Source organism: Adiantum capillus-veneris, chromosome 22 (genome assembly GCF_014529385.1).
Source record: "Adiantum capillus-veneris isolate H3 chromosome 22, ASM1452938v2, whole genome shotgun sequence".
Lineage (NCBI taxonomy): Eukaryota > Viridiplantae > Streptophyta > Polypodiopsida > Polypodiales > Pteridaceae > Adiantum > Adiantum capillus-veneris.
Window position 1 is genome coordinate 146,268,631 of NC_140952.1, and position 72,089 is coordinate 146,340,719.

The following is a 72,089-nucleotide window of genomic DNA, read 5'->3' on the forward strand; positions in this document are numbered from 1 at the left end:
AACAAGGACAACCATTTACTTCAAGCCAAAAACATTCCAAGAAAGGATAGAGTCCTCACCTGCATCCATCCAAACAAGACAATAAATATGTTAGCCTTGGATGTATTTTACAGGTGTCAATGGAGTATATTAGTTGTTATCCATGTCCAACTTACAACTTTTTCAACTTAAAACTATTGTCCAAAGTTTTTATGCATTCTAGTTCTTTGGTTTTTATGGTTTTGAAAAAAAGTTTATTATCCCAAAGATTTATGGAAGTACTTATAAGTATAGTTTCTATATAGCCCCATTTTTTATTAGATCTTAAATAGATAATAGCATACATATGATTCTGATCAAAAGGCCACCACCCCTTCTGATCCAAGTGTTTTAACCCCCATATCATCCCATAGATCAGTCTTTCAATATCCAAGTTACTTTGTCAGATTTGTCAAGCTCCAATTCCTCTAGCTTTTTAAGTTTTAAGTACCATAAAGCCATAAAGTATCCAAATCAGCGGCTTCAGATATCTCAAAACAACAAAAAATTCCATTGATAGTTTAAGGTAGCAAACTTGGCTATGTTATCAAGCAAAACTAAATCTCATAGGCCCAATTTGGGTATATAGAATCCATCATACCTCAGTTAGTATGCCAAATGAGAAGAAGACCTACTAAATCTAGTCAAATTAACCTTAACAAAGTTAAAAAAATTATAGCACCCTGGTAAAAGTAGCACCCTTCAATACATTGGTAGCCTAATACGAACTCGGTATCGGATGGAACAAAGGTTACTTCACGGTATGTAGTCAACATTCCACAAAGTACAAATAACCATCACCCTTTGGGGCTAATAGTACCAAATACATCATTACCTTTCATGTGAGTGTGAAGGGTATATTATACCATCCCATCACTTCTTTAAAAAACAAATTTCAAGTAGTGTAGTGTTAAGACAAAGTTCTAGGAAGAGAAAAGACTCACGCTTCACTTAGGAAGGGATTTTTATGAGGACTAAGTCCCAAGGGCAACCACCAATTTAGGGCTTGCTTCCCTAGGAAGAGAAAAGACTCACGCTCCACTTAGGAAGGGATTTTTATGAGGACTAAGTCCCAAGGGCAACCACCAATTTAGGGAGAGCATCCCACAAAGGATGGAGAAGTTCCATGCCTTTAAATGTTTTCAGGGAAATTTTTTTGAGCAATACCAAGCAATGGTACTCGTACTTATGTGCGTGCACACGCGCGCACGTGTGTGTGTGTGTGTGTGTGCGCGCACGCGCGTGCATGCGTGTGTGTGTGTATGTGTGTGTTACCTGCTAAGCTAACACATGCCACTAAAAGTAGGATTCCATGAATGTAATTATTGTTACGGTTGTGTATGTGAGTTGAGCTCTTATTGATTAGATTGAGCTGATGGCTTCCAACTTTAAGTCATTTACCTAGGACACTTGGGGGATTGTAATGGAGCAAGCTTTTTGAGTGAGCTTTGGAGCAAACTTTTCTTCTCTTTCTCTCTAGATTCTGTATACCACCAAAAATGCTTGCTCAAGAGGTGATTGGAGAGAGCTTTTGGAAGGGAGATTTGTTTTATTGCTTTTCATTTCCCTCTCTCTTTATGCATTGATGTAAAGACAAAAAATTTCAAAGTTATGGAATGAGTTTTTGTAGCAGCATTTTTGAAGTGAACAGGTTCAGGAACGTTGACTCTTATCTCTTATTTTACATACAATGTCTTCCAGCACTCACAACGGTTCTTCTTCTTCAACAAGGTCCACAACCATTGTGAAAAATGATCCAAAATCTCCTAAGTGTGGAGATACCAACACAACCACTCAACCAATGACACCGAAAACCATGATCATGGCATACTTGGTATCGTTGTAAGAGACCGTAAACAAATAAGGCGAAGACTTACTAGCACTTGCAATGGAGAATGGCACGCTAAGGGTACTTGTGGTTAAGAATGAGAATCTCAAGAGGACACTTGAGATGCAAACAACACGTTTGATGCAACTTGAAGAGGAAGTCAAGGAATGTAAAGGCTCTCTTGTGGACTTGAATGCTTTGAAGGAGCCATGAGCAAAGTAGAGCATGACCATGTATTGAAAGAGGAGAAATTTGACACCGTGAGCCGGGACGTATGCGACATAAAAAATGTATGCACAAACAAGCCTTGGGCTGATGTATGTGGTAACAATGTGGTTCCTAATTCCTCACTTATGCAAGCTATGGATCAAAAAAAGAATGTTGAGAATGTGGATGTGGAGGAGTTGAAGGAATGTTGAGAATGTGGATGTGGAGGAGTTGAAGGAATGTGAGCGACGTTCCAAGAACATTGTTATTCGTGGAATTCCCGAAGAGAAGTTAGAGACGTCTCCTTCTCTTGCCATTGTTATCAAAAATTTCTTCAAAATCCACTTTGGCATGTCCGGAGTTATGGTCCATGGAGCACATAGAGTGGGTAAGCAAGGAGCTCCTCACTCGGGAGAACGGCCGATTGTTACACCATGCCGGATGAGACCAAATAAAAGATTATCCTTGGTAATGGTTGGATCTATTTGAGGGATACAAAATATTTTGTATATGAAGATTGCACTATTAAGCAACAAAATATGCGTCACAAGGGATATGAGGATAAGAATAAGAAAAACAAGGAGATCTCTCACGAAGAAAATGTGCCCAAGGAGGAGGCAAGTCCCTCGAGCCAATAGGGATGCGTGACCTATGAGTCCAAGTTACAATTGAAAATATGCTTTTGGAATTGAAATGGATACCCATGGAATGAGGGGGTTGGCATTGATGAGCAAAGCCGATGTTGTACTTCTTGTTGAAAGTTGGGAGCATAATACACAAAGGATTAACGGTTTGAAGGATTAAAATGTACATTCATTGATGTGGTCAAAGAATCTCAAGCAACGAAGAGGTGCATGTATGGTTAAGAAAGGATTGGAGAGTTTTGTATCAATTAAGAAAGATGACAAGTACAAACGTTATGTATGGCTAAAAATTATGACACCAAAAAAGAGCACCCATTTTTGTAGCCGGTGCTACATTCCTCATCATGATTCCCTCTTTTATGCTTGCATGGATAGAGACCATCCATTTTTTGATTTAGAAGAGGACATTTCTTATTTCAAAGGTAAAGGTGATTTTATTGTGTTTAGGGATATGAATGCTCGCACAGAAACATTGCAAACATGATACTCAACAATTTGATATGCCATACATTTCAAGGGAGCTGAAGGAAGTTCATTTGTATGGTCATACTTCAATGGATGAGAAAGAGCTGGATCACTATGGAAAGTTACTTTTACACATGTGTAATAGCACGGATATGCTCATTGTCAATGGTGTATCTTTGTGGAGTGGAACCAATCAATTTCCACGTAGAAAACATAATGGGGATAGTGTGATTGACTATATGCTACTCTCCAAAGCCATCATGTATCGCATAAAGAGTTTTATGTTTGGCCAATGGACCCCCGAATTAGACCATCGCAGCTTATGTCAATATTGACCTTGCATGTGGAAAAGCAACTAAGCATGATAATCTTATCCAAACGGAAGAGAAGTTATCACTATGTATGGATTTCAAATGGGCACCAATGTACATTGAAAAGGTTGAACAAAAGTTATGATGACAAAGCTTCAATATGACCCACCATTGAAAACTAAATGGGAATCTTTCAAGAAAGTTATTTGTTTTTATGCCGAAGAATGCTTTTCCATAAAGCATTTCCATGGTATCAACAAAGATCAATCACGGAAAAGGTGGTTTGATAAAGAATGTCAAGATGCTCAAAAGTCCTTGATAAAGCTTGATGAAACTATGGACAAAGACAAGTATCAAAGTCATTTGCATACATACAAGGCATTGATTCAAAAGAAGAGAAGAAGATGGGAAGTAAAGCAGCAACTTTTTCAAGCCCAAGAAAAAGCACGTGTATGTGGAAGATTTTGGAGAAACTTGAGGGACAAGTGGGTTGAGAATTTTGGTAACTTGAGTTTTGTGGATATGTACACACATTGTAGGAAATTATATGAGCAACCAAATGCTAAAAAAATACCATTTTATGGTTCACTTCTATATATACCCTCTTTTTTTACTATTCAGGATGTATGCGGTGGGCTTGAAAAGTTGGCCACTCGCAAAGCGGGAGATCTTCAAGGTATCAAGCCGGAGTTGATCAAATAGACGGGAGATTTTACCTACCAATGGATGTGTGATATGTTCAACCTTGCACTTCAACATGGTATGCCTTATGATTGGAGTACTAATTGGGTTAAGCCTTTGCATAAAGGAAGGGATGTAAAGAATGTAAACAACTACCGGACTATAATGATTGGGTCTCTTATGAAAAAGTGTTTGGGTGTAAAATAGAGATAAAATTGAGTGATTGGGCTAAAGAGAATGACAAGCATGCAAAAGGACAAGTGGGTTTTTGTCGATGCCATAGCACCATTGATCATCTTGTCACTCTTCGTGTTCTCATGGAGGAAAGTCGGTTGAAAAGCAAGAGATTGTATTGTTGTTTTGTGGACTTTAAGAAAGCCTTTGATATGATTCCACGTAACAATTTATGGAGAAGGATGGAAGAACTCCAAGTGCCAAGTGAGTTTATTCTTGCGGTTTCTCAAATCTATGAGAGGGTGGTGTCAATTGTACATGGGAAGAGGAATTTCAAAAAAAATTGTAAGCACTCTTGGGGTTAAACAATGATGTCCGTTGTCACCAACTCTCTTTGATCTATGCATCGATCAATTGGAGCAAATGTTACTTGACTTTATGCAAGAAGAAGGCATTTAACAGGTCACTATTTTCAATGCGGTAATAATGCTTTTGTTGTATGCGGATGATGAAGTGCTTCTAGCACACGCTTTGAAAGATGCACAAAAGCTTATGGTTGTCCTTGAGAACTTTTGCTTGCATAATGGATTAATTGTGAATGAATCCAAAACAAAGGTTATGCTTGTGAAAACCAACCATAAGGAGAAGCCATGCATTGTGTACAACAATGAGACACTTGAAGTTGTTGACAACTTTCTCCAAGTCAAGACACAAACACCATATATGCTCCTACTTCTTGAGTCGGCATCTCTTCCAATTGAGGTTATGGACATGGAAAGGGTTGTGGAGTACATGATAAAGATGCGTCAAACCCCCTCACATTAACTTCCTACAATTGCATGGGAAGCAAGAAAAAAACTTCAAACAATGCATAAAAGCAAGATCTTGAGCACGGGATGGATGCAAGACATAAAGAAGTGGTTTGGGAGATGGGATGCATTACAATAGCTACATGCTACTTCAATTGACTCCCAAGTGAATGAAGTTTTTCTACAACGCCAATGTATTACAGCTTGGGAAAAATCCAGTGAGTCATGCTTCTCACATTACACCACCCATATTGCCCCCAACTACAAAACCATGTTCTTCATTGAAAGAGGAAACCGTTCTCACACTTACATGCTTGAGAATATCCCCTTGTGAGCAATACGCACTATCGTAGCCATTCGGCTTAGTTCCCATTCCCTTCGATGCGAGACAGGGAGTTGGGGCAATGGAGAAGAGTCAAATCGATTGTGCACATTATGCTCACTGCAAGTTCAAGATTCTGAGTACCACGCACTACTAGAGTGCTCAACTTTTTGTCACATCCGAACTTGCTTCTTTTCAGCCATGACTTAGACCTACACACTTTCCTCTCTTAGACATAGTGTGGGCTCTTCATTGGGACTCTCATCACCACAATTTTGGAGCATCGAGAGTCACTCATCAACCATACACATACTACATCACATGTAACTTTGGCCCCATAGGTCATATTTGACCTCCGAGGACGATAAAAAAATCTCTCTCTCTCTCTCTCTCTCTCTCTGTGTGTGTGTGTGTGTGTGTGTGTGTGTGTGTGTGTCTATCTCTCTCTCTCTCTCTCTCTCTCTCTCTCTCTCTCTCTCTCTCTCTCTCTCTCTCTCTCCCCATCTCTCTCTCTCTGCAACTATACATCTTTCACACTCTCTCTCTAGCTCTATGCACCTATACATCTCTATCTCTCTCTTTCTTTCTCTCTCGTCCCTATCAAGTTCATAATGACTTTATTTTAAATTAAAAAATATAAAAAAATTTAAAGAGCATTCCACATCTCTCTCTCTCTCTCTCTCTCTCTCTCTCTCTCTCTCTCTATCTATATATATATATATATATATATATATATATATATAACATTTTGATCAATTTAATTAAAGACGAGAAATTCAAACAATTTCAAAGCATTGCAAAAAAAACTTTTTCCATTTAGTTACAAATAAGGTTACAAGGAGTTCATAGGTTAAATATGGTTGGGCTTAAGTAAACATTCCTATTCAAATCCATGAGTGGGTGGTTCTAACTCTAAAATACTTAGCTTCAGCATCGTGCATGCTCCTTCCTCTATCACATGAGCCAACTCAATCACTTACCTCTTTCCATGCGCTTGCATCTCTCTGAGACAAACGGCCCGTGTTAGGATCAATAATGGGTGCAAGAGCTTAAGGGAGCTTGAAGGAGAAGACAAACCATAGCTACACATTTAGATAGATAGAGAGAGAAAGAAAAGTACACACCTTCAATAAAGTAAAAAGCAAAATAATTCCTTAGTGGTGATGCGTATGAACACACTTAGGACTGCCCCTGCATTTTTGAGGTTTCCCCCCCTGTGCATTGTATATACGTCCATCACTCTAGGGCTATCTTATCTTTCCATTCCTCACTAAGTAATACTCTCTCTGTTGTGTGCTTTGAGCTTCCTTTGTCTTCTCCAAGCTGTGTGTGTGTTTCCCTGCAACCCTAATTTCAACAATTGGTATCACAGCAGGTTGCATCCTCTCGAGCTTAGTCGTCAACGTTACCAGCACATTCATGCTCACTTTCTCATATTTTAGTGAGATTTGGTGAGCATCAATAGGTCGAAAAATACTTCGGGTGCACTCAAAGAGCTCGGTTTGCTCAAATTTTTCAATTGGGCTCATTTCAGCCTCCGTTTCCACTACTACAGGCAGTATTGCATAGGCTACTTTGTCATTTTGTGCATAATTTCTATCAATGCTATTTTCTACATAACATGTCCCTTACAGTCTTCTACGGTTTTTTCTATATAGCACATGTTGTTCCTGCTTTGTTCTACTCTTTTTGGGTAGTTTTCACATTAGGCGTAGACATTCACCATGGCTGACAACAACACAGATGTGTTCAAGATGTTTGTTGTCTGCTAAGAACGGATTGGATGGGGACAATTATCCAATGTGGGCTTATATGATGCAACATTTCCTTGTGTCAAAGGACATTTGGAATATTGTGCAGGGCATTGAAGTGCGTATTGGTTCTGTGGATATAGGCAATAATGAGGATGTCGCAGGTTTTGTTGGAAGGATTAGTATTGTTAGAACTGTTTTGCCTACAATTGAGCAAGCTTGTTGGGATGTAAGAGATGCATAGGCTCATGCATTGATTGAGTTGTCTGTGAAGTGCATTATTACTCCTCACATTCGTTCAACAAAATCTGCAAAATAGGCTTGGGATACTATATCTGGTCTTTATGCAAGTCACAATGAGGCTAAAATTGCATTGCTGCGTAAAGAGTTGGAGTCAAAGATTATGCATGAGGAAGATGAAATGGACACTTTCCTTGTTGGTACTAGTCAAGGATATAAATGAGCAACTTATTTCTACAGGTGAAGTCATTTTTGACAAATCCCTTGTGCAGACTTTTCTTGATGCTTTGCTAGATTCTTACTAGACTTTTGCTAGTACTTGGAGACTTATGACCCAAGGAAATCTTGAAGTTGTCAAATTTGATGCATTATGCACATTGTTGTTGCAAGAGTGACTTTCCGGAAAAAACAGAGCTAAACAACATGCAATTGAAAATGCCTTTCTTGCTACTCAAAGATAGGGTGGTAACAGCAATGCAACCACTTCTCATGGTTCTTGTGCAAGTGGAAATGCACTTGCTCCTAATAATTGATGAGAAACCTGATTAGAAGACAGTTCATGAAGTTTGCAATTTTCTAACCTAGATTCCTATTATAGACATATATCGAGCATTCTGTGGTTGTTGCTTCTCCTCTTCTTGATTTGATGAAGGAAGGAGCAAGATTTACTTGGACATGCAAGGAAATTTCCATCTTTGACACTATGAAGCACATGTCTACTGATCCATTGTTTGTTCTTCTAGACTTGTAGAAGTCCTTTGTAGTGAAGATGGAAATTTTCCTCTTCAACACTTTGAAGCACAAGTTGTCTATTGATCCAATGTTTGTTATTCCAAATTTGTAGACTTCCTTTATAGTCAATTGTGATGCTTGCAAGAAACTAGCGTTGGAATAATTCTTGAGTACGATGGTCATGTGGGCACATATTCATGAGGGTCATCGTCTATGCCCTAAGGATTTCTCTAGCAACATCAATGTGGAGTTACTTTCTATGCTATATTCTGTTGAGTCATGGACACGGTATCTTATTGGTGCACACTTTGTGATTGAGGTGCACACTTTGTGATTGAGGCTATATAGCAAAGTCTATGAGAATACATTATTAATATTGTGTTTGCCCTTAAAAGGAACGTGAAAATGCGTGCTCAATTTCACATATCTGTTTCTCTCCTTTTACGAATGCAATCCTGATTGACATCAATGTTTGTATGCTTATCTTGAGACTGATATGAAGCCTCCTTGACTTGGTATAAGCAACATCCAAGGCATGAACAAGTCCATTGGTCCCAAAAATATTTTCCTTTGTAAAAAGAATGAGTAGAACTTTATGAGTCCCCTTACTGATGTCAAAGGGAGCTTTGCCTTGGAAAATCGAGTGGTGTTGTTATAGGCAAACTCAATCAATGGAAGGTACTTCTCCCAAATATTTTGTGGTCAACAACATACGTCTTTAAAAGATAAATAATGTGGAATTCTCATTCTCAGATTTTTTATTCAAGTCGGATAAAAGAAAGACAAGAAAATCAATGAAGTATTGATGTTATCAAAAGAAGCTCTCTAGAAAGAGGTAACACTAGCAATGGAAGTTAGCATCCCGTGAAGCTGAAGGATATGAGTCAAAAAAAATTGGGCCATTTGATTTGTTTTGATATTCTTTTGCACTGTGACAGAATTGGCCTCTTTTTTTGAAATGGTCAAAGATAGTCCGAAGTACTAGATGTTGAAGTTCCCAGGTCAAAAACAAAATCCATAGCTATGCTCTGCTATCGCAAGTTGGAATAAGAAGAGGATGAAGCGATTCCATAGCTTGTGTCATCCGTGTTTCACATTCTTAGGGCTAAGACATTCATGCACATAGTTCTCAACATCCTTGCAAAGTGTAGGCAAATAAAAGGACTCCTCACAAAGCAACGATGATTTATTGAATCCCACGATGTTCCGCATGTGGAGGGAGGAGTGTGTGACTCAAGTCAAAGAACCTTGCACAACTTGCCATGATGAAGAAGATAGATATTTTTCAAAGTGCATCTCATGACTAACAATCCAAACATAAAGCTTGTCCGAGATTTTTGAAAATGTGGAGTTGAGAGGAAAATGTTGCATCCTCAAAAAGTTTAAACTACTTCATTATGTGAGTCTACTCATACCATTCCAAGTGGACTTATCTGTTGAGGCTTCCTCACGATGCTCACCTAGAGGCACAAGAAACTAGAAATAAAAGTAAGTTACAAAACAAATTCTTTCATATAAGCAACAAGAAGGAAATTTTTAGGGGAAGTTAAATAATTATACAACTATGGTTGGTCATTCAAATTTTCTTGAGTATTTGTATGTTATGATGATTTGATCCAGTTCCATAAAAAATGCTTTTGGGCTTCCATAGCTTTGTATATGGATTTCAGCAATGTATGGCCAATGTCAGGGGTGGATGCTCACTATGGTGGCGCCTCATGGACTTTTGATAAACAATTGTATCAAATTCGACGATGCAACCCTAGAGAGTTGGCCTAAGGGTAAGGCTTTGGCCTCTCAACCTAGGGGTTGGGGGTTCAAATCCCCCATTGGGTCACCTCTAGAGGGACACCTTATGCTCACGTGGTGTTCACGTTGCTAGGGCTCTTGCCCTTGGATGCTCGAGTGCATCCTCCTCCTTGGGTGGGTCCCCCAAGGAGGAGGTTACTTCCACTGTGGATCCTCTCGTACCTTGAAAAAAAAAAGTCGACGATATGGAAGTGTAGAGCCAAGATAGAGAACGCACGAGAGAGAGAGAGAGAGATTATGTTGACCCAATAGTCGGTAATGAAATAGATAATAATACAATGGGGGCTAGGTGTTGCTTATATACTAGCCTGACCCCCCTCAACAAATTGCCCTACCCAGAACATTGACAAATAAGTAAAATAAATGCCTAAAGCCATAATAGATATTAGGATCACATTGGGCCATTCACTTGAGATGCTATAACTTTTAACACCCTCTTTGCAACTCATGGTGGACATATGTAGGAAGACCAAGTAGATGAAGAAGCTACCATGGACACCTCAAAAGTACATCTACTACCGGATACACCTTGGACTTGCAACTATCAACTGTTCTTGAGGAGAATGCCATCTTGAGCACCGATTGCCTAACGAACAATTGAACTGTAGACCACACTACGTCCAAGAATCCCCATTCGTGAATTGTGACCACATCACATCCAAACTTTCGTAGACGATCTACTTTTGGAACACATCCTATCCATAATCAAGCCAACAACAATGGATTGTCTGCAGTACATCCATAGTGTTGTGTATACATGGTGTTGGTTCCTTGCCAGATGAATGTGTCTTGAACTCCAACCCACGGGTTCAAACACCGATAACTTGAACTCCAACACATGGTCCAAATCATATAAAGGGAGCTCTTTGTGTCCCTCTCTGCCGCTCACAAGCCTCTCTCTGGCTAAAGCAAGTTGCAGCGACCACCGAGCTAGAAATTTGGCATGCTAGCCACTATGGCCGCCACCACATGTGCCATGCCGATTTTCGGAGCCGAATCATTATCAACGTTGTCCTATCAATCTTGCCTTTGCCTTTTTCCCTTTTCAAAACTCGAACCATGCCTTGGGCTTCATAATCCCAAGACAAACAAATCCAGATCCGTGCCAAGGAAGCTAAATGTATATTAGTCAATGCACTTTTCATAGTCGAGAGTTGATCTTGGTTCAACTTCGCCATTGGAGAAGCCGAGACAACACTTTTGCATGTCTTTGCAGTGCAAACACCATATTTGCCATTCTCCTTAAGCTTGCCTTTGCCTTTGCCTTTGCCCTTTCTTGAACCTCGAACCTTGCCCTTGGAGAATTATACTGGCTTCCACTTCAATGAGAAAATAGCCAAGATCATCACTCGCCAGTATTTCCCTCATAATATGCAAGCGTAATTGTCTCGCCGCCATCTCATACTCCCATGATAACTTCACAAATACCAAGGCAACTAGTTTTGCACTGGTCCACTCCCTTCCCATAGCCGATGGTTGGTCTTGGTTCTTAGAGATCCCTCAAGGCCACCGCGGGAACATTCTCATAAGGGAAAACAACTATCCAAGAGAAGTCGGAGATCTTGTCGATGGAGGCCCTCTTGCCGAAGCATCCGAAAACGCTATAAGAGTGTAGCTCTAGTGGACTAACCTCCAATGCGTTTCAGAACGCCAATAAACCGGCAGTCGGCCCACTCCTTAAGCGTTTCTAAATGCACTTAGAAGTGGCCTTAAGGACTGTGAGCTTGCCTCCGCTCGGGCATTTTAAAACGGGCAATTTGATTTCATTTTAAAACGCATTAACAGTCATATATTTTAAGTTTTTAGTCAGACGATGAGGTTAGTTATATAGGTTATATAGGTTCATTGAATAATGCCACTAACGTGGCATTCTTCAATTGCCTTTGCGCACAGAAGTCTGCAAGTGGATGCTGTCGACGACAACCTGCTGGGCTTCCCCACGACCTGCCCTCGAACTCGATGCCTCACCGCACCCAAGCCCACCTCCTGCGACCAACAATGCATCCTCAGTGTGCCCTCTCTGATCACGCTTATGTGCGCGGACGAAAACACACACGCAAACAGAGAGGTCTTTGGGGAGCGAGCAACCTTCTGTCGTTCGTCCGCCCACAACGTTCTGGCTCCTGCCCGTCTGCCTGGCTTTTGCTCCGTCCTCATGCCCCCAAAGTCAAAGGTTCTATTATAATAATAATAGAAACTTGCTATTATAATAAAAATAGCATCCCCTTTTCTTTCAATTTTGAAGCGTTAAATAATAGAATATTTTGCTTCTGTGGGGAAAAAAATCAAACCCAAGATTTTGGTGCTCTATTTCTATTTTAAAACGCAACAGCTCCACCGGACCTTCTAGCGTCTCAAAACACTTCGTGCTCGCTGCTTTTGAAGACTTATCCGCCTAGCTATCCACTGCTTATCAAAATGTAGCAACCAAGGGCCAGTGGGGATATAGTTTCAAAACGTTGGCGCCTGCATGTAGGACCTGTCCCGCACCTTGCCGTTCACCTGAAATTAAAATGCAAGAGAAAAGGCTAGCAAGCGGAACCTCTGAGCAACCACTCTCCACACGTGTGGTTTCTCCAGGGATCAAAAATCCACGCACTCCGGAAGCGTACAGCCCAAAGAGAGAATGCACGAGAGAGAGAGAGGGAGAGAGAGAGAGAGAGAGTTGAGGCAACCAATTGGGCCCTACAAAAAAAACTTTGACAAAATAAGTAAAATAAATACCTAAAGCCAAAATAGATATTCAGATCACATTGGGCCATTCACTTGAGGTGCTATAACTTTGACAAATCGCACCCAAAGAGGCATCAATGGGAACTTGCCGTTGGATGAGATTCAATCTCATCTCTTATTTTATTATAGCCATTAGAAGTGTACACATGGATGAATTTTTGAATGTGTGTATGGTTTTATCATTTATTATAACATCTCATTCTTCTCATGTCCTCTTTTCCAGTATCTCCAAAGAGCATGTCTTACATTTCTCACATGCCCTCTTTTGCCTTATCCCCAAATAAGGATAAATGCTTTGATTTTAGAGATGATTTTCTCTCTCTCTCTCTCTCTCTCTCACTTGAACAGATTTGTTTTTCTCTTGCGGTTCTCGCTCTAAAATCGAAGAATGTTGGTTTCTCTCTCCAAATTTGGTTTTGCTCTCTAGACATAGAAAATGAATTTTTCTCTTTTACGCTTCTCTCTTGCAATTGCATAGAGCACCCCAAAAAAATGCAAGTCAACTTAATGACATAAATATAACAAGGCAGAAACATTCTCCTGTCCGCTTCAAAGTTCTTTCGATTAGCTCCAGAATATGCAGTGCAGCGTAGTTTTGTGAAAGAAAGTTAAAAGACGGGAAAAGAAGAAACTACCCAATTCATCCTTCTGAAGTTGAAAACTGTGAGAGTACTAGGGCCATTGCAATGGTCTTTAAAAAAGCTACAACCATTGCTTCCTGGCCCTTTTCTGTTAGCAAGCTCGTTTCAAACTATGAGCAAAATGATTTTTGTACCCTTTATGGCACACAAAGCATTTATTATGTACTGGAGATGATAGCGAATCTAATAAGGCTGTCAGGTTTGCTTGCGTCAGAGTCTCGAGGCAATTTTTTTGTCCGATCTACAAGACACCGACTGGCTGTATTATATGAAGTCATGAGAATTGTGAAGCTGCAATAGTTTTAGAGAATCGATGACATGGAGTGACTTTTGCATAACCTATTTCGATCATCATGTGGAGGTAGTAACCACACATCCAATTCCGTCAGTCAGCGGTGAGCTCATAAGCTTTCCTAGCGTCTGCTTGGGTGAAGACATGGCAGGATTGAAGCTTCCTTTAACTTTGACATACTTCTCATGTCTTTTTGGATGCCCAGCTTTGCGGAGGTCAAAACCAGCGGTGACGGACACTACCAAACCAGATTGCCATGTGGGCACTTCAGCAGATGGCAAGAATACACCTGTTCCTGGGGTGGCATTGATCTGCAGCCTCGATGGAGCATGTGACCATCCCTGCAGCACTGTCGGATCAGGATTATAAGGACTGGCAACACCTAGGGGATTTGGAAATGGAAGGACAGGCTGGATGCTTGGAAGTGGAGGTCCATTGAGATGATTAGGTATCGCGTGTGGTAAGGGATGCATAGTGATGGCCCCCGCTAGCTTTGCCTGCTCCATGAATCCAGGATAGCAACCATTCGGTGCTGCAGTCCCCCACCACTGCTTGTTCCTAGCCTTCGCTTCTGCAATCGTATAGCTTAGTCCAGCAGAGCTAGTACTCAGAGCTTTTCCAAACACTAATGTTATCCTTCTGCTTGGTGATGCAGGCACAGCCTTTTGTAAAATCCCGGCAAAGTTCTCTTGCAAAAGCAAAACCGATCTGTCACATGTTTGAGCTTAAGTTAGTTGAGCTGGAATGTCAACTCAAGATAAATAATAACTGCGCAACAAAATCAAACAAGGTAATAGATAAGATAGTCACAATGGCCTACATAAGATGATGGGACTCCCAAGTTACATCAAATACAAAATCAAAAGTAACTAGGCAACAAAATAAAAAAGGTGAATAGCTAGTCACAATGGCCTACATAAGATGATGGGACTCGAAGAGTGTGTGTGGCGCCCAAGTTGATGCTCCCCTCTTAACACACTAGTAGATAAGATGATGAGAGAGGGAGTGTGGCCCCCTAGTTAATGCCTCTCTTAAATTGTCCATCAAAAGTAGGAGAAAACATTGACTTTGCCATGTGGGCGTATTTTACAAGCTTAATCCAATGGTCCACAATTGCTCCCGAGAGCTCCGACATCTACAAAGCGCTAGAAAAGTCTCCTGTGGCACTGCCATCCAAAGGGCTCTGTGCTAGTACCTCGTCTATTTTATCCTTTTCAAATTTCCTAAAATTCCTTAAAAAGTGCAGAAGAAAGAAAAGGTAAATATGTGTGTGTGATCAGAGGAGAGAATCTGAGAGGGAAGAAAAGACTAGGGGTGTAACTAATGTCATGCGCGCACTTCACTTGCGCTAGGTCGACAAGCTTTTGCTACAATCTAGCGTCAGTAGGTAAGTAAGTCACTTAAGCATATAGGCATAAGAATAGTCATTATTAATAAGTGACTTTGACATGGCATTCATTAAAAGTAGGTAAGGCAAATGGCTAAAGGACCTATAAAAGAAGCCCTCTAGGCACCAATAGAAGGAAGAGGAGCAATAAAGGTGCCTCTCAGTACCAACAGTACCAAGCACCTGGTGTGCCAACGTTTTTCTCAGCCCATGCATCAGCGTTTTTCAGCCAGCAACCTCAGCGTTTTTGCATCAGAATTTGGCCCTACCCTCGCCATTGATCTCAGCCCCGTCGTCATCAGATTTCCAGCGTTTTTGCATTCTGCTTGCTCGTGCCTTTGCATTCAGCCATAGCCTCGCCGCACAAGCACCTCTACCAAGCATCCTCATCACCGTCACCATCATCGTGACAGCAAGTTCAGATTTCAGCCTAAGACCAGCGATTCAGTTTTCAGCCTTCAAGCATCACTAGCGCTTTCAGATTTCAGCCCATTAGCCTTGTCGTCGACATCGTCGTCGTTGTCATCGTAGTACCAAGTACCCGCAATACCCATTCGCATGTCAGCACCACCGCAGTACAAGTACCCCTCGTCGTCGTCGTCGACGCAATACCCCAGCATCTACTACCCGTTGCGTGTTTGCTTGGCTCCTGCCTAGCTCAGCGCAGGGATCATCAGGATCTCCAAGTCCTTAGTACCCAAGTACCTTCACTACCCAAAGTACCCCACAATACCAAGTACCAAGTACACGCAGTACCCCTCAGCATCTACCGCAGTACCCCTCAGCAGTACCCAGCATCAGTCGCATCAAGTACCCATTAGCATTTCAGCATCTCAGCATTTAGCATCATTGTATCAGCATTGTGCAAGTAATAAAGCAAATACTTGCTCTGGCAACAGAGCAAGGGGGCCCTTTGAGGCACAGAAACAGGGGACGGGGGGACGCGGCCCTAAACAGGCGAGACGTGACGGGGGACGTGGGAACGGGGGACAAGACGCCTATTTGAGACATAGGGACGTCCCTCACAAGGGACGAGGGCGGGACGCAGGTCCCCGGTGACAGGGCAGCATGGGACGCGGGCAGGGGACGTTTTGGGCCAGTTTTGGGGGCAATAGTTTGCTATTTAAGGGCAAACAAGGGAAGACCTTGGCAAGCCTACCCTTCTAACTTCTAAGTGCTCCCGAGTCCCATGGGCGGCGGGCCATCATCCATGCCACATGGGCCATCTCCTCTCTCTCTCTCTCTCTCTCTCTCTCTCTCTCTCTCTCTCTCTCTCTCTCATCATTATGTTTTGCCCTTTGGCGAGGATGATTGATGATTGATCACCACATCAACGGTGTCGCGCATGCCGCACGCCCTTTGTTATATTTTGGTATTATCTAATATGAGTGCATGACACATTGAGCACTGGGTAGCCAGAGGTGCAGCTACCACAGCAGAGCTCACATTCTCCTCACACCAGTTAGTTCACATCTAGGAGTTAAGATTTTAGTTTTTCACTTTACTTCATTTTATTTTTGTACCCAGACATTGTATTAGATCTACCAAGATTGTATCAGTTTGGTCTCATAGGTCATTTTGGCACGTTTAATATAACATTTCATTTCATTTCATTTCTCTCTCTCTATCACCCAAGTGTGGTAGATTGGTTATGCCATTTCCCTCTTGAATAACAGGTCTTGAGTTCAACTCCTCATCGGCTAGATCTTTAAGGTCTCTTTGGATAGTTTCCTACGATGTTAAAACTCTCTTCTCCGGTGTGTGTGTGTGTGTGTGCTAATAAAAAGAGGAAAATGGTATAACCTTTCTATCACCCAAGTGTGGTAGATTGATTATGCCATTTCCCTCTTGAATAAGGTCTTGAGTTCAACTCCTCGTCGGCTAGATCTTTAAGGTCTCTTGGGATAGTTTCCTACGACGTTAAAACTCTCTTCTTCTTCTTCTTCTTCTTCTTCTTCTTCTCTCTCTCTCTCTCTCTCTCTCTCTCTCTCTCTCTCTCTCTCTCTCTCTCTCTCTCATTAATTGTCTTCAGTTCAGTTTCTCTTTCACGTGAAGTAAAGTAACCTTGTGTTTGTGTGCGGAGTACTAGATCCGAGCTAAATCCTTAACCTTCCGCTCCACCTAACAATGAATGAGGCTATGGGTGTGTGTGTGTGTGTGTGTGTGTGTGTGTGTGTGTGTGTGTGTGTGTGTGTGTGTGTGTAAGTGGGGAAAAGGACAAGTGAGGAGCAGATTTGGGAGGGAAATTTGGTGGTTAATGCATAGTCACAAGGAATAGCCATTTTTGGGTTTGTCATACCCATTCCCTATTTTATTTCCCGTTCTCATTCCATGTGACTATATAGTCACAAGGAATGGCCATCCATGCCATTCCTCGTTCTCGTTCCCCATTCCCATTTCCCGTTGCTTGATGTGGGAGGTTAATGTATTGTTCTCCGATGAGAACGAGAGCAAACGTGTGCATAGCAAAGCAAGCGTGGCGAATGTGGAATGGACCGGACCGGCACAGCATGACCCGACGAGGCGGTGTTTTTTTTATATTGTAGAAAATTTCTCATGTCTCAAAGCAAGCATTGAAGCAACATCTCACTATTGGAGACATACTCACATTCCTGATGTGAGGCTAAAATGAAAGGCTGCCTAGAGATAGTCTCTAAGCTCCTAGGTGACGAGCCTAGTCCCAACCACCATATAGACCAATCAACAATGATGTCACGAAGAGTATCCGATCCTAACAACATAGCCAAAAAGACAAACTAATGGTGAGGTGAAGATACCATAAAACCTCCATATTGCTCAACAATCTTTGACTGAATAGCAATGGCTCTCTAGCACTGTAACGGGAGGGCACCACGTGACAACAGAAAAGAACAAACTTAACAGGCTATAAACGCTTCAAAACAATTGAACTGAAAGAGAACCAAAGCACACGAGACACGAGTGGCGGAGTTCCACCCTATGGGAGCACTGGCCCCAAACCCTAGCGCCCCTTTCGATATTTCTTTATATTGTTTCAACTCAATACTACATGTATGACTCTGCTCTGCATCTGCACGTGGTAGAATGCCAGAGAGAGAGCCCACAGTGCATATTTAAAGGCCCCTTGGCAATCAAAAGCAGGTTACATGAAAAGCATTAAGTCCAAAAGCTTCTGGTCCCCAAAAGCTAGCGCCCTCAGGGGCTGTCCGTACAGTAGTGCCACGTTATCAACTCTTGCGATTTGCAGGGAGGTTCGTATAAGGTGCCACCTCAGCAGCCAGCACGTTTTGCGGGCGTCCGTACAACTACCACATCAGCATTATTTACACAATTTTATGTGGTTCCTATATTTTATTACTTTGGGCCCCATCGAAGGGGGTCCCATAAGTTGGGAGGTGTCAAGACTAAAATCCTAAACCTCTTGTTATTTTTGGAAACCATTGGCAAGACTTTAGAAGTCGGTAAATTCTTTTGCTTCTTCTGCTTCTTTAGGGTTTAGGCCCCTCGGCTAGTATTTGCGGGTTAGCTAGGCTTAAGCTCGGGGAGCCCTAACCTGCTAGGTCTTCAGTGGCTTGACTTGTCAGCAATTTGTGACATCCCCCCTTCTTGAAAGAAGAGTAATCGTCCACGATTACATCTGTCACAGGCTTGGGCACCCAAAGTCGGGAATCGGGCACGACACACAAGAGAATCACTTAAAATACTCCACAACTTTACAATCACAGTACAACTCCCACGGGTCCTCGACTCTCAAACTCTACGTCTAGATGCTCTACAGAGTGAGGCCCTGGGGTTCCTTTCATTCTTAGAAAGGGATGCCAAAACCAGAGCCCCAAAAGCAGTTAAACTCAAAAGCAAACTATTCCAAAAGCAACTAGTCCTCAAAAACTGCCAAAAGCATCAACACAAATTGCGGAAATCCGTATAGCCCTACCACGTCAGCAGCCAACATGAAAAGCGAAAATCCGTACAATCTGCCACGTCAGCCTGCCAACGCTTTTTGCGGGATTCCATAATGCTGCCACGTGGCCTTCTGTCTGTACAGCCTATCAACGCAGTTCATGGAGCTGCCACGTCATCAATCATGTCAGCCACGCGTATGTGTCCGGGTAACATGGCCACGTCATCATTTTGTGACATACCTCCCTCTTGAAAGAATTGTGACAAAATAGACAGAGGCCATAAACCAGTTCAATAGAAATTGACTCTTAAGTATCGACGCACTAGACGACACAAATCCAACACTTGTACAAAGACAACAGTTACGTCACATGACGGATCCAATCAATCACAAAAAAATTCATTCCAAATCTCAAACCATGAATGCCAGCAACATATTTAGTAATCGCGTCTAAATCCATCCTGGACCTCACTGATGTCGATTAACTAATCCTTATTGCGATCATGTCTATACAGATTTTCAAGACCGAAATGATGCAGTCATTTCGTCAATCATTCCACTCAAGCACTATCGTGTGCGAGTAATCATTTCCAGGGATCCCATTTCGAAGTACTTCTTTCATAAAGTCATCCTACAGAATACTGTTAGTACATCAGTATCCCTGAAGTCCAAAGGGAAATCAGTGACTTTATTCCATCCAGTGACTTTATTCCATCCAGGTAATCTGTGACAAAGGAGCGGAGTAACTCCCCTCTTGTGCAGTCCCACCTGTATCGGATTCAACCCGTTGATCTTCGGGAACTCTTGGAATAGCCAATGCTAGACCAAAAGCGTCAAGGTAAAGTTCCAAATATGAGAGTATCTGCTAGGTCCTCCTCCTCCATCTATTTCGCGTTCAATGCTGGATGGTTCTTAACTAAGAACCACCGTTCACTTTACCTTTCTCTTTCCTTTCCAGTATCTGTTCTGGAACGAGTTCTCCTCGTTCTCTTCCACTTCACGTTCATTCGGGAGTTTGTCACTACTCCAAAGTCATCATCTCATTCTTAATCATGTTATTTGTTCACAAATAGCAGGATCTTCCATAAAACATTAGTTTCATTCAAAATTCATGATAGTTATCATTGTTACGGTCAGGTTCATTTTGGAGTTGTCATTGCTCCGAATTCGTCATCCATATTCATCGATTTCACCTGTTATTTGCACACATCTAGCAAGTTCTTCCAGAGAACATTAATCTCATACATAAATCAAATTCAACTTTGGAAAGTCCTATTTCAAAGTTCTTCATTCACACACTTAGTTCATATTGAACACAATGTTTCAATCATCTAGTCATCTCATCCATCTAGAAGTCTTGATGCACCTAGATCCCTGTGTAGCCATCTCATCCCGCAGGAACTCTTGATGCGTTCACCCCAGTATCCAGTCATCTCATTCATATGGTGATCTTGATGCACTAGAATCATTCAACATGCGTCATGATCCATTCATTCAAATTCATTATTCTTATCTTGAATCGATGGATCCATGCCGTCGCTCCCAATCTCACCATCTCATCCTCGATTTCACCGGCAAAACAAGCAAGGAGATGGCTCACCGCGTTGCAAAAGAGTGGATGTCCAGCTCCATGCTTCCCAATCCATACAGATGCAAGTTCCTCGCTCCTATTTCCGGTTATTTGTCACAAACAACCAAATTGTCAGTACATCAGTATCCCTTTCAGTGTCCTTTTCAGTATTTGGTTCATCTTCCGGTCAACATTTCTGTACCAGCTCTTCCTGCGAGTAAAGCTTCCGCTTTTCTGCACTCGTCTGTCCTTTCAGCTTTCCAACCCGTCTTGAGAGGAGACTCAATGGCCTCACGCCATCTCGAGGAAATCTCATCAATTGGATAATCCTTCAGGTGTTTTGCAAATCTTGGGTTTCTGGGGTATTGATCAATCTTTTCACACACGTGTCAACCTACAGTTGACGCTTGTACTTCGCTTTGGCAAACTTCTCTGCCGAGAAATTTGCCCAAATCTTCAATCTTTTCTTCAGTTCCCGCGCCAAATTACATCTTTTCTTTGCCTTTCTGTTGAGAGGTGTTATCTCTGTCAGATTCTCCACGAGAATCCATGTGTAATCTGGGATTCTTTATGGCTTATATCCTGTAAGACAGAGCGATTTTAGACAGGAGCGCATCCGATGCGCGATGAAGTAAGGGTGGGAGTGGCTAATAAGTTCGGGGTCAGGACACAAAGATTCTTCAATAACAATTTCCAAAGTGCCCGAGTGCCCTGTCTTCTCTTTGATAGGACCGGTATGCTTTGAGAAAAGCACACGCTTGACGCTCTGATACCACTGTCACAAACTTGGGCACCCCAAGTCAGGAATCGGGCACGACACACGAGAGAATCACTTAAAACACTTCACAACTATAAAATTACAGTTCAATTTGGTCGACACGACCTGGCATAGTTCGTGTCCAAAGAGATTGGCCCCAAAGACTGGCACCCCTTTCGGTATTTCTTTTATATTAATGCTTGATCAAAATACAACTCCCGCAAGTTCTCGACTCTCAGACACTGCGTCCAGATGCTCTGCAAAGTGAGGCCCTGGGGTTCCTTTCATTCTTAAAACGGGATGCCAAAAGCACAGCCCCAAAAGCAATTAAACTCAAAAGCAAACTGTCCCAAAAGCAACTGGTCCTCAAAAACTGTCAAAAAGCATTAGCGCAAATTGCGGAAATCCGTACAGCCCTGCCACGTCAACAACCAACGTGAAAAGCGAAAATCTGTACAGTCTACCACGTCAGCCTGCTAGTGCAAGATTCCGTACTACTGCCACATGGCCTTTTGTTCGTACAGCCTGTCAGCGCAGTTTATGGAGCTGCCACGTCATCAGTCCTGTCACCCACGCGTGTGTGTGTCCAGGTAGCATGGCCACGTCATGATTTTGTGACAACATCTGCAAAACAACTCAAGTTAGCTCAAAAAATATCTGAGGGTCATTCAAATTTTTCATATCGGAGGTCTTGATATTCCGGCGTAGCAAAATTAGCCATCACACCCAAACCGCGCTGATCTGTATAGGTATCTTGATGCACTAAAGTTACATACCTAGACAATCTCACTCAAGTGGCACATCACAATGCAACACAAATGCTTACCTATGCATGTTACAAGACACGGAAACATATTGTCGCCGATGAACACTCCCCCGACAAAAAACCATCCCGATCCAAGCCATGAGGTGTTCAACAACTCCCTCATCGCTCCTGCCACAAATAACCTAAAGAGGTCCAAGTCATGAGCTATAGAGACGTTTTACAACCAAACGCTCCCCAGACTGCAGCCTGTGTCGCTTGGAGGTGTTGAGAGTAACCACTACTCTGACTATTTCTTTCTCAATACTCCCCCAATAAATAACCATCTAGGTCTGAGCCATGAGTAAAACAACACTTTGCGAACATTCAATACTCCTCCCTGCAAATAACCACAAGAGTCCGGGCCATGAGTATGTGCAAGCATTATCAAGCATCAATTCTCTACGGTCTCTCTCCTCGGAGTAAATCACAAATCATTGAAACCAGTAACAAAACCAAAGTCAAGCAATTATTAAATCGATATCAAGACAAGTTCAAAATAGAAACATCCATTTCAAACAAATTTTCAAAAAAATATCTTCAAACGAAGTTCAAAACATTTCTGTATACAAAATTATAAGAAAACTCATTTGGGGTTTTGCTAGGACAATCGAACTTTAAGGACGTCTGGATCTGGAGTGTCGCATCATTCTTGTCGTGGCAAGGCACGCCCAAAAGAGCGTCGCAATTGCCCAACTTCATGATGTGAAAATTTGTCTTTCCATGGTATCCTTGGACGGTTACTGAAAGAGCACCAATAAGAGGTCACACCTTCTGAGTTTGCAAGGTGGCCAGCTCGGCTTCAAGTTATCCACATTGGAAATCATAGTCAAAGTCCATCTGCTTGAGGAAGTCGGGATGGATGAAATTCTCGGTAGCTCTCAGGTCAAAGAAGATTAGGGCTTTCAAGCCATTGATTTTTCTATAAGCTCTACACAATTCATTAGAAATTTCGAGATTCATGCCATAAATATCAAGTACAAGCCCAATGGCAAGTCTAGCTTGCTTAGCCGGAGGTAGTCCCAAGGATCTCTTGGCTATCGGAGCAAGGATCGGCTCGGCGAGTATATCTATTCGTAGGGGACAATTAAAGAAATTATGCCCTGATTGAAAACATCCAAAGAATCGGCCTTCTTGCAATAAAGTTTCTCGCTGTTGAGACATCAAACGAGGCCTTTGTGGTTGACTTTTAGGAGTATCCCGAGGAGTTGTTCGTTGTGGTCAAGGATTCTCATTTGTTGCCGGGGTTTCTTCTATAGTAAACTCCAACTTCCCTTTCATAAGCTGGTATCCGACTGTAGCATGGTCCATAAGCTCTTGCATTGTCGATACTTGTTTAGAAAGACAGTATTCCTGTAAAGGTGATGGCAGTCCAATTGTATACCACTCAAATTGGCCCTCCAAGGGAATCAACTTGAAGAAAGACACCGGAAAGTAGACATCAAGGAACCTTTGGTTGTAGTCTTCCATTGTCTCCATGGCAAGCATTTTCAAGTTTCCCTTTGAGCATGCTGTTGGGTAGCAATTGAACTCCACCACTGCATAGTATTATCTTTGAAAAATCTCGTAGCTCAACAAATCTTTGATTCTTCGGTGTAGTTCCCCAAAGCATAAATATTGTCAAGGAATTGCAAGGCTTTCTTCCTATCCTTCACTCCAGAAAAAGTGAAAATTTTTATTGTCGTCCCACCATCCTTGAAATCTTTTATTTGGTTCGTTGCAAACCTGGGATGTGGATAGTAGGGATATCCGTAAGGACTCCAACCATTGTACTCGGGAGGCGGTGGTGCGGCGGGAGGTGGTGGCAACAGCGGTGGCAAAGGCGGTTGCACTCGGACAATTGTACCATGTTCCTAAAGACTCCCCCAATTGGAATTTGGAACAGAAGGCTGGATAGGTTGTCGGTTGAAAGCTCTTTACTTTTTGGTGTCGGAGGAGGTGGTACTACCTAGGGCATCAGAGGGGGAACATATAACAAGGAACTCTTGAAAACTTTGCAGCATCAGGAGATTCTGCTGAGGATGCCGAAAAAGTATGTCGCAAAGCTCGTCGAGAAGAAATTGCAAGTACTCTTTAGAATTCAAAAACACCATGGTGCTCCGTCAATTCTTGGTAGGACGGGCACCACGTGCCAACGGAAAAGAACACACTAAACAAACTTTAGACACTTCAAAACAATTGAACTGAAAGAGAAACACGGCACACGAGACAAGGAGTGGCGGAGTTCCACCCCATGAGAGCACTGGCCCCAAATCCTGGCGCCCCTTTCGGTATTTCTTTATATTGCTTTAACTCAGTACTACACTTGTGGCTCTGCTCTGCATTTGCATGCACTAGAATGCTAGAGAGAGAGAGCCCACAATACATATTTAAAGGCCCCTTGGCCATCAAAAGCAGATTACATGAAAAGCATTCAATCCAAAAGCTTTTGGTCCCCAAAAGCTAGCGCCCTCAGGGGTTGTCCATACAGCAACGCCACGTCAACACCCAACGCATTTTGCGGGCATCCATACAACAGCTACGTCGGCATTATTTACGCAATTTTGTGTGCTTGCTTTATTTTATTACTTTGGGCCCCATCGAACGGGGTCCCATAAATTAGGAGGTGTTAGGATTAAAATCCTAACCCTCTAGTTATTTTTGGGCCCCATCGGCAAGACTTTAGGAAGTCAGTAAATTCTTTTGCTTCTGTTAGGGTTTAGGCCCCTTGGCTGGGATCTGCAGGTTGGCTAGGATTAGGCTCGGGGAGCCCTGACCCACTCGGTCTTCAGTGGCTTGACACGTCAACTGTTTGTGACAAGCACCTCCTGTAGAGATTCTCTCTCAATATGGAAGTGCATAAATTGAACTTACATACACATACACTCACATAGAGAGAGAGAGAGAGAGAGAGATTTAACGTCTATAGGAGGCCGAAATCGGCCTATGAGACAGCATCTATCGAAAAGGGACAAATGATATAAAATGAAAAAACCACCGATAGTGGAGTAAATGGGTTGATCCATGGGAGCACATGAGAGAGTGGTAGAGCTCTATCACTAGGGGATATATGAAATGGGTGGATCCTTGGAGAGGACGGCACGGATGAGTGTTGTTGAATCGGCCATCATCTAGGCTCGTCGCTCCTTAGTGGCTCAACGGTGTCGGGTCTGGATCTCCTGAATCTATCCGTGGTGGAGTCTCGAGGCCCGATATTATGTAGCCTTTGGTCGCCACCTCGGTCGGCTTGTCTCGGCCTACTAAAGAGTGACCCCTCTATGTGACTAGCTGTCATAGTAGCCATTAATATGAAACGAGTTTCAAAAGTTTCAAAACTGTTTCAACTAGTTTATGAAACGCCATAATAGAAGTTTCATGAAAATCTTTGAGTGTCAAGCCATAAATACGTATGCTTCGAGCTTACATTCATAACACACGTACACACAAATCAACATTAAAAGACCAGGAGATTCAAAAGTTCACCTTGAAGTTGAAAACTTCAATCAAAGTGACTTAAAACACTAGTAGAAACTATTCTTCTGTGAGACATTCAAGAGAAGCTTCGAAACGTTTGAAGCATTTCGTAAGTTTCTTTGATTGGAGAAACAAATTTCTTGGCAACTCTGCTAGTGGTGGTGGGGCTGTGGTCCTCTGTGTGTGTGTGTGTGTGTGTGTGTGTGTGTGTGTGTGTGTGTGTGTGTGTGTGTGAGAGAGAGAGAGAGAGAGAGAGAGAGAGAGAGAGGAGGGGGGGGTAGGGGACCTTGCTGCTTTTTTACCCTCCTACACCAATGCACCCCCAAATCAAGTAGAAGCTGATCCAACCAAAACACTTCACCTGCAAGCCAATTACCTGCAAAATGGCTGGTTCTCAGGCTAGTGCTGCTAAGTCTGAATGTACAAGTGCTATGGCTGTATCCGCAACTACATCAGCATCCCAGTTGTCACAATCTGGTGACATGGCATGACTTGACGGTACTAGAAAGGAATCTAAAGAGCCGAAATGCTGGCCAGGAGCGCCCGCAAACGCGGCGCATTTTACGGTGGTAAAAAAGCGGGCCACACAAAGAGTTGACTTCCTGGGCTTTCAAGCATAAGTTTTTCATAGTAGACTTTTGAGGCGCCGTGTGAAGCTGAGGCCAAAGGCCTTTAAATATGTGACTTAAGGGAGCCATTACGACTCAGTAGGTTTGGGGAGTGGGTTCTCTCCAGCAATTGTACACACAGCTTGAGAGCTTAATCAAAAAGTTTCGCGAGGGGCGCCTACCTCAGGGGCCAGTACATATGAGTGGGGAACTCTTCCCCAATCCATCTATCTGGTCTCAACCGTTTAGTTCTCTTTTCAATTCAAAATTTGATGTTTTCAGTTCAGTTCATGGTGGTAATGTCTGTCTTACCACCTGGTCACGTGACTTGCCACTTACAATTGTATCAGAGCACAAGTCAGTTTTTCTTCTGCGGAGAGTCTGATCAGAATTCAACAACAAGTGGATGCAGCACTTCACGGTTTAAGGAAGACTAGCTGAAGCCTTGGCCTGTTCTTCCAGTAGCAACAACTACAACAAGAAAAAAAGCAACAACACTTCAAAGAAGAACGATAATGAAAAGGATGCTTCAACACTTCAAATATCACTGAACTGAAAGAGATGCACGACACACGAGACGAGGAGTGGCGGAGTTCCACCCCAAGAGAGCACTGGCCCCAAACCTTGGCGCTCCTTTCGGTAATTCTTTATATTGCTTGAACTCAGTACAATGCCGGTACTCGCGTTCTGCACCTTCATCCAGAAGTGTGTCAGAGTAGCCCTCTGCACATATTTAAAGGCCCTTTACCTATGAAAAGCAGTTACATGAAAAGCTTAAAGTTCTAAAAGCTTCTGATCCCAAAAGCTTCCAACACGTTTTGCGGAAATCTATACAGCTGCCACATCATCAGTGTAAAACGCGGAGATCCGTACATGTGCCACATCAGCATGTCAGCACGTTTTGCGGAGGTTCTGTATAGCAGCCACATCATCAACATTTTACGCAAGAGATTTGTGTGTGTGTTGGTCCTGCTTTATTTGATGTCTTTAGGTCACTTGGGCCCCATCGGACGGGGTCCTATAAGTTGATGGGAACTCCTCCTTAAGAATAGGCCACTCGGCAAGACTTTGCAAGTTGGTAAAACTTCTTCTGCTGCTTCTCCTTCTTCTACTACTTCTTCTGCAAATTGGCTCCGTTCTTTAGTGGCTTGACACGTCAGCAGTTTGTGACATCCCCCCTTCTTGAAAGAAAGTAATCGTCCGCGATTACATCATATCTGCAAAACAACTCAAGTTAGCTCATTCGGAGGGACAATCAGCTTTCTCATTCCAGATTGGAGCTCTTGATATCCTAGGTCGTTGGCTTCCCATAAAAATATCATCCAATAAGGAGTCTCATTCCAGATGGGAGCCCCTAACGTTTTGCAGATTTTAGTAGATTTGCAGATTTCAGCCCCTAGCGTTTTCAGATTTCAGTCGTTTCATCGTCGTCATCATTGTCGTCGACATCGTCTCGGCAAGTCCATTGCATCTAGACCATTGTACCAGATTTGTGCAATCAATAGCATAGACCTCTCTCGCCATAGAGAGGGGGGCCCTTGGAGGAGGGTTTGACAACCGTTTGGTGTCGCATTCTCCTCAGTTCGGAGCATTCATCTTGAGCAAAGTTCAACATTCACTTCCGCTGCACCTTACAACTTGCCATCATCTGCAAACCACCCCATGGCTACCCACCAAAAACGCTAGGGCTTGCCATGGAAAACACTGGGGTTGCTAATGAAAAACGCTAGAACTGCTAATGGAAAAATGCTAGGCTGAAAGCTGTTGAAAGCTGGGGATCTCCTCATACTGCCCCTTGGGGTACCTATGAGAGGGCACCCCTGAACTAAGGCTGAATGCATGCAAATGGTAGGCGCCCCCCTGTTGCATATATACATTGTCCCAACCTGCCCGACCCAGCCAGAAGGCTCCACAACCTCGCATAAATACCAATAAATTGGAAAAATAGGCCAGGAGAGGAGCAGCTATCCCTAGTGCTCTAGGAAAGCACTAACTGCAAGGGGGAAACATGATGAGGACAAAAAGAACACAGTAGAAACTGAGCCAAAACCCAAGGCTAAACATGGCTAGACACAACCCGACATGAGAAACCTACCTCACACTAGTCGAGCACAGCCACAAGATAACCCTCCCTCCCTAACACCTAACCCTGGGAGAAACTAGAACCAACCGGACGAATCCGGAGAGATGCCTGAACTCTTAACAACTCCGCCACTCCCTGTCTTGTGTGTCGTGCATCTCTTTCAGTTCAGTTGTTATTTGAAGTGATTAAATTCTGTCTTGTTACAACTGTATCAGAGCTTCATGCATGTGCTTTTCTGAAAGCATATTGGTTCTTCAAGAGCAGACAGAGCAGAATTTTTTTTCTTTTCTTGAGAGAAAACCAAACCTAGATGCCATACCTACACATGGAAGCTATAAAGTTGGATGAAGAAGAAACGACACTCAACAAAGAACCTAAAGAACCTCTCTCAGATTTTTTATCAAAGAATCTTCGTGTCCTTGCCTTGAACTTACTAGCCACCATTGCCCTGGACTCACTAGCCACTCCCACCCTTAGTCCATCACGCATCGAGCGCACTCCCATCTTCATCGCTCTGTATTAAGGGGCATAAGCCATAAAGAACCCAAGACCACTTGCAAGAGGAGTCGTCCGTCTCGACGAGCTATACGCATTGATGCAAGAGGATTTTGATTCCAACAATTTTGAAAAATAGAGCTTCTAGCGGGGGGGGGGGGAGGGCACACTTTGAAGTGCTTGCCACGGACACCCTAACAGATTATAACCATAAATTCCTAGACATCTATTTACAGGTGTCTCTACTCGAGATGATAACCTTGGAGGCCCACTGTGATTGCTATATCTTGGGGCTACCATCAACACTATAGGAACATTGTTTGTCCAAGTCAGTTTTGACCATTCAAGAGCTTATGGACCATGTTGTGGCCAGCTACAACCTTATGGAAAGAATCTAACCCTAAATTTGGTGCAAGTTTCAAGACGGAAGGTCAGTCCACTTTCAAGTTCAACTGACATCAAGAATGCTTTTTGAGAGTGATTAAAACACTTTTTTTGAATTTTGTTTGAGAAATTGTTTAAAGATCTTGTTTGGAATTTGTTTGAAATGCATGGTATCTGTTTTAAACCTGTCTTGGTGCCGATTGTTTGACTCTAGTTCTAATACTGGTTTCAATGATCAGAGTACAAATCAATCAACGTATATTGGGCTCTTGTTCAAAGACAACTATTAACAAGCTCTTAGGTAGCTAGTCTTCCATCATCACTGAAACCAATATTAGAACCAATAGCCTTACTAAAGGGCGGTAAAACTTTGGCTTTCACCAAGCTATATGTTGTTTAACTTTACTTGTACTTTATGACACAAAGTGACTTTACGAATAAACCTATAACTGGAATTCATCACTTCATAACAGTTTACGACTTGGTAGCTAGAGTGCTCCCAAGTTGGCCCCAAAGGTTGGCGTCCCTTTGGGTATTTACTATTTCTTTATTCCAATTGAACTTGGAGAAAAACCTGTAATCTTCTACGAGCTGTCCCATGTTTATTGGGCTAAAAATTCCCCACTCTAGCCCAATTTCGGCAACATAACAACAGTAGAAGGCTTCACAGAAAAAATCCCCATGTGATACGTGACTTTCCACGCGCATTAGAGAACTTTAACAAACCTGGTGAGAAAATACAACATGCTGAATTCTCTGTTTTTAGCCTCTAAAAATGCACCAAAACACTTGATTAACAGTTCCCTAGCTTCCGTGAAGCTCCTGCGCATCAAAAAGGGTCAAAACCCTAAACCTACAAAAAATTACAGCAAGCTGTAATTCTCTGTTTTGAGCTTCGTTTTGCGTGCCAACTACACATATATATAGCCCTTGAATTCCTGCACCTGCCCTTTGATTTAAACAAGAAATCTCTCTAAATCAACTTGTACCTGCTTTGGATTAGCACTTAGCTAATATGGTACATGCACAAGAGGCTCTTGCTTCGGCAATCGAGCATAGATTTCCCCACAACTGTACATACAAAAAAATAGCCCTTGAGCTAGGCATCGTGATTTTGTATTCAAAAGGGGAGAGTTGCACAAGAGCGGAATCATCGTGCTACATAAGACAGAGGAGAAGGCAAGCTTTCCATTAAAGTTGTGATTACCTGCACCCACTACTCACACACACAATAGATCACAATGAAATCTAGTCACTGAAAGTTGACATTCAATAAGTATGATAGTAGGATGGATGCATCTGTGATTTATTCTTGGTTGCATCAATTTAACCCTTATTTTGCTACTAACAAGAAAAACAATAATAGTAAAGTTTTGATTGTTGCCATATATTTGTCGGGTGATGTCCTTAATTGGTATCAGGCTTGGCAAGAGGCACAGATGGTCCAGCACCTTGGGCGTGTTGCGGATTGCGAGCCACTATCATTCAGTCGGACGGGCATCCAAGACAAGCTCAAGCCTCGTTTTATGTCACCACAATACCTTGATCGGTTGAAGGAGGATCGGCAAGCTCTCAAGCAAAATGGGACTCCAATTATGTCTTTTCTAACCGTATTTTACGAATTGGTGTTCAATTGCCTAAGTCCTCTTTGGTTTGGACGAGTACATCGAATACGATGTGCAAGTTTTCGACCCTAAGGACTACAATGACACCGTCAGATCCACTCTCGCACAAGAAATGAAGCACAACATAAGTCAGCCTGAGGAGAGCAAGTCATCTTCAAGTACCCTATAGAACTCTCGAAACCAACAGAATGGTAAGAAGCAATGGTAAAAACAACTGGTAATTCTTTGTCTTCTCAATCTTCCACTACACCTAGAGCACAAAACTCTTACCTAGCTGTGATAATAAAGGAAAGGCTAAAACTCAAGAAACCCCTAAGCTGACACCTGATGAAAAATTTGCTCAAGAAATAATAGGAGGTTAGTTAAGTCTTGAGGAAAGAACCGATTATGGAAAAGAAGGAAGATTTTTTAAGTCACACTAAAGGTCACATGAAAAGAGATTGTCCTAAGAAAGAACCCACAGAACCCACATCTTCATGAGGTAAGTAGTGCGCCCCAAGTTTCTCATGATCATCTACATGAGTTTCTCATGAAGTGTTAGGGTCATGTAAATGGTCAGCGCATTGTGATCTTGTTTGATCCTACCAGTATGTATGATATGATTAGTGATTCTCTTATGAAGAGCGCACCTTTAGCAACTATTCCAGCAAACCCCATTGTGGTTTCTAGATTTACTCCTGGCATGCACTCTTCAATCACGCGCATGAATATCCTAATGTGACAGTTTGTGTTCAACAAGGATGTTTTCATTGCAAGTTTGTCGTTTCTCCTCGCTCCAGATGTGATATGATGCTTGGCATTAAGTGGTTTTGTGTGATTGATCCACAAGTTAGCTGGAAAGAGAATATGCTCACTATTTTTCATGAGGGTGCATGAATGCTCTATAAATATGTGGCTCAATCTGTGGCAACTAGATTCTTTCATTGGTGATTCATGTGGATGTCCATCCTTCGGTGTTGACGATGCTTGGCAAAGAATGGGGTATGTTGAGTAGAAGCATGAATACTCTTGTTGTAGGCAACCTCAACCAGGACCAACAATTCTACCCAATTGTCTTGATGGTAGTAGATTATGCATCACAGATACTGCTCTAGAACTTGATTCATCCTCTCTCCTTGTCCATCACTATGTGGATGATTTAGCTGAAGAGAGGTTGATTTAAACTCCTAGAAGCTTAAACAGGCCTCTCCAAAAGCTTGATATGAATTGTGATCCTCGATCTGAAACGATGTGATCTAGAAGCCCATGATAACGGTACATACTCTCAAAGGAAAGCTTTGTCATTCCATCTCGAACTATTGAAGCAAGGTGACAGCCCTGTCGTAGCTTGTGAAGCTTGGTTTCGACAACTACTTCTGCAAAGCATGATGAGTGAAGAGTGCCAATGAGACTAACTTGAGATACCTCAAGAGCTGAAGACACGGGAGCGGGAGAAGACTGTAGAAGAGAGCTGTAACGAAAACAGGCCACCCACAATGTTTGCACTCGCAAGCAACTGAAAACCCCACCAGAGGATCTCCCAAACCAGACTCCAAATTTCCAAAGCCGGCAGGCGCACCCCAACAAATAAGTGCAGCTCCACCACAAAGCAACCCTGTATCTAAAGATCCAAAGGAGCAGAAGAGAGAAAAGTCTTCGCTATCTCTGGCAGCAATCCAAGAGCTATGGCAACGGCAACTTGCAAAATGTTTATGGAATGTCGCGGCAAAGAGCTGCATACGAGGCTATGAGCTCCACCCACCTGAAACCTCCAATCCAGCGACCATCTCTCCCCGCAAAAACTATGAACACATGGAGACATTGTAAAGATGCACAGGCAATAACCAGGCAACCACACAACGCACCCACCCAACGTCGACAACCAGGCAACAGCGCACACAAGCAATTCGCCAAGTAGAAAAAAATTGCCTAGGGATGAAAACAACCACAAACAAAACAATCAAACAAATATGCAAAAACAACGAAACTGAGAAGACAAGAACCTGCATAGAAGAAAAAAGGAAGAAACAAAGGAAAACGGCTGTTAGCAAATACGTGAGGGTGGGGGGGCAAGTGGCAAGCAGGTTCAGTCCAGAGGCATATGCGGCGCATGAGGGTACGAGGGAGGAGGCAGTATGATGAAAGGCGTGGGGAGCAGGTCGCGACAGGAGGAGGGGCAAGTGCCACAGATAGGGCATGGACCTCAGATTTGGCTCTTGATGCGCAGATCACAGCAGATGGGAGTACCCACAGAGCTCATATGGGGGGTCATGGCATTATACAGGTCAGTAGTGGGGCATGTACGCACTCCAGAGGGTCTATCCACACCAATTTACTCCACTGTTGGGGTGAAGCAGGGCTGCCCGCTCTCTCCTACTCTATTTGGTATGTATGTAGATGAGGTTTCTGACTACATTGAGAGAGATGGTGATAGAGGTGCACAGCTGGCGGGGACATGGATTCCACTACTGTTATATGCTGATGATATTGTTTTGATCTCTGACTCTCCGGAGGAGATGCAACGTCACCTGGATGCTTTGCATAGGTTTGCCCAAGAAAGTGGTTTGTCCGTCAACCTTGGCAAAACCAAGGTCATGGTATTTAATACCACCCCACAGTGGATCAGGAGGTCAGCGCCCGCTTTCACATACGGACAGGAGAAGGTGGAGTATACAGATGCTTACACTTACCTTGGAGTGGTTTTCAGTGGGCCAGCATTTTCACTGAGGAGGGCAGCAGAGACTCGATTGACCAGAGCCCATGCAGCATTGGGTAAATTGGAAAGGATGTGTTCACAGGTCCAGTTTCAGAAGCCTCGGACGAAGCTCTGGCTCTTTGACACTTTGGTGGCTTCTCTATTGCTCTATGGAGCTGAGATTTGGGGACCTTCACTGGACCATCACGGGAGGACAGGCCGAAGTGATGGATGGGGGGACATGAGAAGCCTCTGGTCTCTATGATCTCGCAGCTCGTTAGGGCCAAGACTTCAGTACCACGTACTATTATACGAGTAGAGCTAGCTGCCTCCCCACTGGTGGTTGAGGCTCTCACAAGATCGGTCTCCTTCATACACCGCATGTGGGAACTCCCCAGAGACAGATATGCACGCCTTGCACTTGAGTCCTCTCGACAGTTAGCCGTGCAGGGAGATACAACATGCTGGTATGGGGAGATGACGTCATGGTTTCAGGCGCATGGGTTCAGCATAGACAGATTGCCTCCTTTCCAGTACTCACTGGATGCGCCCTCTCTGACTCTTACACAGTCCGAGATCACCAGGCTCATTCGCTAGGACTTGACCCAGCTAGACACCAAAAGGACATGGATACAACCAGTACAGGAGCTAGGCACGAAGATGGCTTTCTACAAAGAGCATCTCCTCCAACTTACGGAGGATGGTTTTGTGACGAGGCCCAGATACATGGACACTCACCTGTCTCATGGGGTGCGATGTGCTATTGGCCAGATACGTACATCTTCACACCAACTGCGGATCGAGACTGGGAGATACAGCAGAGGCCAGGACATGCCCCCTATGTGACATCGAGCCTGAGACAGAGTTGCACTACACATGCCACTGCCCCGTCTACTACGAGATACGAGGCCACTTCCATTCCTTGTTCAGAGAGGGCTTTGGACCATTCTCTAGAGTCATGCAGTACCAGGATCAGAGATGCCTGGGTTTGTTTTTGCTCGAGCTGCGCAGATACAGAGAGACCTAATGAGAGGAAAGATTAGCCAGTCTCAGAGACAGATCACAGACTTCTTTAGAGCTGCCACCACTGGACACCGGAGGAATTACTACCACAGCAGAGCTCGTCGCTTTACACCAGAGGCATACTGATCGAACGAGCGACTGAGCTGGGGAGATCCAGACGCCCACGACTGCGGAGGACTACACAACATCGACAGAGGCTGCATCAAAGGATCCAGGTCACTTTGGCTCGACATGCACAACGCCCGGCCAGACTACTGACCATGGAGGAGATTGATGAGATCCGCCAGCGACCGATGCTGGATCTCCTATGATCTACCTATCCCAGCTAGTTGTTTTAGCTGCTTAGTCCACACCCAACAGTCTAGGATTCCATAATATTTTATTTTGTGATTTTGTCATTTTGTCATCTTGTTACTCTGACTTTGTATCAGATCCACCACATTGTAACTTTCTGGTCTCATAGGTCACTTTGGCCTTTTGAAGACGTTAATATAACATTTCAATTTCAATTTCTCTCTCTCTCTCTCTCTCTCTCTCTCTCTCTCTCTCTCTCTCTCTCTCTCTCTCTCTCTCTCTCTCTCTCTCTCACAAAAGTATACTGTATAACTTGCTTATTCCCATGTTTCTACTTCTATGACTTTGTCCTATTGATTACTCCAAACTCCATCTAAGTATAAGGGATTATGTATTACACACCCGGCAGGTACTACGACTTCAAAGGGCCCTTTGCAATTTCCTTGCTGATCATTAGATATAAAGTGACCGAAAACCATATTGCAGTTTCCCAATAGAGAGATGACACATACTGGCCTCTCCCAAGCACCTTGGTCTGTATTTGGTGGTTCAAAATCCCCCTGTCAAAATGCATAGAACTCTAATGTCACAAGATCTGTGTATTGATTGGGCATATTGATGCACCAGATAAAGCTTGATAGAGACCTCATTGAAAATGCTAATGAGGCATGAATCTGGCCTCCTCTTTGCCGAAAGTATGCCACATGCTGTAAGCCACTTTATCATTGCTTGTAAAAACCTTGGCATACATAGATGACCATCTGTATAAAGGTGCACAGGCACATTAACTCAGTCAGGTTAATGCATTAGATGCTACGTGAAGTTACTAATAACAAAGAGATTACACATAAGAATTCTTACTCAATTTCACCCCACGATTATGTTTTGGGCCAAACCGTATGACATCTGGTTTGTTATCTGCCTTCTCACCACTGTTAAATGCGCAGCCTATACTTCAAAATACAAATTTGGAGAAGTTAGCTTCGTATGAACACAAAAACAGACTTTACATGCATGTGAGCGCTTGGAAACACACTTTGTTGTGAATCAAACAACCATCAAGTGATTGAGTAAGGGAAACACCCTCACAACAACAAGAATGTCTACCTAATGCTCCTTCTCTTCCTGCTGCTTGAAGTTGAGAAATTACTTCGACTAATTCATCAACTTCTTTACTATTAAACACATATTCGCAGAGCTCCCCGCTTTCACCATCATTTACCTGCATGGACAAACAATGCACTCGCATCCTTAAAACTGATACCACTTGACTGTGGAATTTCCCTTGAACAATGTTGGCAACATCAAATGGGATATGACAGCAAGCTCACCGGTTGCCCATCCTCAAGTTCGCAGCACTGGAATTGCATAGACCTTTTAATCAGTGCATGGCGAGCCTCCTCCTCCTCATTTGAAGCAATAGCAACCTCCGAGTTCAGCAGTCTAGTGGTATCCAAGCCTGAAAGGAACAAACTCTAAGAGTAGAGATGCAAGCTGAATTCATGGGTGGAAAAGTTAGGAAGCAGAGGCAAAAAAATTGAAAATCAGCAAGCTACCTTCACACTTCAACAGACTTGCTTGCTGGATCGTATTGTTTAGGCCCGTATCGTTTGAGAAACCAGTAGTAGAAATGGCTTTGACTTCTTCGTTAGTGGTGTTGTCACATGAAGGTGCGCAAGATTCTGAGATCCCTACAGTCGAGTTGGTGGTTGAGTGAGGTTTGGCTCTGCCATCCCGGCCTGCTTCACATAGGGCATTTCCATTTGAAGCCGCATTTGCCCACACATTGGGGCTGCTTTCTTTCGATAATTCTGTTCGTTGCTGCTGGCATTGTGGCAACGTGGTGTTTCTTTTGGGGGGTTTCATGTGAGAGTTGTTCCACTGATCTTGACAAACTGCGTGGTGCACGTTGGATGTTGAATTCATGAGCGACAATGATGAGCAACAAGCTTGAAGCTTTTTCTGAGCCACTTCTTCCAGCGAGTTCACAATGTCTGCAACGGAATAAAAGTGCTGCATGTACAGTGTAGGTGTCCATGCGTGGCGGCGCTTGTTGAGGCAACTAAACACAACATCGTAGTCTTCGGGATTGCCAATGGATCGCATATGCTGGCACATACCATCAATTATGGCGTTTGCAGCTGCAAATTCGCTCTTCAACCAGCCTATGTAAGCATCTTTCTCATCTACAGTGGGTAAACCTAAACCAAGAGACCACATTGGCAGCGCATCCATCTTCAACATTTCTGTCATCACCACCATCAACACCCTCCAGACATTTTGTGTGTGTGTGTGTGTGAGAGAGAGAGAGAGAGAGAGCACTCAAACGATTGGAGGTTGATGCTCCTAAAAAGAGAGGGAGCCTTATAGGAACAAGAGAGCCATAAAATAGAATTCTTGGGAAGCCAAAACTAGGCAAAAAGGAGAAAGATGGCATAGGGCATCAATCAAGCTCCATACAATTGCTTTATTGGAAAGAGTTTAGGGCTGTGTTTGTCCTTCTCCGTTGTTTAGAGACAGAGTCCTATTCCTATTTTGCCAAACCCACATAATAACAATCCTAAAGCTACTTTCAATCCAACTGTTGGGTAAAGCTACTTTCATACTAAAGAAAAATTTGAATTATTAAAGCTAGATAGACGCTTAGGGAAAAGAGACAAACAAAACCCATAAGCCCAAAAAAAGGGAGGGTAAAATTGAGAGTTTGAGCTTGCCTTCAAGAAAACCTGTGAAATATAGCAAATTGTAGTATAGCCTAGAGAGCAGACCTAAAAGTGGGTAGTATTCTTGGGGTGTCTCCGAGAGAACCTTATTTCATATGATTGAGGCATCTTGTGAGCTTTGATTGGGCCAAAGGCTGAAAAATGTAATGCAGGAGGGTGAAAAAAGAGGGGTGGAGAGTGAGCCGCCAAGTGGAGGAAGGTATAAGGGAAGTATGTGCCACTTCCCCCAACTTTCCAGCCCCGTTTTCAAGTGATTACTTGCGTCCCTTGTATTCGGCACTTTCTTATGAAATTGATCATGCATTCGTGTCCCTCATTCTCGTGTCCCTCTTGCGTTCAGTTTTCAAGTTGAGTTCTTGTACGTGCGTTTGCTTGCCTGCAGGTCCCGTTTGCATCGCAGGTGAGCCGGCGCGGCCCCGTTTCCGCGACGCCCCGAACGTGGGCGTCAAGCTCTCTCAACCCGGGGGAGTATATAAGGGAAGTATGTGCCACTTCCCCCAACTTTCCAGCCCCGTTTTCAAGTGATTACTTGCGTCCCTTGTATTCGGCACTTTCTTATGAAATTGATCATGCATTCGTGTCCCTCATTCTCGTGTCCCTCTTGCGTTCAGTTTTCAAGTTGAGTTCTTGTACGTGCGTTTGCTTGCCTGCAGGTCCCGTTTGCATCGCAGGTGAGCCGGCGCGGCCCCGTTTCCGCGACGCCCCGAACGAGGGCGTCACAGAAGGGGAAGGGGGAACCAACAATACGCTAAAAGGAAAGGTGGTGGGATGTCAAACCTTTTCCACAAAAGAGTTTCACTTGTATTGTATCATCATTGTCCCTGCTCCCAGCCCTCGCACCTTTTCCTTTTCAAGGTCAATTTATTCCTTCCCTCTATAGTATATGCGCTCTCTCTCTCTCACACATTATATTCAATATGATCACTTACATTTTCAAGTGTTCACAAAAGGGGTTCAACAACTCTTCACTACTTACTTACAGTGACCCCATCAGTCATCTTCTTAGAATACAACTAGAATTGGGTACCTACTACCTACATTGCCACACACTCGACATCATAGCATCATCATACATCAATACATCATAAAAACCATGCTGTTTATACTCTTATTTATCGATTCACAATGTTTTTAATTTGTCATTCTTCCATTAAACTTATTAGTGTGACAGACCGACTTAATCGATTTGTATTAGTTCGTTTCGTAGACAAAAAACAATGATAAAACGACCAATAAAGCAAGGACTAATTTGTCACATTAAACTGTTGAAATGCAAAGATTTGATATTAACAAACTAAAGCAACTAGTGTCTACATAAAGCAAGCCTAAGTTGTGGTCATAATTTGTAAGTAGAGCAATTAGTGGTATACTTAACTACACAACCATTGGGGGGGGGGGGGGGGGGGGGGGGGGGGGAGAGAGAGAGAGAGAGAGAGAGAGAGAGAGAGAAATTAAATGAAATGAAATGTCATATTAACGTCTTCAAAAGGCCAAAATGACCTATGAGACCAAAAAGTTACAATTGGTGAATCTGATACAATGTCTGAGTACGGAAATTACAAAGTTACAGAGAACTAACACTAACACTAAAACACCAAGGATAAGGAAATAAGGGGATTGGGGGTTGGGGTTTTGGGGGAGGAGGGGGGGGGGGGGGGGGGGGGGGGGGGGGGGGGGCTTCAAATGAAATCTCTCATTGATCGCTGTCAGATCTCATCGACCTCCTCCATGGTCAGTACTCTGGTTGGGCGTCCTACATGTCGAGCTAGAGTGATATGTATCTTCTGTTGCAGCCTTCGTCGGTAGTGGGAGACCCCCCGAGGTCGTGGGCATCTAGATCTGCGAAGCTCACTGGCTCAGTCAAGCAGCGTACCTCTGGTATGAGTAGGCTCTGAGATCTGTTGTAATGACTGCTCCGTTGGCTCTCCTCTGGCAAATGTAAAGAAATCTGTGATTTGTCTTTGAGACTATCTTTCCCCTGATGTCCTCCGCAAGCTCTCGCTAAGTTTACGCAGCTCTAGCAGGAACAATCCGAGACATCTCTGATCCTTGTATCTCATGACTCTAGAAAAGGTCCGAAACCTTCTCTGAACAGGCAGTGGAAGCAGCCGTGTATCTCATAGTATGCCGGGCAGTGACATGTGTAGTGCGGCTCTGTCTCTGGCTCTAAGTTACATAGGTGACATATCCTGGCCCCTGCTGGCACCCTCGAAATCGACCAGTCTCGTCTGGAGCTAATGTGAGGAAGTGTGTATCTGTCCAATAGCGCATCTTATCCCATGAGATAAATGTGTATCCATGTATGAAGGCCTAGTCACAAAGCCGTCCTCCGTGAGTTGGAGAAGATGCTCTCTGTAGAAGGCCATCTTCATGCCCAACTCCTGTGTCAGCTGTATCCATGTGCTCCTGGTATCTAGCTGAATCAGATCCTGACGTATGAGTCTGGTGATCTCTGTCTGTGTGAGAGAGAGAGGGTGCATCCAAGGAGTATTGAAGCGGAGGTAATCTATCCATGTTGAGACCTATGCAACTGAAACCATGCTTCATCTATCCTTCGCCTTGTAGAGCTAGTTGTCATGATGACTCTAAGGCAAGCCGAGCGTATCTATCCCTGGGGAGATCCCATAGACCGTGTATAAAGGATACTAATATAGTCGATGCCTCCACCGCGCACGGGGGGGGGGGGGGGGCTCATGTGGTACTGAGGCCTTAGTCCGAGTCATCCGAGCAATCATAGAGACCAGAGGCCTCTCCATACATCTCCATCCATCTGTGTTGCCAGATCTCCCATGGTGGTCTACTGAGGGTCTCCATACCTGCACTCCATAAAGCATAGCTGGAGTCAATAGAGTGTCAAAAAGCCAGAGCTTTGTTCACAGTTCGTGAAATTGAACCTGGGACGAACACATTCTCTCCAGTCCTCCCAAAGCTCCATATGCTCTTGTCGGTCTAGTCTCTGATGCTCTCCTTAGTGAAAACACCAGTCCACCGAAGACTACCCCAAGATAAGTATATGCATCTGTGTACTCCACAGTCTCCTGGCCATACGTAAATGTGGGTGCCGACCTCCTAACCCACTGTGGTATAGTGTTGAACACCATAACCTTGGTTTTTCCCAGATTGACAAACAATCCACTGTCACGAGCAAATGTATGCAAAGCATCCAAATGACGTTGCATCCCCTCTAGAGAGTCAAAAATCAACACAATATCATCAGCATATAGTAACAACGGAATCCATGTCCCTGCTGAAGGAGTATGAGCGGAAGTGCGACGCGAGAGAGAGTGCGAGAAGAAGAGCACGACGATATGGTGAACTCGCTCTACTGTAATGTGTAGAGCATAGTGAGTTCTTATTAGGTTTTAACAAAAGAATATGTGTACATACCTGGCGGCCCGCCCACTTACCTGGGTGACCACATTGGGCTTTATACCCCAACAACCTCCCACTTAAAGTCCAATGTGGCACTTTAAGTGTGAGAGAAGCTACTATACAAGCTAATATACAAGAGATGTAGAGAAGTGATGTACTACCCTACACCTAACTACTTGCGAAAATGCGCAAAGCTCTCTGAGGGAAGTCCTTTTGTAAGTAGATCAGCAGGATTTTCCGTGGTGTGAACTTTGATAAGCTGAATTTGCTTATCCTCGATCATTTCCCTGATGAAATGATATTTCACATCCACATGCTTTGTCTTTGAGTGATAAACTGGATTGCGAGCTAATTGTATAGCACTCTGACTATCACAATATAACACAGGCGTCTCTTCTTTGATTCCCAAATCTGTTACTAGTTGATTAAGCCAAATTGATTCTTTGCATGCCTCTGATGCTGCAACATATTCAGCCTCCTTAGTAGACTGAGTAACACAATCTTGTAATCTAGAACGCCATGATACTTCTCCACTAGCCAATGTAAAGACATACCCTGACGTAGACCTTCGGTTGTCTAAGTCACCTGCATAATCTGAGTCTGTAAAACCCTTTACACTTAGCTCCTGACTCCCATAGCATATACGCATACTCTTTGTAGCTTTCAGGTATCTCAATATTCCTTTCACTGCCTCCCAATGTTTCTTTCCTGGGTTTGACATGTATCGACTTACTACTCCCACTGCAAATGCAATGTCTGGGCGAGTAGAAATCATTGCATACATCAAACTACCCACTGCAGACGCATATGGAATCTTATCCATTTCAGCCTGTTCTTCCTCAGACACGGGACAATCTTGTTTGCTAAGTTTCACATATGGTGGCAGTGGAACACTCAATGCCTTTCCCTTCTCCATATTGAAACGTTGCAAAACCTTGTCAATATACTCTGTTTGAGATAACCAAATCAACTTCTTTGATCTGTCTCTCTCAATGAGCATACCAAGAATATGACTTGCCTCACCCATGTCTTTCATGTCAAACGATTTTGCCATCTTTGACTTCAAAGCTGAAATTTCTTCCAAGTGCTTGCCAGCAATCAACATGTCATCCACATACAAAATAGAATCAGCCAACTGCCATCCTTAGCCTTCTTTGTATATAGACAGTGATCGAACTCACTACGTTTGTAGCCTTGAGAAAGCATAAACTTGTGGAACTTATGGTACCATGCCCTCGGTGATTGTTTTAAGCCATAAAGACTCTTTAACAACTGGCATACCAAATCTTCCTTGCCTTTCTCAACAAACCCTTCTGGCTGCTGCATGTAAATTTCCACATCTAAATCACCATGCAAGAAAGCATCTCGATGTAGTCATCTTGACCACCGGAGAGAAGACTTCATCAAAGTCAATGCCTTGTTCTTGCTTAAAGCCCTTGGCAACAAGCCTTGCTTTGTACTTTGGCTAACTATCATGAGTGGTGATCTTATACCTGTAAACCCATTTACAAGGTAGAGCCTTTTTGCCCTGTGGTAATTTAACTAGCTTCCATGTCTTGTTTTTATGCAGAGCTGTCATCTCTGACTGCATGGCCAATTGCCAATTCCCGGAGTCCTTCATTTGCACTGCTTCCTTGTAACATGAAGGCTCATTGCAATCAGTCAACATGACATAGTTCATAGATGGAACAAACCGATCAGGAGGTCGTGAGATACGTCCCGATTTACACAAAATAGGTGGTTGAGGCTCAGCCACAACGTGTGGTTCCACTCTATCCTGTCCTTGCTCCTCTTGAGCCCTGACATTTTGTCTTGCACGTGCAGGTCCATCTTCTTGGAAGACAACTCTTCTAATCTCCTCAACCCTCTCTGGTTTAGAATGATATTTGGCTTCATTAAAGTGAACATCATTGTTGCGGATAACCTTTCTGGATTCGGGATCCCAAAGTCTGTACCCCATCTCACCAGAATTACCATAGCCTAGAAAGATGCACTTTCTACTCTTTGGCTCAAGTTTGTTCCTAAATTCCTTTGGAACATGAGTATATGCCTCACAGCCAAAGACTCTAAGATGCTTGTATGAGGACATTTTGCCTGACCATACCATCTCTGCCACTGAATCCTTCTGCAAAACCTTGCTAGGAGATCTATTTATAAGATGAACAGTTGTTGATACAGCTTCAGCCCAAAACCCATTTGGCAGTTGTGCATTAGACAACATACTTTTGACCTTCTCTTGTATGGTCCTATTCATCCTCTCAACAACACCTTTTTGAGGAGGATTGTAAGGAGCAGTAAGTTCACGTTTTATACCTTTTGACTCACAAAGGTCCTGAAAGGCCTTTAAAACATACTCTCCACCATTGTCAGTGCGTAAGCATTTAAGCTTCTTGCCACTCTGATTCTCCACAAGTGTCACAAACTTTTTGAAAACAGTAAACGCTTCATCCTTGTGCTTGAGAAAGTAAACCCATACTTTCCTCGAGTAATCATCTATATATGTCATAAAGTAAGAAGCTCCCCCTAGAGATAGGTTAGGCATAGGTCCACACAAATCACTATGAACAAGTGCCAACTGTGTATCTCTTCTACTGCTTCTATGCTTATGTGGCTGCTGTGTTTGCTTACCATACAGAAAAATGTTCACAGAATTCAAAATCATTAAATGAAAAGCGAGGCAAATAACCAGAACGAGACAAGATTTCCATTCGCTTCTTGGACATATGTCCTAACCGGCTATGCCACAAAGAAACGTTCGGCTGCTCGATTACATTGATTACATTTTTAGAGACATTTGATACATAAATCATGTAAAGTCCTCCAGACTTTACTCCATGTGCTACTGTCATAGAACCCTTGGATATCTTCCACATGTTATGTCCAAAAGTGGTGACGTAGCCAGCATCATCAAGTAAACCTATGCTGATCAAGCTCTTTGTAATTACGGGAACATGTCTCACATTTTTAAGCGTGAAAGAAGAGCCATTCTGAAACTTCAATTGAACATCTCCAACACCTAAGATCTCACATGGCTGCCCATTGCCTAGCCGAACATGATCTTTAGTGGTCACATAAGAGGTAAACCACTCCTTGTTTGGAGACACATGAAGTGATGCCCCTGATTCTATAATCCAGTCACTCAGTGCATTTCCATCAAATGCTGTAAGAAGAGCTAAGTCCATTGTATTCTTCAAGAAGTAGATGTCTCCTAACACTAGACTGTCATCCTCTGCAAAAGTGTTTGTCACATTTATTTCTTGAATCTTCACTGAGGACTTGTTCTTCTCACCATGGTCTTCAGATTTCTCTTTGCCTTTTTCTGCTTTCCATTCTCTGCAGTCTCTTTTCATGTGACCCTTCTTGCCACAATGGTAGCATTCTATGTCACTCTTGCCTTTAGCACTGCGGGACTTGCTACGAGACTGATTCCTCTTTCCTTTTTTGTCATTTTCTTTGGTCCTTCCCCTGACAAATAAGGCTGTTCCTTTGCCTTTGTCCATTGTCTTTCTGTTGGTTTCTTCAGTAAGCAGACTGCCTTCTACACCTGCTATGGTCAAACCATCTGGAGGTGCAAAATTACTCAAAGCTGTGCGAAAAGTGTCCCAACTTTTCGGCAATGTGATCAACAAGAACATAGCTCTAACAGGTTCATCAAACTTGACACCTTGAGCTGACAACTGACTGTAGATGGTGTTGAATTCATTCAGATGATTGGACATAGGTGTCCCTTCTTTCATCTTTAAGTCAACAAGCTTCTTAAGCCAGTCTACATGTGAAGCTGCACTCTGCTTCTCATAAAGATCACTCAACTTTGTCCATGCTTCATAAGCCGACATCTCGTCTGCTACATTGAAGTAAACGCTTTCTGCCAAAGTCAGCATAATGGTAGAAAGTGCCAATTCATCCATTTCGCTCCATTCATCTTCGTCCATATCTTCTGGTTTTATCTCCTTGAGCTTTATAGGTTTTATCTGCTTCTTTTGTACCAACACGTGCCAAATCTGCTTCTTCCACAATGGGAAATTGGTTCCATCCAGCTTCTTGATATTGTAAAGAGCAGTGTCTTGTGATCCAGCCATAGCTACGCTTCACAATAGTTTACTTTCCTGGGAAAAATTCGGCAGAGTTTCCCCTGTAAACTGACCTCTGAACCAATATCAACCTATCAAATGAACCAAGAAAGCTTCAGATTCTGCAAAAATTTCGGCAGAGTCTCCTTTGTAAAATGGCTCTGGTGTACTCAAAAAACAGACCAAAAACAGCTCAAAAAACACTGTCTCTCTAACACTGTAAGTTGCGGGTAAACCTGTCCTGCACCTGTACTGGCTCTCACTGTCCTGTCACTGTCCTGTAAGCATAGACTGCGACAATGCCTCAATGGCAGTAAAGCAAAGATGCAATCCCAACTGTCTAACTCACAGTCAATACATCCTAGCTGCCTATCTAAGGGTGCTCGAGGGATAGCTCCAAGACCTGTATCACCGAAAGGATCTCAACATTCGAGAATCTCCCACCTCAATAAAACCTCACTCGACCCTCAACAAAGGCTACAGTAAATCTGAAAGTACATAGACTTCCCACAAAGTCATACATCCACAAATTTTCCCACTGTATGCTGTAACCGCTGCGGCGGTTGTTTGCTGCGTGACTCACAGCCAACAAACCCTCAACAGACATACATCATCTCTGACAATACATCCCATGTGAAATTACCTGCAATGTCATGATGAAATCTAGAATATCAAGCAGCAAACACAAGCTACCTGATGAACTAGTGGATGTCGCCTACAGTTTGTGTGTAGGTGCGCCCGTGTCGTATGTGACACGCCTCCAAGAACTGTGAGCCATCCTTCGTTGTGTAGATAGCCACAAATCAGCACTCTGGAAGTGCAGATATCCTCAGCACTTGCAATCGTAGGCCGAAACCCCAAATTTGCAGAGTCGGATCTGCAACCGCCAAGACCACGTAGTCGAAAATGGCCTGCGTAGAGCTTTGTCAAAGCCGAACGGTGGCCGAGATGGGCCGTGTCTTCGCTTGTCGAATCTCACTCCAATCTAAGCAGGTGACTCTGGCTACCTGCAAATGCTACCCCGAGCCTTGATCTGAGCTCTGATACCAGTTGAAGGAGTACGAGCGGAAGTGCGACGCGAGAGAGAGTGCGAGAAGAAGAGCACGATGATATGGTGAACTCGCTCTACTGTAATGTGTAGAGCATAGTGAGTTCTTATTAGGTTTTAACAAAAGAATATGTGTACATACCTAGCGGCCCACCCACTTACCTGGGCGACCACATTGGGCTTTATACCCCAACACCTGCTAGCTGAGCCCCCTGTCTCCCTGAAGCTCTACATAGCCTGAAAACTCATCCACATACATCCCAAAAAGAGTCGGGGATAGGGGGCATCCCTGCTTTACTCCAATAGTGGAGTGGACCATGTCAGACATTCCCTCAGTGGTGCGTACCCGCCCCATCATTGTCTTGTATAGAGCCAAAATACCCCATATCAGCTCTGTAGGCACACCCATGTCCTGTAGTCTGCGTATAAGCTGGCTCTCTGGACTGTGTCAAAAGCTTTGCAAAATTCCACTAAGCTACAATAGATCCTGTCTACCCTCCTCAATAATAGCTCAGAGTGTCAAAATCTGGTCAAAAGTGGAGAAACCTCTCTTGAAACCTGCTTGCCCCGGTGCTCTTATGCCCTCTCGCTCTGCCCATCTACTCAGCTCCTGCTCAAGAACAAATGCATACAATCTAGCTAATGTGTGACCAACCATGATGGTGCGATAATTCGCGGGAATCATGGGATCTCCTGACTTGAAAATAGGCACAATCATAGACATACTCCAAGTCTCCGGGAAGCCTTCATATATGGCTCGATTAAAAATCATAGTCGAAAGCTTTGCAAGCATATCTCTGGCATGGATTAAGTGCTCTGCTACCATACCATCATGATCATGTGCTCTCCTTGTCTTCTTGTCTTCATCTTGTCAATGGCTTTCCTTACCCTCTCGGCAGTAAAGAAAGAACATGTCTTCGGGCATGTCTCTACTGGGTCCGGCAGAGGTGGCTGCCCTGATGCTGTGTAGAGAGATGTGGCATATTCCCCCCATGTCTTAGTGGAGGTGACCGCTGGTGGTGGTGAATGCTCGTGGAATAGCCTCCATGCTTTGCCTGAGTCCTGACTTATAAATAACTGATACAGATATCACTCTAGCTAAGATAGATAAGCCCTTTTCTTTCGTCGCACTAGGCGGCGAAAGAAAATCCGTGACTGTCTATGTGTGGTAATACCCATGAGCACTTCCCTCTGTAATTTGATCCTCGTCTCTCTACACTCCTCATCATACCAACTTTTCCGGGGTATGCTCCCAGATCGTCTCCGTGTGGGCTGGCTGTGGGGGTATGCCTCTGATGTTGTATCATGGAGCGTCTCTGTCAGTATTTGAGTAAGTTCATCTAGTGGCCGGCTCGGCTCCTGGGTGCATAGCTGCCTGTATATCTCATCCATATACACAGAATCCGTCTCCCTCATGAAGGTATATCGAGTGTGTGTGGGGACCTCTCCTAATGGAGTTGTGCTGAACTGAGAAAGGTCAGAGTGAAAGACAAGATAGCATGATCAACTGCTACTCCAACCGGCCTAGTACCCACCATGAAAAAAGAATGGAATGAGACCTCGCTTGGCCATAACATAATCCACTGTGCTGGCACAATGTCGGTGTGGGAAGCAAGAAAAACCTCCAGCTGTCGAAAATCTTTGTAGGCCATTCACAATGGCCAATCTATGTGCGGTTCCCATATCTATCAAGTATCTGCCATATTCAGTGTATTCCTCATCTTGTGATAGTCTGGACAGACCCATCTCTGTGATGTCCATCTCCCTAAGCATCTCCCCGGAAGTATCATAAAATATTGTATGGTGGCAGTCCAAGCATTGAAATCCCCTAGTATGATAATGTCACCATCCTTGGAAAACTCCCATATGTCATTATCCAAAATAGCAAAGGGGGATTCTCCTCTAGGTGATACATATACTGATGTACTAGGAGGAAAGTAACAAATAGCAATGTAGAGGTATCTGCCCGTCTTTGCCCTAAGCCTCACCCACATGTACCTAGCGTGTTCATCCTTGCATGCTATATATATCAGCGGCTGCAACTCCTCCTTGAATAGAACTGCCACTCCCCCTGCGCCCCGTCCTCGATGCTGTGATCTGGTCTCCTGTCTGCAGATCGTCTCCCATCTATATCCGCTCACCTATGGCATGGATTGCCCAGGTGCTTGATGCGTCTCGGAGTAGAAAATGATGTCTCTCCTCGTGAAGCTATCCTCAAAGGCCCCTACATCAAGAAGGTGTGACCCATTACAATTCCAAGTTGCCATCTTTAGTGCGGTTCCATAGGTCTCGCACCGTTATATGGGGCATCGCTCCAATATCACCACCTTTCCATCCCTTTAAAAAGCAATCTTTCCCTTTTCCTTGCTGCTCTAATTTCCGGCATTACTTCTTGCATATGAGCAATCTGCGAGAGGGTGAGGTCATCTCCAAGAAAGATACCAGTATTCTTTAGAGTTGGTCTCTTCTTCAAGAAGTCCTTCTTCGCTTCCATGGAGGGGAATCGGAGAATGAGTGTCCTTTCCTTCAAGGTTTCTCAGTTGTTCCCACTTTTCTTAGTGCCCACTCTCCAAGCCCTCGTATAGGTCTGCTCGTTGACCCCACCAGAGTCATGAGTTCTTTCACCTCTTTATCCACATTATCTTGGTCTCTAAGGCACACGTCTCCTTTGCTCCTCTTCAAGTGTCAAGTTGATGATGGTTGGTGTGGGGGTGGGGGTTATTTCCTTGCCTTTTCCTTTCTTGACAATCTCGATCCATTTTTCGGCCTTTTCTGCTTTTTGTTGGGTCTTTGTGATGACATCTACCCACGAAGTCGTCATTTCTTTTTGTTGCTCCCCGCCTTCTTTGATGGCCCGTACTTGTTCCTTAATCGTGTTAAGATCTTCAATGACATAGGGTTGAAGCTCTCCTTCTTCGAGGACATTCTGCGATCGCACCTCTGCAAGCTCTTCCTTGAGTAGTGCAATTTTCTCATCTTGGGCCTTCACGCGATCTTCGAGTGTATGTATCGTGCTTTCCAACGCTGCCACGCGTGCGTCGAGTCCCTTTATAGTACCTAGGAGGTGGCGGTTGATCTTGCTGATGGACTCACTCAATTGTTATTTTAATTTCTCGATGGCATCCTCCACCGGGTCATCCTTGCCATTCTGCTTTCTCATGATCAAAAGGCCGCAACAGGAGAGGGAGAGGAGGTACAGGAGTGAAGAAGAGGGTTCTCTCTCTCTCTCTCTCTCTCTCTCTCTCTCTCTCTCTCTCTCTCTCTCTCTCTCTCTCTCTCTCTACCCTTTCTCTCTCCACGGTATATATATATATATATTCCCTCTTTCTCTATCTACGCTACTTTTTTTTCCTCTTTCTCTCTCTACGCTACAATTTCCCCCTTCGACTAGGTTGGGGAGTTGCGAAGAGAGCGCGAGGGAGCGGGGGCAGGGACCCAACAGTGCGAGCGGGAGGGGGGAAGCGCGTGCGGACGACAGCGGGCGTAACAGTGCGTGCAGCAGCGCGTGCAAGAGCCGCAGGGGGGACACAAGGCAGGGGCAGCAGGGGAGCGAGAGCGGGAGTAGCAAGGGGGCGCGAGACAGGGGCAACAAGAAAAGGAGAGAGAGAGAGAGAGAGAGAGAGAGAGAGAGAGAGAGCTGTAATGAATATCCAAGGCCCAAAACTTTCCAAGTAAGTACTTTGCTAAACACGCTCACTTGATATTGTTCATGACGACTTGAAATATTGGGTGTTGCATTTAGAGGTAGAGTTCAATTGGATGATATCTCATGAGATACCGAGATACCATCTGTGGAAGGGTAGAAAAATGGAAAGCAAACAGGAAGGAGAGTGTAGAGATGTGTGTGTCGAGGCAGCTAAATCGAGCAAGGCATGACACAAAGATGGATGACGCGAACAGAGGGGGAACCAAGTGGGCTAGTGGGTGGCAAGGTTGCCAGGGGTACATGTCCACGACACTACAATACGAAGATGGTTGGGGTTTCTCTTTTCTAGAGAAAGCATGCGCATTAGTAAATAGGGGGCGTTCATCCGACTAGTGTAGATCGACAATCCAAAAACCTTGATTAAAACGATGCAGGTTCAAATCCTACACTCATGCGTGTACGCTCCCAATTTTGGAACTAACTTTGGAAGAAAAACAGCTAGGTGAGTGGAATTTGTATAGATTCTACCTAGTGAGGGGAGTGAAAGTGGACACATGATGCTTTCCAACTTTTATGTCACATATGGATACATGAAATTTGTGTGTGAAGCCTAAGTGATGTGCATGTTGCATACTAAGTCTTTCTGATAGAATTTTTTGGAATATTCTTAAAAATTTTCATTATACTCATCAATCTCTTTGTTCATAGGTTTCACCTTCAAGGCTTTGATTTGTGGTTTTACCTTTCACCAATTAGACTACTTTCTCTCTTCTTATGTTCACAAAGGTACCATGTCAGTCTATACATGCTTGTTCTCTTCATGGCTCGTTTCTAGTGGCCAGTTGTTGAGGTTCTCTTCTCTAAGAGCCTCCATGTTTTCGTAATTATCATTAGAATCATGGATCTCAAGTCACTCATAATAATGAAAAAAGTAGAAGAAGAAAGCTTGTTGAGCTTTAAGTCTTCCACACCATAAGCCAATTGATTGGCCCCTTATCCAATGTTTCTATAAGAGGAAGCTTGTCATGACAACCATTTCAAGGGAGGGCCAAAAAGGAGAATGGTGAACACCAAAGTCCCTGTGTCTAGCTATATACTTTTCAATTAATATGCCATAGACGAACATTTAACAGCTCTCCACAATTGTGTGAAATAATTTTGACAAAAGTATAGTCCTTGATTTTCTTAGTAAAGGCTTTTTATATTTCAAACATTTAAATGGCATTAAACGCACAGTTGTTCCCATAAAAGGCTATTCGTGCAACATTTGCATCCTACACACCTACATAATTTTGACAGCCAGACAGGCTTGCACTTTTTATAATACACACATTAAGGTCATTCACAAAATCATTGCCAATTCCATTATGTGTGCTGGCAACTAGATCCAATAGCATAATCAGTCATACCCAATCATGGGCATAGAACTGAGTTGACTTGCCAGTACATGATCTCACAAACACCCGATACACATTAACATACACAAATATGACAACAAGCGTTTCTGTTACCACTCCAAAGACACCGAGGACTTGCATAGCACTGGAACCAGTGAAGGAAGTAAACAAGAAAGCACACTGTTTAACCTGCTTCTTGGAAACAACTACAATGGCACATCCACGATGCTTGCATTACCACCTACTTACCGACTCATGGCATCAGTGCCTAACACATCGATTCAAGCAAACAAATTAACACCAGAATTCTGCCTTCAGACATAATCAACATTTGAAACTGATTCATAAAGATATGTATTTGAAGTCCAAACAGGACTCGGTGTGATAAGCACCTCTCGCACATGCAATCAACACGACGTGCACCTTCTTCTTGTATCGAACAATGAGCCATTCAAGTTTTGCTCTATGAACCTGCATTACAATACAAGATGTTGGCAAATCACTCAGTAGGCATGTGGAAAACACTTCAAGATGTAGAAACTAAACACCCCTCCAGGGGTGGGGAAAAGGCGAAACTTGTAGTCTCAAAGTGGGACAACTTTTGCCGGAACTCTCTTTGACTCTTTGGCTAGTTCAACAGAACTTGTTGAACTCCCGCAGAAGATGTACAAACTGAGACCAATAAGTACAAACTAAGACGAAAGAACCAGATGAGCATGAGACTTGAACTTAAACAAATTTAGCAAACAAAACATAGAAGACAACACAAAACCCATCCAAGACATAACAGGCAATCCATCAGCTAGTAAAAGTCCCTCTGCCAGTCTCATCTGACTTAACCTCACACCTAGAGCTTCACTAGCCCGCAAATCATTTAAAAGAAGACAAAACTGGGTAATCATGCTCTTTGTGTACACAAAAATACAAATTCTGGGGAACCCAAAACAATTGTTCAATCGATAGCATCGAGCAAAAACCCTTCTGAACATAATGCCCTAAAATCAACCACCGCACTTGAATGACAATAACCAAATCCAAATGTCCCATTTGCATATCGCCAAATCCTCCCTTCCTGAAAACTAGAAGCAAACATTGAATGAAAGTCACATGATGATGTGCAAAGAATACCGATAACCTCCTTACAAAAATCCTCCTTACAAAAATCAAAGGCCAACTCAATTGCCTCCCTTGGCTGAGCAACAGAGCACCCTGGCCTAGTATGTCTGCGGCCGCTGTAAAGTGCTTCCTCAGCTTGACAAGATGGGAGCGCAGCCCTTGGAGTAGACTCTGAGGTCCATAAAACGGATCCACCTTTTGTTGTCCCATCAAGGTCTTGGACCTTGCGGCAGACGATCCCTTCCTTATCATCATAAGAGACCAGTACAAAATCCAGTCCAGCACTATCGAAAAATCCCTGAGGACAACCAGTGTTCATATAAACTGATTTCAGATTGAGACCCAAGACAACAGATTCGTTCAACTAGTTAGCTAGGAAGCTACCTTCCAGAGTCCTTGAAGAGGCCGTGCTTTAGTTGGGCTTGAATGCGTCACTTTCACAAAATGTTCTGGATCGAGGACAGTTCTGCCCCGGCTCAAAGCACGTTCCTTGCCTCGCCTTCGCTGCTTCCTCGCTGCTCGTTCACCTCCCGCACTTATAACCTTGCTTGCGAGAAATTGATACATCTCATGCTGGAAACTGCCGGGTGGACTCCCAATGTAGCCTTCGGTATCTGAACTGCTAGAGTAAGGACTCGGAACATTAGAGTAATGACCGCTTATACAAGCTGGAGGACTTAACTCAAGCAGGTTATGGCTCGATCCAAATGCTGCCAAAGTGGCAGCTTCTGCTAGCTCATTCGAGACACAGCCCGACTGCTGAACAACTTCCTCTATTACTAGGTGGTGATAGCCAACAAAGTGCACGTCCACCAACAGCATACCAAGCTCGAGCATTGCCTTCAAATCTGGAGTGAAAGAAGTAGATGAAATTGAGTTAGCCTCATCCTGCATCTTCAAGCAGGAGTCAGATCTTGGATAAGAGGCTCCAAGGGTTTTGAATGCTGGGTCGAGAAGGCATGTCACTTGCCCATCATCGGAAAGAGCCATCCACAAGAAAGGGATCTTGCGGACAGCATAGCTGTCGAGGCCTGCTGGAACTACCTTATGGCCCACAATGCAGTCTGGAGCCCAATCAAACAGAGCCAGGAAGCCATTGCCGACTCCACGCCAGAAGCCAATGAGATGCTCCCATCTGGTAAGAGTGGCGTAGAGAAGGGTGAATGGGATACGGCCGTGGCCCCAGCGGGAGGGAGAGGTGAGCGAGCCCCAGCGGCGCTGACACATGGCCGCCCACACTTTACCCTCTTGCCCGCACACCTCTCGCAGCCGCCTGCACACCCCCGCGCATGCCCTCACCTCTCCCGGACGGAGGAACGACAGGACGCACGACAGCACATCTTCTGTCAGATCCACCAGCGTTAGCGCTACCCCAGCTCCACCTCCTCCGGCCTCCCTCATCTGCCCTCCACCGCCACCACAACCACCAGATCAGTTCAGCAGGTTCATACAAAATGTAAGGAAAATGTGATAAGCGCTGTGGAGTGCAGCTTGGCGCCAAGGGCAGCCTCTTAGTAAAACTTTTGGAGGAGCAACTTTTGGCTAACAACTTGCCTCGTCACTAAGTGGCCCGGGGTATTTAATGAAGTGGGAGAGATGGGATTGACACTTGGGAGCCAAGCACAGGAATCTCGAGGTGAATGGACGGTCGGAAAAAAAAGCTGCGGGCAACACCCACCATCTGAATCGAACCCACAACATGCCCGATGAGAGGCGGATCCTCTAACCACGCGGACGTGTAGGTTTTGATGGCATCCAAGGCGAAACAAGCCCTTATATGGTAGACACAAATGCGAAAAAGTAAACTCGACCAAAAAAAGTAACCTCGAACCAGAGTTGACGTTGCATGATGTTTTCGAATTTGGAGCTTGCCTGTGCATCGTTGATCCCACGGCTTGGCCTTCATTAAAGACCCCGTGGTCTTTAGTGTTGAGGAACAATATGCCGGCTCCCACTCCCAAGAGTATTGCAGAGGGCTCTTGAGAGGCTGGGAAAAAACTTTAGACTACCTAAGTGTCATTCACGAGATCTGACTATAAATGCCACAATGATTTATCATGTTAAAGTTTATAGCATCTCAAGGATAGCCCAATGTGATCCCCATATTTATTTTGGCTTTAGGTATTTATTTTACGTATTTGTCAAACGCTCGGTAGGGAAATTTGCTAAGGTGAGTATATAAGCACACATAACCCCCATTATAAATCATCAATTCATTGCCAAGGTTGGTTGGTTCATAAGTCTCTCTCTCTCTCTCTCTCTCTCTCTCTCTCTCTCTCTCTCTCTCTCTTCATCGCTTTCGCATCATCAACATTGACATGGTATCAAAGCCTTGAAGAGTGCGCGATGCATGCGAAGTGCGAGGGAGAAGAAGAGCATACACATAGTGTTGGTGGAGCTCTCAATAAGGATTTGAATGCCTTACTACTCCTTATTGTTCTATATGATCAAAAGAATAGATAAGATTCGTACAGTCAGTGTGATGGGTGTCCGGCCAGTTGGCTTGAACCCTAACAATCTCCTTGCAACCCATAATCTCCATGCAATGTGCAACCCGCTCAGAGGGTAGGCTCTTTGTGAAAGCATTTGCAAGATTAACATTCGCATTCACCTTGACTAGCTCAATACGCTTGCTAGCCAATATGTTGCATATTGTAACATTTAATGGCCTAGTAACTTGTGTGTAGCGGAAAATAGCATGAGCATAGTGAGCATTTCATTAGAATAGATTCCTAATGAGAATAACAAGAGTGCTTGGGTGGAGAGAGCAACAAAAGGCATAACACCTAGTTAGATAGCATGAACAATTTTCAAAAGAGAGAGAAATTAAGCAATTGACAACAGTTGAGGACCGGATTTGCATGGAGCCGGTCCCCCCTCCAAAAGGCTTTGTATTATGGTTTCTCCCATCAAGAGAGACATTTTACAATAAAATTCTTTGTGTTCCCTTAATACTAGCTAGTGCAATGAAGATGGAAACTTCAAGCATTAAGCAAAACACTTATCAAACACAACATCAATTCCCTCACGGTCTCAGACCCAAGACCTCACACACCTTCGAAGATGGTGAGAGCTAGGGGGGTATGCGAGTAGATTGAGAGGAAGAAGGAGTAATCTTACGAGAAAGATGTACATCTCCTCACATAATTACTCATATTAGCATAGCTTAGCTTAGTAATTAGCATGGTAGAGGAGATGAGCATGCATTGAAGCTTGGCTCTTGGTTGAATTTGCATCACAAAGCCAAGAGTTGTTGGTGTAGGCCTCCCTTCTCACAAGCTCGGAGTAGGTCATAAGCTTTCCATTAAAGCTTGAGAAGAGAGAGAGAGAGAGAGTCTTCTTACTCCACACATATACCGGTGTGACTGTGGAATGCAATAATGCCTTCAGAAAATCAGTCCCCTCTCTCTCTTGGTCAACCCCTCTTGCTATTTGCTCATGCAGACACCCCATTGGAACTCCCCAGGCTTAGCCAATAGGATTTCAGGAGCATAAGTGATAGCCTTCTGACATGTGTCCCCCTTTCCCCTTTTGTGAGAGCTTTAGGTAATTAATTAATGCAACTAAACTCTCATTGGACCCCTTTGTCTCCTGGCCAATAGGAAACAGGCAAGCCATTGGGCTGTTGAATGCTCATTGGACCCCTTGGGAGACTGTCCAATAGACTTCTAGAGAGCTTAATTCTTATTTTCTCTTTTATTAAGTGTTTTTAAATTAATTAAACTAGATTTACTCTAGCCTAATTCTCATTGGTCCACCTCCAAGGCCATCCAATAGGATTTGAGTACACCTTGTGGGCATCTTGGCTAGTGAGTTGACATGTGTCCCTCATTCCCTTTGTGTAAAGGGAGCTTGTGTGTGTGTGGGTGTGAGTTTCTCTCTCATCTCCTATAGCTAGGACTCACCCCCTCCTATGTAGGGATGCATGAAGACATTTTGGGACACACACAAAGCATCCAATTTCCCTAATGTTTGACCTTTGGACACATCCTTTGAATTTTGGAACCTTAGCATTTTGGAAGTCTTAATGGATTGAACCTTAGGGTCTTTTAAGCCCATTGTTGACATTTCTCTTTTGAAGATGGCCCCCCCTTTGGATCCCTATTTTCCCTCCTTTGGATCCCTACTGTGGCCGGTCTGCCAGCTTAACCAATATTCTAGCTTTTTCTCCCCTGGAATTTTCCCTTATTAAATGATCAGTAAAATCATTTAGGAGAATTAGATATTAATTATTATGACATTACCTCTCTCTTGAAATCATAGTCGTCCTCGACTATGGGGTAGAGAAGATAAAGCATATTCATTAGTCCTTTTCCTAGCGGGTAGAGGATCCTTATGTGACCCTACAACATCATTCTAGAATGGATGACTAGTCCATTTGGCGATTGAGAGCCTAAGCTGTGGCAAGCATGTCTGCACATTAGTCCTATCAACCTTCCATATTAGAGTGACAAGTTCTACTTGGTGTTCGGGAGACGTCGTCTCTGCAAACTTGATCTAAACATGCATACTACTTCATTTTTGTGCACAATAAAGAAAAAGAGAGTCTTATAAGACAAAAAACTTTGTTCATTTTTAACATTTGTACATTTTCTTACTCTTGGGAAGCATTGTAAGCATTGATAAGGTTTAGGTTATCCTTTAATTGTATGCCTTGCATCCATCTAGCATCTTCAAAAGTATAATTCTTAAACTTAATAAGATATCGTCGGATAGTCTTACCGCCTCTTAGTACCTTGTCTTCATGTCAGAGGATTGACTCGGGCTGTAGCACCTGTTCTTGGTCCTCAATCTCTGGTGGGTCTTCAATAGTAGGTTCTTGAGGTGGCTCTCCTTTGTAAGGCTTTAATAGGCTCACATGAAAAGCATTGTGTATGAGCCAATGGCTGGGCAACTTGAATTGATAGGCCATCTCATTGATTGGCCTAAGAATCTAGAAGGGACCATAGTACCTTTACGCTAACTTAGCATAGTACTTTTGGTGTCCCGTAGGATTCTTGCCCGTCGTGTGCCTTAATCGAGCCTTGGGAAATTTGAGTAAGACCCGATCATTTTCTTTAAAGGCTTAGGCTCTTCTGTGCTTGTCAGCAAATAGCCTTTTGCCTTTGCTGTGAGATAGAGATAGCATCCTTAATCTTTTGGAAAGATTCTTGTAGGTCTCGGCTATACTCATCTGCAGCGAAAATCTTCCTGTGTACCTTAAGTAGCAAGGGACTTTTTTATCTTCCCTCAATTACCTCGAAAGGTGCTTTTCCCATGGAAGTATGTACAGTGTTATTGTAGGCATACTCCACTAAGGGCGTAGATCGAGAATTGTTAGGTTAGCTATTTCACTTTGGCCATCAGTTTGCGGGTGATAGGCTGAAGAGAAGTTTAGCCTTGTCCCTAAATTCTCAAAGAGACCCTTCCAAAAATTATTGGTCATTCTAGGATCTCTATCTAACACTATGGACATTGGCAAGGCATGGTACTTGAAGATTTGTGATATGAAGAGGGTTGCCATTTGATGGGCTTTGATAGTCTTTTTGACAGGTATAAAATGAGCTTGTTTACTAAACTTGTCCACTATCGTCCATGTTCCCGTATTCCCATGGATAGACTTAGGCAATCCAAAGATAAAATCCATGGATATGCTCTCCCATGGTGAATTAGGGATTAGCAAAGGTTGAAGCAATCCAGGTTGCTTCCCTCTATCAAGCTTCATCTTTTGGCATACCACACATTTAGAAACATACTCTTGTATGTTTGCTTTCATGGTAGGCCAATAGAAATATGTTTCAATCCCTTTTAGGGTAAACTGAATCCCTCTATGCCCTGCATAAGGAGGAGCATGATATTCATACATTACTTTCTCACGTAGTAAGCTAGTAACGCGTAGTCTATTGCCATAGAGAAGATAACCATCTTGTAAAGTAAATTGTTCCTCTTTCTTCCCTAATGCAAGGGCTGAAATCACATGTCTAAAATCGGGATCAATAGCATACTCATCTATCATAGAAGATAGATCATTGTGAGTTGCTATGGAAACCGCATTCACTCTCGGCCGTCTTGAGAGTGCATCGGCTACTTGATTATGCTTGCCTACAATGTGAGCAATATGAAAATGAAATTGCGAAAGGAAAGTTTCCCAACTGATTTGTTTGTCGGAGAGCTTGGTCTGCGTCATGAAGTACTTAAGACTTTGGTGATCCATGCTAATTGAGTCTAAGGCCTGTAGAATTGCGAGGAGTTCATTTTCATATATTGTAACATTTAATGGCCTAATAACTTGTGTGTAGTGGAAATGAGCATGAACATAGTGGGCATTTCATTAGAATAAATTCCTAATGAGAATTACAAGAGTGCTTGGGTGGAGAGAGCAACAAAAAGCATAACACCTAGTTAGATAGCATCAAAAATACTTTCAAAAGAGAGAGAAATTAAGCTATTGACAACAGTTGAGGACCGGATTTGCATGGAGCCGGTCCCCCCTCCAAAAGGCTTTGTATTATGGTTTCTCCCATCAAGAGAGACATTGTACAATACAATTCTTTGTGTTCCTTCAAGACTAGCTAGTGCAATGAAGATGAAAGCTTCATGCACCAAGCAAAACACTTAGCAAACACAACTTGAATTATCCCCCTTCTCATACCCAAGACCTCACACACCTTCAAAGATGGTGAGAGCTAGCAGGGTATGAGAGTAGATTGAGAGGAAGAAGGAGTATCTTACGAGAAAGATGTACATCTCCTCACATAATCACTCATATTAGCATAGCTTAGCTTAGTAATTAGCTTGGTAGAGGAGATGAGCATGCATTGAAGCTTGGCTCTTGGTTGGATTTGCATCCACAAGCCAAGAGTGTGTCGATGTAGGCTTCTATCTCACAAACTTGGAGTAGGTGATGAGTTCTCCATTAAAGCTTGGGAAGAGATAGTCTTCTCTTTCTTCACTCATGAGATTGTGTGAGTGTGTGTGTGATAATGCCTTGCAAAAATCAGCCCCCTCTCTCTCTTGGGTGAGCCCTCTTGCTATTTGCTCTTGCTGAGCCCTCATTGGCTCTCCCCAAGTCAAGCCAATGACTATTAAGAAGCATAAGTGATAGCCTTCTGACATGTGTCCCCCTTTCCCCTTTTGTGAGAGCTTTAGGTAATTAAATAATTAAGCTAAAATTTCATTGGACCCCTTTGCCTCCTGGCCAATAGGAATCAGGCAAGCCATTGGGCTCCTGAATGCTTATTGGACCCCTTGGGAGACTGCGCAATAGTCTTCTAGGAGACTTATTTCTCATTGTTTTCTTTTATTAAATGTTTTTAAATTAATTAAACTAGATTTACTCTAGCTTAATTCTCATTGGTCCACTTCAAGGGTTATCCAATAGAAACTGGGCACACCTTGTGGGCATCTGGCCTAGGGAGCTGACATGTGTCCCTCATTCCCTTTGTGTAAAGGGAGCTTGTGTGTGTGTGTGTGGCTTTCTCTCTCATCCCCTAGAAGAAGGGCTCGCCCCCTCCCATGTAGGGATATGTGTTGACTTTGGAGAGCACACAAAGCATCCAATTCCCCCTAAGCTTTAACCCTTTGGACACAACCTTTGAATTTTGGAACCTTAGCATTTTGGAAGTCTTAATGGGTTGAACCTTAGGGTCTTTTTAGCCCATTGTTGCACATGGCTCTTTTGCAGATGCCCCCCCCCTTTGGATCCCTATTTTCCCTCCTTTGGATCCCTACTGTGGTCGGTCTGCTAGCTTAACCAATATTCTAGCCTTTTCTCCCCTGGCACTTCCCCACATTAAATGATCAGTTTAATATGAGAAAATCATTTAGGAGAATTAGATATTGATTATTATGACATTACCTCTCTCTTGAAATCATAGTCGTCCTCGACTATGGTGTAGAGAAGATAAAGCATATTCATGAGTCCTTTTCTTGGCGGGTAGAGGATCCCTATGTTACCCTACGACGTCATTCCAGAATGGATGACTAGTCCATTTGGCGCTTGAGAGCCTTAGGCTGCCGCAAGCATGTCTGCACATTAGTCCTATCAGTCTTCCATAATAGAGTGACAAGCTCTACTTGGTGTTTGGGAGACGTCGTCTCCGCAAACTTGATCTAAGCATGCATACTACTTCATTTTTGTGCACAATAAAGAAAAAGAAAGTCTTATAAGACAAAAACTTTGTTCATTTTGAACATTTTGTACATTTGCTTACTCATTGGGAAGCATTGTAAGCATTGACAAGGTTTAGGTTATCCTTTAATTGTATGCCTTGCATCCATCTAGCATCTTCAAAAGGATAATTCTTAAACTTAATAAGATATCGTCGGATAGTCTTACCGCCTCTTAGTACCTTGTCTTCATGTCGGAGGATGGACTCGGGCTGCAGCACCTCCTCTTGGTCCTCAATCTCCGGCGGGTCTTCAATAGTTGGTTCTTGAGGTGGCTCTCCTTTGTAAGGCTTTAATAGGCTCACATGGAAAGCATTGTGTATGAGCCAATGATTGGGCAACTTGAGTTGATAGGCCATCTCATTGATTGGCCTAAGAATCTGGAAGGGACCATAGTACCTTTTTGCTAGTTTAGCATAGTACTTTTGGTGGCCCGTAGGATTCTTGCCCGTCGTGTGCCTTAATCGAGCCTTGGGAAACTTTAACAAGACCCATTCATTTTATTTAAAGGCTTGGGCTCTTCTGTGCTTGTCAGCAGCAGCCTTTTGCCTTTGCTGTGAGATAGAGATAGCATCCTTAATCTTTTGGAAAGATTCTTGTAGGTCTCGGCTATACTCATCTGTAGCGAAGATCTTCCCATGTACCTTAAGTAGCAAGGGAATTTTTGATCTTCCCTCAATTACCTCGAAAGGTGATTTTCCCGTGGAAGTATGTACAGTGTTATTGTAAGCATACTCCACTAAGGGTAAGTACTTCTCCCATTGGGATCTTTGATCTACTTCCGTTACATAGGCTTTTAGTAGATCGAGAATGGTTAGGTTAGCTATTTCACTTTGGCCATACGTTTGTGGATGATAGGCCGAAGAGAAGTTTAGCCTTGTCCCTAAATTCTCAAAGAGACCCTTCCAGAAATTACTGGTCATTCTAGGATCTCTATCCGACACTATGGACATTGGCAAGCCATGGTACTTGAAAATTTGTGAAATGAAGAGGGTTGCCATTTGATGGGCTTTGATAGTCTTTTTGACAGGTATAAAATGAGCTTGTTTACTGAACCTGTCTACTATCGTCCATATTCTCGTATTCCCATAGATAGACTTAGGAAATCCAAAGATAAAATCCATGGATATGCTCTCCCATGGTGAATTAGGTATTGGCAAGGGTTGAAGCAATCCAAGTTGCTTCCCTTTATCAAATTTTGTCTTTTGGCATACCACACATTTGGAAACATACTCTTGTATGTTCACTTTCATGGTAGGCCAATAGAAATATGTTTCAATTCCCTTTAAGGTAGACTGAATCCCTCTATGCCCCGCATAAGGTGGAGCATGAGATTCATACATTACTTTCTCACGTAGTGAGTTAGTAACGCATAGTCTATTGCCATAGAGAAGATAACCATCTTGTAAGGTAAATGGTTCTTCTTTCTTCCCTAATGCAAGGGCTGAAATTACATCTCTAAAATCGGGATCAATAGCGTACTCATCTATCATTGAAGATAGATCATTGTGAGTTGCTATGGAAACCGCATTCACTCTTGGCCGTCTTGAGAGTGCATCAGCTACTTGATTATGCTTGCCAGCAATGTGAGCAATATGAAAATGAAATTGCGAAAGGAAATTTTCCCACCTCATTTGTTTGTCGGAGATCTTGGTCTGGGTCATGAAGTACTTAAGACTTTGGTGATCCGTTCGCTGAATGAAAGGAGTCCCCAATAAATAGTGCTTCCATGAGTCTAAGGCATGTAGAACTGCAAGGAGTTCCTTTTCATATATGCCTAGAGCTTGCTCAACAGGGTCGAGCCTTCGACTCTCATAGCCTATGGCATGCCCTTCTTGGAGTAAAACAGCTCCAAGGCAATCACCACAAGCATCACATTGGACCTCAAATGGTTTTGAGAGATCCGGTAGTGTAAGCACAGGTAGAGAGATAAGCTTTTCTTTAAGCTTTTCGAAAGCATTGTTCTCCTTAGCAGACCATGTATACCTAACGCTTTTCTTTGTTAGGTCATGTAATGGTCCCGCAATTTGTGAGAACTTTTCTATGAAGCGTCTATAGTATGCACACATACCTATAAAGCTTCTTAGTTCATGGATTCCTTGGTTTAGGCCATCCTTTTATTACCTCTAACTTAGATGGATCCATGTGGATGCCATCTTGAGAGATAATATGACCTAAATACTGAATCTCTTGCAAGAAAAATTCACTTTTCTTTCGATTAACATAAAGTTTATTCTCTCTTAAAACTTGAAATATTACCTGGAGGTGTTGCTTGTGTTCCTCCAATGAATTAGAGTAGATGATAATATCATCAAAGAACACTCGAGTGAAGGTTCGATGAGGCCTGAACAGCTTCTCCATCAAGCGGTTGAATGTGGCTGGTGCATTGGTCAAGCCAAAAGGCATGACAATGTATTCGTAAAGACCAAATGTGGTGCGAAATGCGGTCTTTACAATGTCTTGATCAACTATCCTTATTTGATGATAGCCACTTTTTAGGTCAATCCTACTGAAGTAGGTCGATCCTTGTAGCTTATCAAATAGGTCTTCTACCCGTGGAACGGGAAACCTATTCTTGATAGTGATCCTATTTAGTGCTCTATAGTCGACACACATACGATATGTGCCGTCTTTCTTTTGCACTAATAGCACAGGTGAGCAAAATGGAGATGAGCTTGGCCTAACCATACCCTTCTCAACTAACTCATGCACTTGCCGCATAATCTCCTCTTGTTGAGCTTGAGAAACTCTATAAGGAGGTTTGTTAGGCGGTGAACTTCCTGGAAGAAGTTCAATTGCATGGTCATCATTACCTCGTTTAGGAGGTAGCTCACAAGGGATGTCGTCAATAAAAACATCTTGAAACCCCTTGAGAAAATTGGATAACTCTAATTCCTTTTGGTTGCTTTTATTTTCTTTTGCTAAAGCATTAGGTTCATTTTGAGAATCTTTAACAAAAATCATGTACACGGAAAAAGAGCTCTTTATTGACTTGTTGAAAGCTGGTGTATGTACAATGGGGATAGTGTTACCCATTTCCTTAGCGTCTATATACATGTCTTTTTCCCTGAACTTAAAGGAGATTCTCCTTTCAGGAAATTTAACATCGGCAGCCAGGCGGTCAAACCATGGTGCCCCTAGGATGACATCCTCATGCTTGAGAGGAGAGATAAAGAAGTCCTCTTTGTCCACATAGCCTTGGACATGAAGCCTCAATTTCCCAATTAAGGGAGTGACTGAAGCTTCTTGCCCCTTGAAGGCACTGTCTGCGGGTAGGACATCTCCCATCTCGTAGGATTGTATGCCTGGCTTGGTGGCTAACTCCATAGATATAAAATTGTGAGTAGAACCAGGGTCAAAGAGAATAAAAGCATCATGTTCTATTACCTTTCCCCAAGCATGGCATAGAGGAGATCCTTTGTGGTGAATTTGGTGAGTCTCCTCCTCTTGGATTTCAACCAAGGAAGCTCTAGGAGGATCTTGGCGGTTGTTCTTTTGAGGACAAGTGCGGTACACATGCCCTTGTTCGCTGCACTTGAAACACCGGTTATCCTTACGATAATGCTCAAGCTCTTCAGGAGAGAGTTTATACTTACCTTTGTAAACTCCCTTCTCTTTAGCTTTGTTGGAGTTGCCCTTAGGAGACTTTTGGACATTGTCCTTCCCCTTAGGCTCATTGGAACCCTTGTTTTCCGGGGGCTTATTATTTCTTTTAACCCCCGTTTGGAAATTGATTCGAGAGGCCACCATAGTGTGGTGTATTACCGCCGATATGGTACGTGGCCTTTGGGAGTTGACATACTCCGTCATTTCTTCGGTTAAGCCCGCACAAAATTGTTGCTATTGTTCTCCAAAATCCAAATTTTTAAAGACAGTGGCTTTGAGTTGTAGGTCCCAAAACTTGTCTACATATTTGTGGATGGATTCATTGGGAGAGATCTTTAAGCTTCGCCATTCGGTGAGTACTTTGTCTTTGGCATCGGTGGCCAAAAACTGCTTCATAATGGAAGCTCTTAAAGCTTTCCATGTTCGTGGAGCTTCACCGTTGGCTCGTAGGCTAGACCACCATTGTCTGGCGGACTTTTGAAAGTGCATAGCTACATGGCGTAGCTTAGAGGACTCCATGAAGCCCTCATCTCCAAACGCCGCATCGAATTGCTGGATAAAGGCCAAGACTTTGTCCGTAGCACCAAAGGTGCCATCATAGGTAAGGAAAGAGATGCTCTTCCCTCCCTCTTTGAATTTCTTCAACTTGGACGACCTCTTCCATGCGGCATAGGATTTCCTATGGCCTCTTCTTTTTGATGGTTCAAAGGTTGCACCATCACTTTCTTCAGAAGGTGAAGAATTTGAAGAAGGTGGAGAAGAGGGTGACCTCTTTCTCGCCTTTTTCTTGTCTTGATCTTTGTCGTCTTCACCATAGCTTTCATAAGAGGAAGAGGATGAAGAAGATGGAGAAGAGGGTGTCCTCTTTCTCGCCTTTTTCTTCTCTTGCTTTTTATCATCCCTCTTTGAATTATGGCGTGGAGAAGAGTGTGATGGTCTTCTCCGCTTTGGTGGTGATGGAGAGCGTTTAGCCCGCGTCTTCGTGGAGCCATCTCCGCTGAGGTGGCAGGAGACTCGCTTCTTTCTCGTTCCTTCGCTGGAGGCTCTTGAGTTCTCCTTTGGGAAGGAGATGCATCATCAAGAAGTAAATTCTTGAGCCCTTCGTATGGATTCTCTTCTTCTTCTCGAATCGGAGAGAGACCTCTTTTGGTAGTCTCACAAGGAGGCTTCCTAGGTGTTCTCTCGTCATGGTGATGAGCTTGGAGAATCCCATGAGCACGGAGCTGCCGTTGCACTTCACTTTGGAGAGATGGATTGCCCATGGCTTGTTGAAGCCTAGAAACAAGATAATTAACAAGCATTGAAGCATCATTAGTAGCTTGCTCATGAGCAAAATTAAAGTTATCAACATTAATTTCACTCTCTTTACTATTGTCAGTCATTCTAACAACTTTTAGGTGTAAACTTTTTAGGTGTACTTTGGCACTTCAAGCCCTAGTTGCTACTCCTCTTTACCCCTTTAGAAAAAGCACTCAAGCTACTGTACCACGGCTCGAATACCATTAATTTCAAGGAATAGAAGAGAGGGTCTTTCGACACCAAAACAACACCGGCTCCTGTCAAGCTTTTAATAGCTCAATAGTGGTTAAGCCGTAGGCAAGCCCCATAGGACTCCACTATTAAGACCATAGATCTCGACGGTGATGCCCCGTTAACTGCACAAAGGCAGGCGCACTGCAAGGCTGAAAAATCCCTATTCTACTTACTCACAGGCAATTAATAATACCAACCATTTGTAGCTAGCTTGAGGACCTCCCTTCTTGTGCAAGAAAAGAGAAACCTTGTGCTCTGATACCAATGTAACATTTAATGGCCTAATAACTTGTGTGTAGCGGAAATGAGCATGAACATAGTGGGCATTTCATTAGAATAAATTCCTAATGAGAATTACAAGAGTGCTTGGGTGGAGAGAGCAACAAAAAGCATAACACCTAGTTAGATAGCATCAGCAATACTTTCAAAAGAGAGAGAAATTAAGCTATTGACAACATTTGAGGACCGGATTTGCATGGAGCCGGCGGTCCCCCCTCCAAAAGGCTTTGTATTATGGTTTCTCCCATCAAGAGAGACATTGTACAATACAATTCTTTGTGTTCCTTCAAGACTAGCTAGTGCAATGAAGATGAAAGATTCATGCACCAAGCAAAACACTTAGCAAACACAACTTGAATTATCCCCGTTCTCAGACCCAAGACCTCACACACCTTCGAAGATGGTGAGAGCTAGCAGGGTATGAGAGTAGATTGAGAGGAAGAAGGAGTATCTTACGAGAAAGATGTACATCTCCTCACATAATCACTCATATTAGCATAGCTTAGCTTAGTAATTAGCTTGGTAGAGGAGATGAGCATGCATTGAAGCTTGGCTCTTGGTTGGATTTGCATCCACAAGCCAAGAGTGTGTCGATGTAGGCTTCTATCTCACAAACTTGGAGTAGGTGATGAGTTCTCCATTAAAGCTTGGGAAGAGATAGTCTTCTCTTTCTTCACTCATGAGATTGTGTGAGTGTGTGTGTGATAATGCCTTGCAAAAATCAGCCCCCTCTCTCTCTTGGGCGAGCCCTCTTGCTATTTGCTCTTGCTTAGCCCTCATTGGCTCTCCCCAAGTCAAGCCAATGACTATTAAGCAACATAAGTGATAGCCTTCTGACACGTGTCCCCCTTTCCCCTTTTGTGAGAGCTTTAGGTAATTAAATAATTAAGCTAAACTCTCATTGGACCCCTTTGCCTCCTGGCCAATAGGAATCAGGCAAGCCATTGGGCTCCTGAATGCTTATTGGACCCCTTGGGAGACTGCGCAATAGTCTTCTAGGAGACTTAATTCTCATTGTTTTCTTTTATTAAATGTTTTTAAATTAATTAAACTAGATTTACTCTAGCTTAATTCTCATTGGTCCACTTCAAGGGTTATCCAATAGAAACTGGGCACACCTTGTGGGCATCTGGCCTAGGGAGCTGACATGTGTCCCTCATTCCCTTTGTGTAAAGGGAGCCTGTGTGTGTGTGTGTGTGGCTTTCTCTCTCATCCCCTAGAAGAAGGGCTCGCCCCCTCCCATGTAGGGATATGTGTTGACTTTGGAGAGCACACAAAGCATCCAATTCCCCCTAAGCTTTAACCCTTTGGACACAACCTTTGAATTTTGGAACCTTAGCATTTTGGAAGTCTTAATGGGCTGAACCTTAGGGTCTTTTTAGCCCATTGTTGCACATGGCTCTTTTGCAGATTCCCCCCCCTTTGGATCCCTATTTTCCCTCCTTTGGATCCCTACTGTGGCCGGTCTGCTAGCTTAACCAATATTCTAGCCTTTTCTCCCCTGGCACTTCCCCACATTAAATGATCAGTTTAATATGAGAAAATCATTAAGGAGAATTAGATATTGATTATTATGACATATATGCCTAGAGCTTGCTCAACAGGGTCGAGCCTTCGACTTTCATAGCCTATGGCGTGCCCTTCTTGGAGCAAAACAACTCCAAGGCAATCACCACAAGCGTCACATTGGACCTCAAATGGATTTGAGAGATCTGGTAGTGTGAGCACAAGTTGAGCGATAAGATTTTCTTTAAGATTTTCGAAAGCATTGTTCTCCTTGGCAGACCATGTATACCTAACGTTTTTCTTTGTTAGGTCATGTAATGGTCCTGCCATTTGTGAGAACTTTTCTATGAAGCGTCTATAGTATGCACACATACCTATAAAGATTCTTAGTTCATGAAGATTCCTTGGTTTAGGACATCCTTTTATTACCTCTAACTTTGATGGATGGCTCCATTTGGATGCCATCTTGAGAGATAATGTGACCTAAATACTGAATCTCTTGTAAGAAAAATTCACTTTTCTTTCGATTAACATAAAGTTTATTCTCTCTTAAACCTTGAAATATTACCTGGAGGTGTTGCTTGTGTTCATCTAATGAATTAGAGTAGATGATGATATCATCAAAGAACACTCCAGTAAAGGTTCGGTGAGGCCTGAATAGCTTCTTCATCAAGCGGTTGAATGTGGCTGGTGCATTGGTCAAGCTAAAAGGCATGACAATATATTCGTAAAGACCAAACGTAGTGCAAAATGTGGTCTTTACAATGTCTTGATCAACTATCCTTATTTGATGATAGCCACTTTTTAGGTCAATCCTACTAAAGTAGGTGGACCCTTGTAGCTTATCAAATAGGTCTTCTACTCATGGAACGGGAAACCTATTCTTGATAGTGATCCTATTTAGTGCTCTATAGTTGACACACATATGATATGTGCTGTATTTCCTTTGCACTAATAGGTGATGAGAGTCGCAATGGAGAGCCCACAATGTGGCTGGGAGAGGAAAGTGTGTAGGTCTAAGTCATGGCTAAAAATGTGAGGGAAGCAAGTTCGGATGTGACCAAAAGTTGAGCACTCTAGTAGTATGTGGTACTCAGACTGAGCATAATGTGCACAATCGATTTGACTTTTCTCCATTGCGCCAACGCCCTGTCTCGCTTCGAAGGGAGTGGAAGCTAAGCCGAATTGTTGAGATAGTGCATATCGCTGACAAGGGGATCGACTCAAGCATGTAAGGGTGAGTACGGTTTCTTCTTTCAGCAAAGAACATGGTTTTGTAGTTGGGGGCAATATGGGTGGTGTAATGTATGAAGCGTCACCCACTAGATTCCTCCCAAGCCGTAATACATTGGCATTGTAGAAAAGCTTCATCCACTTGGGAGTCAATTGAGGCATCATGAAGCAAGTGTAATGCATCCCATCTCCCAAACCACTTCTTTATGTCTTGCATCCCTCCCGTGCTCAAGATCTTGTTTTTATGCGTCTTTTGAACTTTTTTGCTTGCTTCCCATGCAATTGTAGGAAGTCGATGTGAGGGTTTTGACGCATCTTTATCATGTACTCCAGAACCCTTTCCATCCCCATAATCTCAATTGGCAGAGATCTTGACTCAAGAAGTGGGAGCATATATGGTGTTTGTGTCTTAACTTCGAGAAAGTTTGTAAGAAAACACTTTTGGATATTCTCAAACTTATTCCAAGTAGACTTTGACCGCCCCACACTTCAACTCCATAAAGAAGATCCGGTGTCACCAATGTGTCAAAAAGGTACTTCTTAAGAACCAAACACTTGATGTTTCCCGCATTACACATGTTCTCAAATGCATAGTACGCTCTCTTTCTCGCTTCCAAACAACCCATAGCACATTCATGCCACTTGTGCTTGGCCGGAACCTCAAGGCCAAGGTACTTAAAACTCTCAACAACTTCAAGTGTCTCATTGTCGTACACAATGCATGGCTTCTTTTTCTGGTTGGGTTTCACAAGCATAACCTTTGTTTTGGATACATCCTTTAAAGTGTGTGCTAGAAGCACTACAGCATCCGCATACAACTAAAGCATGATTACCACATTGCAAATAGTGACCTCTTCAATGCCTTCTTGCATAAAGTCAAGTACCATTTGATCAATGCATAGACCAAAGAGAGTTGGTGACATCGGACATCCTTGTTTAACCCCAATAGTGCTTGCAAAAAATTCTGAAATTCCTCTTTCCATGCGCAATTGACACATCACCTTCTCATAGATTCAAGAAACTGCAAGCATAAACTCACTTGGCACTTGGAGTTCTTCCATCCTTCTCCACAAATTGTTACGTGGAATCATATCAAAGGAGGACGGTTATGGAGCGAGCTCAATGGAGCAAGCTTTTTTTTTTTTCATCCCACTACCACTACCTCCCATTGCCGCCCCTCAGCACCCATTGCCACCACCAACTTAGCCCACCACTGGTTCCCCTCCCTCCAGTGGAGAAGCCAAGAACCTCCTCCTCCTTTTGTGTGTGTGTGTGTGTGTGTGTGTGAGCCCCTACCCTCCCCCCCCCCCCCTCTCTCTCTCTCTCCCCCCCCCCCCTCACCCCTTCTCTCTCTATCGGTGCCTCCTCTTCCCCCCCGCTCTCTCTCTCTCTCTCTCTCTCTCTCTCTCTCTCTCACTCATGATCCCTCTAACCCATCCCCTCTACTCCCCCCCCCCCCCCCCCCCCCTCTCTCTCTCTCTCTCTCTCTCTCTCTCTCTCTCTCTCTCTCTCTCATGATCCCTCTAACCCATCCCCTCTACTCCCCCCCCCCCTCTCTCTCTCATCGACCCCTCCACTCTTGCTTATCTCTCTCCATCCCTCATCTTTCTCTCCCCATACCCTCCCCCTTCTGTGTGTGTGTGCACGTGCACACGCTAATAAAAAGAGGAAATTGGTATTACATTTCTATCACCCAAGTGCGGTAGATTGGTTATGCCATTTCCCTCTTGAATAACAGGTCTTGAGTTCAACTACCGTATCTTTGAGGTCTCTTGGGATAGTTTCCTACAATGTTGAAATCCTCTTCTTCTCGGGTGTGTGTTAAATAAAAAGAGGAAAACGGTATAACCTTTCTATCACCCAAGTGAGGTAGATTGGTTATGTCATTTCCCTCTTGAATAACAAGTCTTGAGTTCAACTCCCGCCGTTGAGGTCTCTTGGGATAGTTTCCTACGATGTTAAAATCCTCTTCTTCTTCTTTCCCTTCCTCCATATCTTCCCTCTCTCTCTTTGCCTCCTCTCTCTCTCTCTCTCTCTCTTTGACATGGATAGATTACCCCCTTTCCATGTGTTCATTGGACACACCCTCCTTGTCTCTCACAACTCATTAGAGAGGACTTGATTCAGTTAGACACTAGGAGGACATGGATACAGCCTATGGTTGTGCTTGGCACGCAGAGGGCTTTCTACAGAGAGCATCTCCTTGAGCTTACAGAGGATGGTTTTGTGACCAGACCCGGATAAATGAACACTCATCTATCCCATGGATTACAATGTGTTATTGGACAAATGTGCACATCATCACATCAGGTAGAGATTGAGGCTGACAGATCTAGAGAAGTACCAACATAGGCTAGGGTTGAGAGAGAGCGAGGTGTGGCCAGGGGGTGGAGGGAGAGAGAGAGAGAGAGCAGAGAGAGAACATGAGGCAAAGAGAGAGAGGGATATAAGGGGGGGGGGGGGGGGGGGGAGAGAGAGAGAGAGAGAGAGAGAGATGGGGTGGGGGAGATATGCCTTCTTTTTTCCCTTTAAAAGAGGGAGAGAGTGGGGGGAAGGGTGTGCCTTAGGAAAAAAAAGAAAAACCCCCCAAGCAAAGCAATAGCGATATTGCTTTGCTTGGGGTTTTTTTCTTTAGCAATAGCTTGGCTATTGCTTTGCTTGGTTTTTTTTTTTTTTTCCCTAAGGCACCCCCTTCCCCCCACTCTTTCCCTCCTTTAAAGAAAAAAAAAAGAAGGCATCCCCCCCCCCTCCTCTCTCTCCCTCTCAGAATTTCTAACCCCCCTCCATCTCTCTCTCTCTCTCTCTCTCTCTCTCTCTCTCTCTCTCTCTGCCACACCTCGCTCTCTCTCAACCCTAGCTTGTGTTGGTACTCCTCTAAATCTGCTAGCCTCAATCTCTAATTGATGTGATGATGTGTGCATCTATCCAATAACACATCGTTATCCATGGGATAGATGAGTGTTCATGTAAGTCCACCCCCAATCTCTCTCTCTCTCTCTCTCTCTCTCTCTCTCTCTCTCTCTCTTCCCTCCACATCTCGGTCTCTCTCAACCCTAGCCTTTGATGGTACTCCTCTAAATCTCCCAGTCACAATCTTCTAATTGATGTGATGATGTGCGCATATGTCCAATAACACATCGTAATCCATGGGATAGATGAGTGTTTATGTAGGTAGATGAGTGGTCATGTAGGTAGGTCTGGTCAGAGACCATCCTCTGTAAGCTCAAGGAGATGCTCTCTATAGAAAGCCATCTTCGGCACACGCATAGGATGTATCCATGTTCTCCTAGTGTCTAACTGGATCAAGTCCTGTCTGATGAGCTGACTGATCTCGGTGTGTGTGAGAGACAAGGAGGGTGTGTCTAGTGAATACTTGAAAAGGGGGTAATCTATCCATGTCAAAGGGGGGGGGGGGGGGGGGGAGAGAGAGAGAGAGAGAGAGAGAGAGAGAGAGAGAGAGAGAGAGAGAGGGGGACATGGGTATAGAGTGATAGGAAAAGAGAGAGGAAAAAGGGAGTGGAGGACCTTGAGGAAGGGAGGGGGGTTGGTGGAGGACAAGATGGAAGAAGGGAAGGAAGTTATAGGAGTAGATGGAGAAAGGAGGTGGAGGAGAGGGAGGATGTTGGAGGAGGAGGCTGAGGAGGAGGAGCAAGGGAAGAGGATGAAGCACATGGGCGGTGAGAAGAGGAGGCAGGGATGACGGTCCTCCAAAAAAAAAAA

General features: G+C 43.6%; 2 protein-coding genes across 2 annotated transcripts; both read right to left on the reverse strand.

Moving 5' to 3' along the window:
- Positions 1 to 13,347: 13,347 nt before the first annotated feature.
- On the reverse strand, positions 13,348 to 37,122 carry LOC147430386 (RNA demethylase ALKBH10B-like). Its single transcript, XM_086494841.1, has 7 exons — positions 36,249 to 37,122; positions 36,024 to 36,151; positions 35,800 to 35,914; positions 35,554 to 35,640; positions 35,338 to 35,453; positions 35,095 to 35,252; positions 13,348 to 14,365 (listed from the first exon to the last, which is right to left on the reverse strand). The coding sequence occupies exons 1-7, from the start codon at positions 36,952 to 36,954 to the stop codon at positions 13,717 to 13,719; spliced, it is 1,959 nt and encodes a 652-aa protein (XP_086350967.1). The 5' UTR covers positions 36,955 to 37,122; the 3' UTR covers positions 13,348 to 13,716.
- Positions 37,123 to 51,839: 14,717 nt separating this feature from the next.
- On the reverse strand, positions 51,840 to 53,586 carry LOC147430387 (F-box protein At3g12350-like). Its single transcript, XM_086494842.1, has 2 exons — positions 52,449 to 53,586; positions 51,840 to 52,362 (listed from the first exon to the last, which is right to left on the reverse strand). The coding sequence occupies exons 1-2, from the start codon at positions 53,463 to 53,465 to the stop codon at positions 51,901 to 51,903; spliced, it is 1,479 nt and encodes a 492-aa protein (XP_086350968.1). The 5' UTR covers positions 53,466 to 53,586; the 3' UTR covers positions 51,840 to 51,900.
- Between the last annotated feature and the right edge of the window lie 18,503 nt (positions 53,587 to 72,089).

Coding starts and splice junctions, on each gene's coding strand:
- LOC147430386 (XM_086494841.1), bottom strand. CDS start 36,954: ATGGTGGTGATGACAGAAATGTTGAAGATGGATGCGCTGCCAATGTGG. Junction 35,641..35,799: donor AGGAAGAGAAGGAGCATTAG/GTAGACATTCTT, acceptor TTTGAAGTATAG/GCTGCGCATTTAACAGTGGT. Junction 14,366..35,094: donor GAAGTCGTAGTACCTGCCGG/GTGTGTAATACA, acceptor AACATGTGACAG/ATCGGTTTTGCTTTTGCAAG.
- LOC147430387 (XM_086494842.1), bottom strand. CDS start 53,465: ATGAGGGAGGCCGGAGGAGGTGGAGCTGGGGTAGCGCTAACGCTGGTG. Junction 52,363..52,448: donor CTCTTCAAGGACTCTGGAAG/GTAGCTTCCTAG, acceptor GGTTGTCCTCAG/GGATTTTTCGATAGTGCTGG.